This window comes from Netta rufina (genome assembly GCF_964035555.1).
Source record: "Netta rufina genome assembly, chromosome: 2".
NCBI lineage: Eukaryota > Metazoa > Chordata > Aves > Anseriformes > Anatidae > Netta > Netta rufina.
Genome location: NC_140124.1, coordinates 50,927,005 through 50,999,093, shown reverse-complemented (window position 1 = coordinate 50,999,093; position 72,089 = coordinate 50,927,005). Strand labels below are relative to the sequence as shown.

At 41.6% G+C, this 72,089-nt stretch overlaps 1 protein-coding gene across 1 annotated transcript; it reads right to left on the bottom strand.

The window, feature by feature from the left end:
- Positions 1–16,552: 16,552 nt before the first annotated feature.
- MBOAT1 (membrane bound glycerophospholipid O-acyltransferase 1) lies at positions 16,553–71,601 on the bottom strand (the record flags this gene model as incomplete). The annotated part of the gene is made up of 13 exons (XM_084281538.1): positions 71,506–71,601; positions 50,220–50,365; positions 49,581–49,658; positions 45,760–45,855; positions 35,896–35,951; positions 32,587–32,641; positions 29,604–29,787; positions 27,742–27,934; positions 24,644–24,747; positions 21,610–21,674; positions 20,115–20,247; positions 18,735–18,886; positions 16,553–16,685 (listed from the first exon to the last, which is right to left on the bottom strand). Exons 1-13 carry the CDS (start codon positions 71,593–71,595, stop codon positions 16,553–16,555), a joined length of 1,485 nt encoding a protein of 494 aa, XP_084137664.1. The 5' UTR covers positions 71,596–71,601.
- Between the last annotated feature and the right edge of the window lie 488 nt (positions 71,602–72,089).

Genomic DNA, 72,089 nt, shown 5'->3' with positions numbered 1-72,089 from the left:
CTGAAAATTCAAGTTTCAACCATCTGTGGTGAAGGCGTACATCTGAGCACTGCTCCCAGCCAGGCTGGCAGTGTGCTCACTTCTCTCTGACGATGCAGACTTGCACGTGCTGGGGCAGTAGGTCCCCTGCCTGACCTCTCCCAGTTTGGTCCATGTGGCTGTAGGAGGAGGGAAGGGCTGCAGGAAGATGGATAAAAGCCCCAGAAATCTGCCTGTTAAATACCAGCATTTCTTCCTACATGGGCATGCAGGACCATAGTGCTGCTTTTTGTGTACTAGAAAACCAGGCCAGATGCTCCTATATACTATTGTGCCACAGTAAAGGGCTCATCTTCAGTCTCCACCAGACCTGGGTGCAAATGTTGGGCCAAAGTTTGCATAAGATTTTGTGTGCATTGTGAATTTTTACTCACAAATAGACTAATTTTGCCCTGCAAAATCATCTTTTACATGTTCTAAGCAAATATGATCCACACAATCCCAAAGGGGCTGTGATAAAGATTCCAAAACCTTCTTGGTGCAGAGTACACCTTGCTTCAGGACCATAGGTTTCCTGGGTGCAGTGGCATTAGCACCTGCAGTGGCATCACCTGCTAGAGCAGCTGAGGCTGCTCTAGCTCTCAGCACTCACACCTCCTCAGTGTTCGAGCAAAGCATAAAGACTGTGTTTCCCATGCAGTTTGCTGTAAGTACTTGAACAAATCACCTGTACCAGCATTTTCCAGAGCTGTTAACAGAATGTAGGGGAAAGCCCTGCAGGTTCCAGCATAGCTGGTGCCCAGTGCCCTCCACTGCTCAAAGTCTTCCAAGATACCACCTTGATAAAGAACACAAATCATGCTGAATTTCACTGGCAATTAATTTTTGGTGACTCAAGAGCTCAAACCAAAAAGGCTGCAGAAGCAAGGATATGGACAGCCCATATATGGTCCTCACAGATTCTCTTTGAATATGATTTTAGTTTGCTTTAAAATGTGGGACAAAGATGTTCTCAAGCCAAGCAGACCCTGACCAACACTGATAAAAGAAAGAAAGGTTGGAAATGGCTGGTTAAATCCAGAAGGACAGAGCACTGCTATTTTATTTATTACAATCTTCACAGTTCTAGGGGGGACATGGTAATTTACAAATGTAACAAGACCAGAGTTCTGCCCTGAGGAGCTGTTTTAGCTTAAATTAGGCAGACCAAGCATAAACAAGTCTGCGTAACAAGAACATCTAGAATTTAAATAGTAAATATTAAAAAAAAATTAAAAAAAATAAAAAAGTAGTGCTTGAGGCCTCAAGTCATCCTTTAATTGACAGCAGTTCAAAGGAAACTTTCCCAGGGGTAAGGCATTTCATAACTGCCTGCTGAGGGCTCCTTCCCTATCCCCCCGAAGCAGCTGGCTGCAGCAACTGTTCGTGATGGGGCTCAGGGCTCAGCACGGCGGCAGCCGAGCCACTGGAGCCTTTCCTCTGAAGCTCAGGGATGAAGCTCTGAGGCTCAGGGATGGCAGTGGAGGAGGTGGCTCCCCAAAAGATGCTGCGACATGCAACGGGGGGGGACGGATGAGAGGTCCATGCAGCAGCAAAATGCTGAACAAGGAAGGTGAGACAAGGGGTCATAGTGGGAAAGTCTGAGCTAGCCGTGAGTCAGGCCCTGGACAAGGATGCTGGAAACCTGGATTTCCTCCCAGCCTTGACCTTGGACAAGCTCCTGTGTCTCCATTAGCCTGCTTCCACTCCCAAATGCTGTCTGCCTTCATTATGTAGATTAGAAAGCTCTTCGAAGCAGTAACTGGCTCCTGCGATGTGCTTGTGCAGCACCACTCACAACAGGATCCTCAGCTTGACTCAAGTCTGCCAGTGTTGCTGCAATGCAAAAGAACTATAATAATAATAAATAAGGAAGGTGTACTCACTTTGAAATCTGGAAAAATACTCAAAGATGGGCAACTGAAGGAAATTCAAATGAATGTCAGCTGAAGATCTCATTTCCAGTGTTGCTACTAATTATTATGTATGAAAAAAATAGTTTAGAAGATCCAAACCTGGCTTTGAATGATCATTCAGAATGGCTGGGATAAATTTTTCATTCAGTAAAAATAGAAAAATATAGAATTTTTGCATTAATTATGCTTTAGCTGAAAAAAATACACTTTTCAGGATTTTCCAAAAAAATAGTCATCATTTATAACAAAATAAGCATCGAAGCTACTACTGAGTACTTTTACTCCCTTAAAAAAATAATTACTTTCAGGACATTAAATAGCTGAAGAATTATTTTGTTAACAAATTGCATTAAAGGATGCTGTGGCCTATTTCACAAGAAACAAAAAAGTCCATTCTGGTCCCTGCACAATGAAAATAACTTTAAAAGTTCAAAATTTGATGAAACTGTTTTCCCGATTTGAGGCCTGTTCTATTTTTCATGTAGTGTTGACAAGAGCTAGATGAGAACAAAATTCAGTTTCCATCATCCATTCAGTCTCTGGCCCCTCTAACGATTAACAAAAGTGCTGTTTCGCTGGTGTTTTCTTGTTAAATGGAAACCCGTCCCATAGAAACAGAACTTGAAACCATCAAATCATTTCACAACCAACAGATGGTAACAGCTATATAAGCAGCCCTCAGCTGGTTTTAGCCAGCGACGTGGAGGTAAAAATTGCTGTATCACGATCAAATTCTGTCTGCTTCATCCATTTTTTTAACATTTCCTCTCCAAAATTTCTGTGGTCCGATTTTGAAGTAAGATGCCAGAGCAGGGCATCCTTCAGATGTAGGGAGCATCCTTCTCTGAAAGCAGGGACTGAGGGCAGCTCCCATTCATGACTCATCTTTCTGCAGATGGGGATGTTAAACATGGAGTGCCTCTTTAACATTTTATCACGCCACTTGAAACTTCGAATCAACGCGTGTAAACCAACCACATCTTGTTGCTACTTTCCCTGTCCAACAAGAGAAGGTGTGCATGGGCCCTGGGGCAGGCTGCAGGTGGCACAGGGCTCGTCCCCATCCCAGTGCAGCAGGGTGAGCTCGTTGCAGTGATTTCCTCCAGCATGATGCTGTGTCACGGGCTGATAGCATCGCTCCAATCTTTAATCCAGGCTCAGCAGAAAAATCAGGAAGTATCTGAGAGACAAATAAAACAGTGTCCCATTGTGCTGTCACCTAACAAAATCCTTTTGACTTAGCAAACTGTTGTTGTTCAACTGGTAGCTGCCTGTCTCTCCTCCCTAGCAGCAGTCCCCACTTTCCGTGTATAAAAACTGCAGAGCAAAAGGGTCAGTGTAAAATCGGCTTGCACCCAATGCTTTGCTCTGTCTCCTAATTAACTTCTTAATTAGGAAATCTTTAAAAACAAAAAAAATCAAGGGAAATTGAATTCTCTGTTCATGTCTCCCACCTAACATGGCACACAGAAAAAAGATGAGAAGAAATAAGGGAGAGTTGAAAGACGTGATATAGTTTCTGAAATCCAGATTAAGCTGTTCCTCATCACAGAGAAGATTTCTCAGCTTTGTCCTGACAGTTTATAAAAGCATTTATTTCAAAGCAAGCAAGCCAGGAAGGCTGAGGGGAGTGGTGAGGAACAAGACGATGTGGGAACTCATCATGTCTGCACCCCACGTTCTGGTTTCAGCCTGGCAAACTGATGTGCATGGGGAAGCTGCCTCTGCTGCTGCCCTGGCTTTGTGCAGAGACGGCTGCGCTCCTGGGGCTCTCACTCCTTCCTCCTTCATACACACCAAAATCACCTGGGGGGAAGAAAGTAAATGGGCTAGAGGGAGGTTAGCTGGCTGCGTGCCCAGCCTTTTCCCTCACAGGTGTTTGTCCCCTTCAGGAGAATTTCTAGAGTGGGCTTCAGGTGCCACTCACAAGAGACCTGGGAAATAGTCAGAAGTGCAGGTACTTGCAAAAGGCACATGATGTGACAAAGCACTCATCACACCGTGCCACTATTCAATGCCACCACCAGGCAGAACAGCCTTCACGTACGCACACAGCCCAGGAAAAGTTTGAATTCAAGAAACTTCCACAGAAACTACCCCCAAAAAGCACAACTTAATACACTAACACTTTCTAGCCCCCAGTACAGTGACTCTCATGTAGCTGTGGCATTCAGGCAGGGTTTGCATGCAGCACTCTGATGCATCTTTATCTGGACAATTCTTCTTGTGTGTGTGTTTTTATTTTTTTTTTTTTTTTCTGCCCATTCAAACACCTCCACTGTGCTCCTTCCTCTGCCTTAACCTTTGGGGCATTAACAAAGAATAAGCTACAAGGAGCCTGTAATGTTGTGGAAATAAGAGATAAAAAATCAGTTATGCAAAAGGAAGAAAAAACAAACAAAACACGACCTGAGGTTTTGCAAAAAGCTGCATAACCTGTCTTCAGGGCTGGAGGAGAAACAAACGCATTTGGTTTGGATTAGTGAGTATTAAATCCATCTATGCGTAAGCTGCAGTATTTTTGCCATCAGTGCCCTTTCCTTTTTCCCTGCAAAATATTGTGGCTATTGCATAGTGTTAGCTGTTGGCAATGCTGGAACGATGTACGTACCTTCTTGAATCTAACCTGTCAGAAAGCTGCAGGTCTGTTCATTTTCACTTTTAGTCACAGAAAGGAAGTCTTTTTTAAACACATGGTAAGAGAAAAGCTGAATACTTTATCAATTACATTAAAAATAAAATAAAATAAATAAAATAAAATAAAATAAAATAAAATAAAATAAAATAAAATAAAATAAAATAAAATAAAATAAAATAAAATGAGGGTTCCAGCGCTCTGCCCTCATTTGTATTTGTTTTTCTAAATGTATCTGCAAAGAAATTGCTGTTTTCCTGGGCTGCTTTATTTATTTATTTATCTACCTATCTATTTATTTATTTATCTGTTTGTTTATTTATTTATTTACTAAGGGAACTCTCTGAAATTCCTGGGCGAGCACTGCCACCTACCGGGCCGTGCCCGGGGCTGCCGGGGGGGCTCGGTGGCCGCCCCTGCCCGTGGGGGGACCTCGGCCCCCTGACATCCCGGGGTGTTAACTGGGGGCTCTTATTCCAAGGGCAAATGGCGAGAGTCTCAGAAGGAGCCCTCTGACCAGGATGGGGTGCCAGTATTTCCCGAAAGGGGTCATCCCCCTGGGATTGGTGGCAGCACGGGTGGGCTGGTAGCACAGCACTTGGACATCCTTGGGTGCCCTACCAGCTAGTGGGGGCACAGACCAGCAGCACAAGCCTCTGCGCCACCCATCACTGCTGGGGCGGGGGGGTGTGTGTGTGGGGGAGAGGTCACTATGTCTGCGAGTTCAGGCTTGCTTTTCATTTTATTTATTTATTTATTGACTGAACAAGTAGGATTTTACTGCGAGACTGCAGTCCTAAAGAAAACGCAGTGGAGAGGTGGATGGGTTGCTCAAATTTTCAGCAAATCAGTCCAGGTCACTCACTGATCCTCCTCACTGCTGCGCACCATATTGTCACATTTTGTGACTGAGCACTTAGCGAGATTTTTAATTTAATTACAGCAATCTTCTCAGAGTGACCAGCTGATTTTTCTACGCTGCCTTCTGTGCTGCTGCCCTGCTCTTCAACCCTGAGCCAAACAACCAACTTTCATATTTCTGCCTTTGGGAAGCACGGGGGGGACAGCGGGGTTGTCCCTCCTGGGGTGGTGGGCAGGGCCCTGCTCCTGCCCCCAGCACACCTCCACCCCATCGGGTGCTGGAGGCCTGGACTAGGAGCAGGAAAGCAGGAGCACTGGAAAAAAAAAAATAAAAAATGTTTTCCTCTGCGTGTTTGTGTGTGTGCAATTTACATAATAATTGTGTCTGTTGTCTGCAGACATGAATTCATTACAGCAGGAGGTAGGAGAACAGCCAGCGTCAGTATACATTTCAAATTCCTTGCTACGTCCTTGATTTACAAGGCACAACCTGAAACACTGAGGAGCTGCTTGCCTTTCAGGGAACTAACTGCACGTAGCAGGAGAGCTGAGAGGACTGAAAAATAAATAAATAAATAAATGGTTGTTTGTTTTGTTTTTAAGCACTCTGTTTTTAATTTTATTTATTTATTTATTTACAATAATTTTTAAGAGTTGCCTGCTGGGTTCTGGGCATCCCCCTGCTCCCCCCACTCCTTCCCCTGCCTTCCTCCCTATGCATGCTCCATTGGCACTCGCATTAATCCAGGCCCAAAAGCACCAAATTGATTCACTGTAAGGCGGGCACCCAGGGGCAGAAGATTCAAGGAACAAATGAATTCATCACCCCAGGGCCTTGGTGCCAGCCCAGCAGCAATACAGGGAGCAGCACAGCCCCTCTGCTGCCCACCTGCCTGCAGGACATGCATGAGCCAGCACATGTGCTCCAAGAAATGCACTGCTTAGAGAGGGGTGTAACAGGAGGAGGGAGCCCTGTGGAAAGAAAGAGGTCTGCAGTCATTACAAACGGACCTTCGCAGCAAGAACAACAGGGGGAAAAAAAAAAAAAAAAAGCTTTCAGGGAGATACAGAAAATAATGCTTTGCAATTACAGCCCACAGCTGTGTGCTGCACGCAGGTGCAGCTATTACAGCGATGAACAGTACACACTAAAGGTGCCATCCCTATGGGTAATGACAGTGGGGCTGAAAAGGTATTTTCATTTGCAGCCCTGATGCTGGGAAGAAAGGCAAAACAAAGCAAAAAGTCAGCCACGCAGGGTTCAGCCTGTCTGGAAGCTCTGGAGCAACGGGTGGGCGCTGGCCTAGGAGCTCCTCCACCAGGCTAGGGAAAACCTCCCAAGGCACCAGGTAGCATCTGCATCAAGGCCATGAGGCTTTAGCAAGCAGGAAAACGGGCTGCTCCTTCTTTGCTATGAATAGGAAGTTTGGGGAAGTTTCCTCCCAGGAAACTTTTCAGGTTTTTTCCTTTCAGGTGTTTTGTTTAAAACACCTGAACTTAGAAAGGTACCTGGGAGCACTGGAAAGCTGGGAGTCTCTCCTCCAGTCTCTTTCCAGACTGTTTTACCATGCACATCCTGTTCTTTCATCAGAAACAAGAGATACTGAAGATGATTAGCAGAAAGCTTAGAAGTGTCAATGGTGAAAAGTGGAAAAGGGATTACCCAGTGCAATCTGGCATCTCACCCCATGGTTAGATTTTATTATTATTATTATTATTATTGTAATTTTTTAAATCTGTGGGTCACTAAACATTTTTCCACTGGCAGTGGAGATGCAAAAATTGTAATTGTAAATCTCCTGCCATCAGCTTTGCCTTTTTCTCTCAGAGTTCTTAGCACTTTTCAGCAGACCCGTGAGCATCCATGGTATATAGCCCCATATAGCCCCCTAGCAGGCCACAGGAACAGCTTTCAGGGGCACGAGGTTGTCCTAACCACCAACGCCGCTGCCAGCCCTGAGGTCTGTGCTGCTGCAGAGATGGCTAATTCAGAGCCAGCAGCGGGCACGAGGCTCAGGACCAGCCCTGATGGGATCACTCGACCCAGCAGAGCATGGGGCAGGGTGCATGCCCCCATCCCCTGCCAGAAAGCAGCTGGATGCAGGCGGAGGAAATGGAAACCCCCAGCACCATCACAACCGCATCCTCCAGATTCCTGAACAGGTCCCAGCTCACCAAGGTAGGCAGAACCGAGGTCTTTTTATAGGCCCTGAAATGGAGGGAAGCATTAAGATTAATTTGAAACTTCACAGGAAGCTGGCATAATGGAAACAAAAGTGGATTGATGCACTGGCTGGCATACCCGTGCCCTGGGAAAGAGCTCAGGCAGCCGTTTCCAGAAAAGCTGGAGCCTGCTGGAGGAAAGCACAAAACAGAAAACACTGCTCAAAGGAAGCTCGCAGACAGAGTGGCAATGTGGAAGAAATTATAATGATTAATACAGTGCCTGAAGTGTGCAGGGGACTGCAGAAGATTGAAAAAAGGTCCCGGATTTGATTTTCCACTGCTCTTCATCAGCAGCAGTCATTTTGTACCAGCGCAAAGTGGGAGAGCAATCTTACCAGCACAGAACAAGTGCATTTTACATTGCTTTTCTCGCAATTTTCCTGCTGCCTGGATCCCAGGGAAAGAAGCAATCAAGACCGCTTGTCCCTGATCACTGGGAATCAGAGTCTGTGCTAGGACATAGACCATAAACAGACAAAGGCATCAGGGGAGAGGGAAGGCACCGAGAGCAGCTACCACGTCTGTCTTTGGGTAGGATGGAAGAAGGCTTGGCATGAGAATAAACTGGGAGCAACATCCATTGACCAGCTGCAGGAAAAAGCACAGTTTTAGAAGATACAAACTAATTTCTTCTCTTAATTTGATCAGAGTGGAGAGTTTTACTATGATCAGTCAATCTCTTCTCATGTCAAAGCAAACCCAATTAGAGCCTTAGATAATAAGGTTTTAAGGCTGCAGTTCAGATTCTGCCACCTTCCTGTATCCTTCATAGCAGGTCACCAGCAATAAATACAAATAGACAGACAAAACAGGTATAAAACACTACCAATCCCAAATATCAGCTGTTTGGAGTGGGACCAGATTTCAGCTGACAAACAGCACACCACCAAGAACCATGAGATGCCACCATGGTTCTGGTAATGGGGCTTCTCCAGAATGAGGAGGGCTATGAGTTCAGCTCCTGCTTTGTGCTCTGAAAAGCTGTGGTGTGAATTAATAGGCTTCTCACTCAGATTTGCTGTGGGTGGGATAATGTTCTTGCCAGGTCTAACCGCAGAGCCTTGGTTCAGATAATCATCAAACCAAAATGCTGAAGGAGTTTTCATTAATATTTAATTAAGTAGCTTTTAAAAGGGGTTAAAATGATGGGAAAGGGGGCTCATTAGGCATATAATTCCCTCAGTAAGTTAAAAACACATAGGTTTGCCAGTGATTTATTTGCTGCATGATGCCCAAAGAAGCTGAGGTTTGCATGTTGCACTTCACTGTACATCACAACTGCAGCCTGCTGTTTCACTGCTTACAATAAATAAATCAGAACTGGCCTATACAGGGATGACAAAATCTCTGGACATGTGGTGAAGGAAAGGATTGACTGAACCTGACTTCCTCCCACCAATGCCTGAGCATCCTACACCATTCTATTTTTAAAAGCTGGAACACAAGACCCCTTCTATAAGCTTCATAAGCCACCAAACACAGAGTCCCGGTGCCTCTTGCTCTCCTGGTATGCTGTAACCACACAGCTTTTCCCCACACAACCTCAGTTACACACAAGTGTTCCTCGATTCTGATTTACAGTCTGTACATCACCATTCGGCTAGGTTTCTCCCATGGGTTGTGCCTCTGTGACAGAAGAAGTATGCTCTGTCTCTCTGAAATCCAGCTTTATAAGGCTTCATAAAGACATTGAAATGTGTAGTAGTGTATCTCAATGCATGTTTATGTTCTGTGATAATGTTTGGACAAGGCTTCTGACAGAAAGAATAAAGAAAGGGGCAACATATAAAGAAATAGGCTACTTCCACCTATATCCAAGAGCAAACAAACAAAGGCAGAACTAAATTTTATAGATAGATCTTTTAGCTGATTGTTTTTAAAGTAGAAGAGGAACATTTCGTATCTGAATATCCAGAATATTCATCCAGCTCAGAAATATTTATCTACTCACTTACATGCTCTTGCGGCAGTGTCTCTGAATTCCTTAGAGTCATTAAGGGATTTTGTCCTCAAGTCATTCCCATTAGGGGAATATTCAATTTAGAAATTTGCCTCCTGCTCAAAGTTCGCATGTGAAATTCATGGTTCAGATCCCTCCTCACCACGATTCAGGTCAGTGCCCTACCCGCTCAAGAGACAGACATTTAACAATTAAACAGTCTGCTAGGCTCTGCCTATGCCACGGAGCCTGGAGCACTCCCCAGCCCTGGGATCCACGTGCCCTGGCTGCTTTCCTTCCAGGCAGGGGTGGTCTCTCCCCATGGGGAGGCACGCTGCTGGTCCCCCATGTGGACAGTGGGGGTCTTTGGACACAAAGCCAGCCCTAGGGCAGCTGAATGCTGCTGGAGAGCTGGGAACGAGCCCCCAGAATTACCTCACAGTGCCTGAATATCTTTTGTAAGGTCCTGTCCATTGCTTCAGGGTAAGAGCTAGGAGCAACCTGAAAGGCAGGAGGAGGGAAGGACATTTCTTGGCCTGGTCAGAAATGACAGAGCTCTTCACAGTGACAGTAGGAAACAAGTTATTTCTCCATTCTCAGACTTTTGGTATTAAGAATTAGCTATTCACTTTCCAGAAAACAGGGAATTAGTCTTTCCAGACTATGTGTTTAGCAGAGAAGAAATGAATCTTCATGAGCTTCAGACATATTCCCTCTTCTTCTCTTAGCCCCTCACCCCCCGCCTCATATCTCTTCAATGCAGTTTTTCAAATAGTTTAATAATATTCACAGGGACATTAGATTAATTGGATTTTAATTCCAAATGACTGTGAAAGCAGAGAAGTGAGTCACCAGTCCATGCTAATGAGAAGATCTATTAAGGACCTTTCTCTGATAGACACATAGAGTAGGGTTATAAATATTTCATATTCAATTAATTGAATTTTGCCCCCTGTTATATGATGCTGCCCTGGAATGTTAATCAACTGGGACCAAAGAGAGAGAGAGAGGAAGAAAGAGAAGAAAAAAATTCTAAAAGAGAGGCTTGAAACAACATCAGAGCCATTCCCATCCCCAAATCCTCCCAGTTCACACAGTGCCTGTACATCAGAGCAGAGGCTTTCATACAGACTGCATCTGGTTCCATACAGTGGATAAATTAATGTTAATTAATCAGACAGTCATTTTATGAAGAACTGTGCGCAAAAGGTTATTTGAGCCCTGCTGCAAATAGATTTATAGGTATAATTGCCATGTTGAATGACCCTCTGTACACAGGCTCATTAAACTGGCCATCAGTCAAGACGTCTAATTGAAGCAGGCCAATAGCACGCCACTGGGACCATGTGGCTGTCTGCAAACAAAACCCCTCCACAAAAGGCAGCTGGGAAAGCCTCAGATAATGCCACTTGCTCTCCTGCAGGCAGTTCCCAGCACCATCCTCCGTGCCCACCTAACTCCCAGTCAGGAAGGGGAGAGGGGAGCAGGGCACTCCCTTTCCCATCCTGGCTTCACATCATCGTGAAAAAAACATGTCAGGGGAGAAGCTCCCTGCTCACTGTCCCTTGTCACAACCTCTCTGCACTTCCAGTTCCCACCTCCCCTGTTATTTCTGCTGTCTGCCTCCTAAAGGCATCTGCCTTTCTGCTCCCCATTGTCCTCACTGAGGATTGTCCCTCATTCCATATACCCAAGTGGCTTGGCACTGCACAGCAAGTATGAGGGTGAGCTACTTGCTGCATTTAAATTAACTCACAGGGGTCACTTTCTGAAGAAAGAGCAGGCAGAGGTAGAGTCTTGGAGGAGTGGGATTGACCCAAACCTTGGGAGGGCAGGGGGGAAGCATCGAGGTGACTCAGTGGTGACTCAAGGTGACATCGAGGTGACCACGGTACAGAGGTGCACGTGGCGGGAGCAGAAAGACACAGGTGCTCCAGATTCGTGGTGGATGCATCTCCTCGCCTTGTGTCCACTTCCTTGTGCCAGTGGGCACTCAGCCCCAAGAAGAGAGCTTAGTGTTTCTGTGACTCAGTCTATAAAAAATCATCTCTAAGCAAAAACTGCGCCACCTGCTGTGCATTGGGAGGTGTCATTTAAGAGTAACAATGAAAAAAGAATGCTTCAGAGACAGAGAAAGGTAAACAAATTAGTACACTTAAAAAGTATTCATGTTATTCAGCAGATCTTTTGAGTTTGCCTTGAATTGTCTATCTTGCTGATCAAATATAAACCAGCCGTCTTTCTGAAACAAAAACAAAAAAATGAAAGCAAACAAACAAAGCACGCTAGTACTGAAGCCACCAAGGCAGGAATAAATAGGCACCATTATGAACAAAGAGAAATCCACATGTCAAAGCAGTGACAACGTCACCAAGTTAAAACATTCCTGAAGAAGAGGGGCACCAGCTTCCACCACTGGACAGGACAAGGGATTCTCAGCATGTCGGGGTGCTGGTTGTGTTTCCCTCCACCCTGTCCCACAGTTGCTGGCTTAGCCTTAGTGTGCCCCAAGCTCTTTTCCCAATACTGCAGGGCACAGTGGTCTCGTGCTGCATCCAACAACGATCCGAAAATGCTCCCAGACCTGCTGCCACCATTCATGCCAGGCCCTCACAGGCAAGCTGCAGCACTCCTAATCCAGATGTGCAGGGAACCACGCTACAGCAGAAAGGCCTCCAGGCAAGCCTTGGGTCTCACTTTCAGAACTGCTCTGTGAATGGATAGTAAATGAGGTCTTGAGGGCAGCCTCGGGGCACTTCTCAGAACTGTTTTTCCCCCACCCTGTGGTTCCCTTCCACAGGCAATAATTAAGTCAGGTGAAAGAGAGTAACCCAAGTTTTTAAGCATCTTTGCTCCCAATAAGGCAGCATTTCCTCCTGTAGCATTTTTTTTTTTTTTTCCTTCTAACTAAGTCTTTTCTTTCTGGGTCCAAATCAGAGCCCATTCGTTGTGGCACAGCTGAAAAGCAGCATCTCCCCGCAGCTAGCCTGGCTGTACTGCTGCAAAACCACCCAGCCGGCGCGCTTGAACCTGCACTGAAAGCCTGCTCACCCACAGAGGGCACTAGCTGTAAACGTAACCGAGCAGATGCATTCCCACTTCGTGTCACACCAGCACTCCGGCAGCAGGCTGCAGCTTCCACCCAGGAGCAAATCCAGATGCTTCATGCACATCATTACTGTCGTCTCTATGAAGAAAGGGAGCAGCAGGCTGGCGATGTGCTAAAGACGAGAGCTAGATCTAGTTTGCTAAGCCTGCTTTTGCATATACAGAGAGGTAAGTGCAGGTTCACAGATCCTACCAATATCCCCACCAATGGGGTAAAAATCCATGGCCTTCTTACCCACCTACCTCATTTCAAGCAATGCAAAAATCCCAACTATGTGCTACGTATACATGCAGGGCAGCCAGAAAGTGAGGAAAAATATCTGCCTACCCTGTATCCCACGTTTGTACTGCCTCCTTTGCTTGGCATGCTCCAAGGGGACATGCAGGAATGTACTCAGGGAGGGGGGCAGCTTACACGACAGTAACGGAAAGTGCTTTGTGCTCCCAGCCCACCAAGGAAGTTGCTGAGTTTTTGCTTCTTTAAATACTGGCCCCAGAGCTAAGCTGAAAAGCTCTATTCTTCATTTAGGCCTCTCACCCAAGTGGACCTCAATTTCTAGTTCAGTTTTAATGCTGTCAAATATGTTGAAAAATAACAGCTGGAATTCGTCTTCAGTCCAAAGAATGTGGAGGTTGTCTAATTTTTATATTCCTGCATCTAAAATAGAAACTTTGTTAAAAGAAATGTAATGCAATCTGCATTTTTCATTTCTGTCTGATGGTGCCGTATTTCTCTCTTATAAAACATCAGGATTGGTTTTGTCTCTCTATGATCTCAGCTCCCCAGGTTTTTGCATCAGTCAGAGCATGATTAGAAACTAACATCATATTGGTAATCATAACCCTGTCTTTCAGTTGCTGAAACACACCTTCGAAGTATTCACGGTTTTCCAAGTAAAGACCAGTAATGCCAGGCCAGTACATGGGATCCCAACAACACACATCCATAACCTGAATTTCTACTTTGGCTCTTAGAGTAAGTTACTGTTAGTAAACGAGGAGTCTCCTCTAACTAGTAGTGTCCATTTACAGTCTTTTTATAAGGCAGAAGCTTCTCCCTCTGAGAGATAACAAGGACAGGGAAATTCAGCACAGTGGATTTATAAAGATAGTTCTAAATAGCCTAATAGTTCCTGATAACCTTTTTTTTTTTTTTACAGTAATTTAAATCGGTGTTACTTTTGCAAGACTGGCTTGTCTATGAAAGCTGCCTAGTCTACAAAAACAAAGTACAGCAACGATTTTAGATCATTTCTTTCAGCTTTAAGATTAGCCCGACTAGCAAGTTTCCTTGAGATGTAATGTTCAAAAAAAAAAAAAAAAAATTAATTCATTTAGCATATCACATAAAACCCACACTAACAGTTCTCCTTGAAGCCCAGGGCTCCTGTTTTCAGGCAGTTGCAGACTGAGAACACAACCTTATGGGAGAATAAGGGTTTGCTCCCTAACCCTGCCTTCATCACACTGTAGAAGCTGAAACCTGCAGCAGAAGTAGGTGGCATTAGAGTCAGCAACTTCACCTCTCATGAAACCCTGCAGAAGTTGCCCCACTGGCAATGCCTGGCCTTCCCTAGGCACTCAGCTCAGGAGAGGTTGCAGGCCATGGCATGAGCACTGTACATACAGATCACAGGGCACAGAGCACCAGATACAAACCAGCAACCCCTTAAAGTGCATTTATTTTCCGATGCAGGTGCTAAAAAGATGACCTGATGGAAACGTTTGCCTTCTGCAGACTTGCTGAAGATTGGAGTATATGAATATGGCAGTATCCGAGGGAGTTTTGCCAATGCTTTTAATCTCCTTTCTCACCCAAGGAGCAGCCAAGGTTTGATCTAGCCCAGTGGGAAGGGAACAGCTCCAGTGGGCAACACAGCTCTCACAGCCACTCTCCGAATTAATTGTTAGGTGCCTAAGATGCAACTCAGGTACATCAAGGAAGAAAAAAACACACAGGGATAAACCGGAGACAGGCCAAGTTAGGGACAGGTCCTTCTTTCACAGACACATATGGGTGTTTTCTTGTCTTTCTTTCAACAGGAGCATGGTCTAGAGCACATCTATCCCGTAAAATCTAGCAGACCTAAACAGCTCCTTTTCTATAAGGCGCAGATTCATTCACCCATTTTCACATTTGACTTTCATTAATAATGCCAGGCAGTGACGCAGAGCGGTTTGTTTATTCAGAACAATCTTTTAATCCCATCTTGCCTTCAAAATAAATTACCAAATAAACTCTTCCATGAGCAATACTCTAAATCATGAGGTGGTCACAGGACAAAGTCTTCCCACCACAGAAAATAAAATCAAACATTTTTCAAACTTGTTTTGGTTTTGCTGATTTTTTTCCTCCCAAAACATTAGGATTCTGCAAAATTTTATCTGACATGAAAATCAGAGTGCAGTAAACAGCAGATTCTTTGATCAATCACACATCAGTTACAGAATCAAAAAATACCAGTACCTTAACAAAAGAATTGCTGCTACAAAATCCTGAGAAAAACATTCCTGGAGAAGGGTGAGAGTTTTTTGTTTTTAATTATTTAGTTTTGTTGATGTGTCCCATCTGTCTATTTTCCTGGGGTGAGTGGATTAAAACAAATAAACAATTTATTTTTTTTTTTAACGACACAGTACTTTGCAGCAAGTTATCTCAAAATACTACAAGTCCTTAGAAATTAAAACTCCCAACATCCCTGTAAGCTAGGGACTTTACAAGCAGAAAAACTTGCATTGAAAGACTAAATCACCAGTCAAGATTGCACAAGGACTCAGTTGTGACTCTTGTGTTCATAGCCCATCACAATCTTTATTTTGTACAGAATTATTTATTATGGCTATCATAATTACTGTTCAGGTTTCATTTTAGTGTTATCCTGCTGGAAAGTTATCCCTTCACAAGATAGGATGCTTTGGAGTACCAAAAAGTCTGATGCATTACAAACCTTTTTCAGATTTAACTCATAACCGTAACCTTTAACACTCTAAACCTCCTCAGTTATTTTCATACTGGGATGGAAGTGCTGCATCACTCTAAAACTGCAAAGTAAGGCTGACGCAGCAATGAGCACTGTGTCATTAGAGCTGTGTCTGCACAGCTCTACAGACCACAGGGTGTATGTCCCTTCTTTTACTACTTTTTCTTCCCCCCTTTTGTTTTGCTTTTACTTGGCTTTAGCTTTTGGCCAAGGCAGTTGACAGTGTTCCCAGACACCTATTCCCAAGGGACTTGCCTTGCCCTCATACCAGCAGATGCGACTCCAAGGAATGTGAAATACCTTTGCTGCCAAGCTCAGGCTGCAGTCCCTGCTCTGGGGTTTGCTGGGGAAAACCCTGTGCACAAAGCAGGCAGAAGGCAGCACCAGCATGTTGAGCAACCTCTTTTCTATGGTTTTCTACTCATACCATCTCTCTCCTCAACCAAGATATAAAAAAACCCTCATGCCAGCCACCCACAGCACCAGACTATCAGGCAGCTGATCTAGCTCTTTGCTTGCTGCTTCCTGTCCCTTTAATCACCAGATTCTTTGATTAATAATTGTATATTTCTGTAAAAGGGCAAAAATGCCTCTCTGTGTGAAAAAGTTTAAATATATAAAAACACTTCATAAAAATATTTATTAAAAAAATCAAAATGCCCCATGAGCCTGTAAACATAGCCTGTAAATCTCTGTTAACCGTAGTCATTTGAAATGCAGTCTTTCAGGCTCTTAACTGCCCTATCCAATAAGATTTTAAGATAACCGACAGAAATGCCACTTGTCTTGTACTTCTACTCCCATTGCTCCCTTTTTTCTTCTTTGTTTCCAATATGACTGTTTCCCAGCGTCGGCAATTTTGGAGATATCATTTGTCTTTGCTTTTAACAGAGTTCTGTATGGCCTCATTTTGAGGCTTTCTTACAGACCGGGCTTGAGGTCTGATTGGTAACACGAGCAACACCAGGATGCTTAGAATGTGCATGTGAAAATACATGGACCTAGAAAAAAGCAGAAAGAGAATATTACATTTTTATTGGTAATAAGATGAACTGTACAGCCTTAATAAGCCCATGCAGAATCTAGTGCTAAGGGATGAATGCAGAAAGTATGAACATGACCTAGTAAGGACCAAAATAAACCCTTGATTCTCACACAGCCTATGCGTCAATGAAAATGTTGCCATGGATGTTAATGAGGCAAGGAATCAATCAGCAAACACTAGAATCCAAAGTCTGACAGCTTGGATAAACTCACGTAATTTAACTCTAGACTTAATTCAGTTCATCTCTCTTTTAACATTAGAGTATACAAGGCTGCATTCTGAAGAAAAATTCTTCAAACTTAGGATGTAAAATTGTATCAGTTAAAAACAAAAAGCAACAATAAGCAACTGAATGGGAAAGAAAGAAATCATTTCAAATGCTGAAATCTGAAATAAACCAAAAGTTCACCTCTAATCTGAGGAAGGTTAGATAATGGCAACTACAGAAGAATCTTGTTTTTGAAGGCTACTACTCAGGGACACTTTAATTTGATATCATATTAGATATCAAATATTTTTATTTCAAATAATTTGGTATACACAGGATTGAACAGAAACCAAAAATACTTAACCTAGCCACATGAGGCGACTTGTTGAGGACCCGGTTTGGATACAGTAAGGTCCAACTCTTAACCACAGAAATGCACTTTTGTATGGTCTCATTTATGCTTTTTACCGTAGCTCTTAATTTCTTTGCAAGGTGCTTGGTGCTCTGAAAGTGTTCCCTGGTCCAGAAGCCTACAATTTCCTTGCTTAACATTATCTACATTTAGGTGTTAATTAAGTTCAAATTCACTAGGGCAAAAAAAATACTAAGGTGATGATCCAGCTTTGGGCAAGGGTGGAAAATCATTTTCTCTGCTCAAAATTTGGGTAAAAGTAACAGTTCTCCCTTCTTAGACACTGACATAGTAATACCAAGTTCTTTACACATATTTGTTTCTTTTGTTTTAAAGTTAGCAATGTAATCTTACATTTATATATACACATGGAAACATGGAACGGTCTCTTGTAGCACAAAGGGAACAAATTTACACACATGGCAAATTTATAAATGAGTTTAGTATTTTAGTCTTTTCTCTCCCTTTTGGTTCTGATTGCTCTTTACTACTTTTGCCTTGAAAGAAGAAAAATAGATATTAATGTAGTAACTGGGAAAGCATTTTACTAGAACTGGGAAAGATTTGGAGTCATTTCTATATGGTAAGTTTTCTGTGTTGAAGTCCAATGTTTTAAGAAAAAGGAAAGAAAAGGTCAAAATTAAAAACCTTTCAAACAGACTTACTGACAGCAGCTGTCTTGACTATCAGATTAATGTTTTTATTTTAGAGGAATGAATCATCTTTTTTCTTGACCAAAACCTGTTATTCTGACAGTTCACTGTAGAATCAAAGAAAAGTAAAGCCATATAGAGGAGTCTCCCTTTTTAAATTATTTCTGCATTTCTCTATTTCAAGTTATGTTTGCTAGAGTATATTCAATATACTCTGCAAACCCAGTGCTTATTTGCACTTATTTTTGAGGGACCTATGGAAATATTCACACACAAAAAGAAAAACATAGTGATTTCAAGAGGTAATAATCTGTCAGGTACCCTCTTATCTCCTGCTGATCAGTCACCTCTCCTGCTCCGTGCAGTCAGCAGCTGGAAATCTGTTCTTGTCTCATTGAGTCCTTCCTACTGTCAACTCACATTGTTCTTAACCTCTCCAGCCTTCACCACTGCTAAAGGCTGAGACTTGACTGCTTTGAAAAAGGAAGCTGAATATGTGAAAAGTCAGATTAAATAACAATGCAAAAAGACTGAGAAGTAAGAGAGAAGGGCTCCTACTTGGCACTACTAGCTAATTAAGTTACAGGAGTACAGAAATCGCTCCTTACGTTATCAAATATCCTGTTTGAATTCCTTTCAGATCTGATGAAATGCCAATTGCCTTTCAGCATGCCTTGCATTATTTAACAAAGCCACACTGGTCTGAGGTGCCATAACCAGGAGAGAACTTACTTGTAAAACTTAACTGTGGGCTCAACAGCCAGCATTACAAAGGGTGCAACTGTATAGCAAACTGCTAGTTGAGTGACAACCCAGGTAGCAACGTCATAGGCTATCTTGAGAGGCACCGATGAGAGGAAGTAATGTCTGCAATTGCTTCTTATCTGCATGTCAAGGAAAAGTAAACAGAAAATTACATAAATTCACTTCTTAGGCAAAGTCACGCAAGCATACTGCAGCATATGTATTGCACTTATTATCAGCGTTATCACCAAAAAGTTTACATACCCTTTTGAAAGCACTGAGAGTCGTAAGGCAGGCAGAAGTGCATTAACTGTCATATCTAAGATCCCACAGTTAATCAGTGGTAAACAGAGAAGTGGCCCAATTTCCTCTGCCATAATCAGCAGAGCAGACTCTCATGCAGGAATCTTGGACAATAACCTCGAGGAGGGAAGTTGTTATGATCTGATCTTCCTCCCTCCCATTTTTATGTTTTTATTTTTTTTTATTTATTACTGCTTTTCAACTGTGAAACAAAGTTACTTTATATGAACAAGTATGTGTTTATAGCTGGTCAGTTCTCTACAGATTTGGGTTTAACTTCACATCTGTGAAATGGATCCTCACAAAAGGAGGTAAAGCACGTGTTAAAACAGCATGCTCAGCAACTTGCTGTGGCCATAGGGGCTAACACTGACCATTAGCTTAATTCACCTTTCAGATAGACCTGGTTATTAATCCATATTCAAATGCTGAAAGAGAACAGAGGGGCTTCCCAGCCCTGACCAACTAGCTGGTTCAGCCTGAAGGATAAATTGCACAAGTGATAAATGCAGCCTCAGTGTGACATGAAAGCTGTTTTGCCTTTGGTGGCTCTACCCAAGACCAGTTCCATAAACACAGAGCCCAGTTCACCCCATCAACTGCATCCACATGACAGCATTCCAGCTAGGGCTAATGCTCAGCCCATAACAGTTACTGTGAAAAAGTGGACCCAGAGCTAATTACAAGTCAGCATCCATGCAACATGAACTAGCAGAAGTCTGGTCTCTAGCTTAACCTTGAACACCATGCTAATTTGACTGCACAGACACAGCCAGTAGTACTCCCAAACTCCTACCTAACGATACACTCACAAGCAATGTTTTCTCTGACAGCCAGGGGCAGTATTGCAGCACGCAGAGAATTAGTGCTGGCTTTAACTGTTGGGGGTTCTTTCTAATTAGCATTAATGCAGAACAAAATTTCAGTGAACATCAACCCCGCAAAGGCATGAAAGAGAGCTCGCAGCAGGGACAAGCTGCTTGACTGTGCCAGGGTGGTCCCTGCAGCTGATAGCTGGATAACGTCTAGAAAGGGCCTTGGAAGAGAACAATGAAAGGTACATACTGCTCTGGCTGCGAGTGTGATAAGGATTCCAGTGAGAAATGTAAAATAATATCCAGGATAGATACCATGCCACAGGGCCGACAGGATAAATGTTAAGGCTGTAGGGTACCAAGGAGCTCTGTCATAGCAAACACTGTGAAGAGGAAAACAAAACAAGAAGCTGAATACAGCAGAACAATTGAAACTGCAAATCTTTCTCAGCTGTTAACATCTTATTCTGTTTTCTTACAGGTCTCATCTTGCCTCGGTTACAGTCTAGGGTGTAAGGTGCTCTCCCTTTGATAACATGGAAGGTTAGATGGAAAGAGTTAGCAAGCTTTTATGCACTGAGTATCCAAAGAGTGCCTGCACAAATATTCCCACTGCTCTCAGCAGTCAAATAAATAGAATGGCAAAGAGCAGGGAAGACTTCCCATTCAAGTTTAGACTTCTAATCTGGAATTGCACACTACTCTTCAAAACCCTGATGGTAAATCAAGAGCAAGTAGAAGGACCAACAGACACCACCACACCCCTTAGTGGTGAACAGAAGTATTTTTAGGCACTGTTATCTGAGAGATGCTGGGAACAACAGGGAGTGCCTTTAGCTATTGCAAAGCAGGGGATTCCTGCTAAGTTTTGCAGCCCAAAATCTTACTCCAAAGATGGAAATGAATGATACCAGTTCAAGAATACATTATCAGGTCTATTTGGCTATCTGAGTTTTAGCAGAGATGCTGTGTTCCAAAGACAATAGTTGAGAAAATGTATTTCTTACCAGGAACATCAATTGAATTATGAAAAATAGGGGATAATAAGATAACATTTAACAACAAAAATAGTCACAATAACCATGATATATTTGTGCCTACACTTCAGACACTGCATTAACTGACTGTACACTGAGCTTTAATCATGCCAAAAAGTGTAACAAGTAACAGGACACAGTTCCATTTAAAAAAACTGAACTTAAGCTAATATTTACATAAGCCTTATCAGACAGATTAAAATCGGATCATCTCAATGCTATAACAACTCTCTTCTCCATATCCTAAACAAGGACTCCGTAGAAAGCTTCTTGTGATAACACCAAACTGGACTACACCAAAGCTCTTAAGATTCGGACTTCTCCCCAGTTCTAAATGAAATGGATCCTAGCGACACAACAAGGCTTGCCTCCAGTCATAATATGCATGGGAAACATAATACAGCACCATGAAACATTACAGCAAACACAATGGAGGCAGACACCAGCCTAAAAAATGCCATCAAAATGCTGTTACTTTTCCTTTTGGAAGATTTGAATGGTTTATTTCTGGCTTTTCTGCTCGTATATAAAATGTGGACATTTTAACATTTGCAACAACAAAACTTCATAGCATCAAAACCCACTGTGTTCCACCAACCTTTAGAGAGAACAAAAGACTATACATTGATAAGACTCACCATCAGCATTTTTTCAGGCCATCTAAAGTTTTTGGGTCTCACAAGCAAATTGCTGTTTCATCCCACTTACCGTTTTAGCCAGGCAGCTGTCTGAATGTTCCAGTTTTCAATGTACATTTTAAAACTTGTTGCAGTCTAAGAAAGAAGTTCACATGAAACGTTAGCACTGAAACCTGTAAAATAACACTTGCATTTTAAGTTAGAGAAGCTGAATGAATACAAGGGAAATATTTATTCTAGTAGCTAACTATTGCGAAGATTGTGCCACAGTCCATCATTACACTAATATATTTTGGGAGGGACATTAACTAGGTTGATTGCTCACTGCCAGCACTCGGCACTTGCTTTGTTTTGTAAAATTAAACACAATGTTTGGTTATTTTTCAAATTACGGGAAATCTGAAGAGCTTTCTTGTTTTAAACGTTTGGCCTTCCCACAGTTCATAAACAGCTTCATTTCTGGAAGAGAAATCTTGCCACCCATTACACAGTCTGGGATTCCCTAGAGTGCTATTAAAACAAAGCGTTATAAAAACTAAAAGATATGCGTTATTATTTGGAGAAGGAAGGAGGAAAATTGCAAAAACATGGACAAAAATAAATTCAGGACTAAATTTAGAAGCTAACTTTCAGCTCACTATCCAGCTTGAGAAACTGGAGTGGACTCCAGGGCCCTGGGGAAACTACCTGTACCTCCTCACAGCATCAGTTCCCTCAGCTTGAGGAGACTGCTCAATCCTGTCAAGCATCAATTCCCCTAATCCTGGCCAACTCCACCTCTGGCAGTTCCCTGTTCCCGCTCCCCCTTGCTCCTTGCTTGCTGACAGAAACTTCCCAGGGTGTTTTCATCAAGCAGGAATAAATAACTGGTCTCCACTGATTCAATGAAACCACATTATTTTGTGCTATCAGCTGAAGGCATGGGCACACCAACCAGAAAGAATAAAGAGAACAGTTTCCAAGGGGAATATTCAGATACTTTTGCCTTTTCACAAAGAACACTGATGATTGGCACTGCATCCTCTGTTTAAAAAGTTAAAAACGATTAGCAATTTCCAATGCAGCACTGCCACATTTTAATAGCATTACTGCACGATTGCACCAAGAGAAGCCAAGAAAAATATAATTTCTCTTCCAACTAATATTGTCACTCTCTTTTGGCCTTCTTTAAGTTCCCATTACTCTACCAAGAGAGAAACTGGTCACTGGCTGTCAGAATATGCACACTGACAAGGTTTTCTTCAAGCCCTCCCCCACACATTTAGCCACCCATGTCCTTTTAACGTCCTCAAAACTCCTGACACATGCTTGTCTTCATCCAACCCCTACAGTCCAGGTTAGACTGTAGGCACACTTAGCACTCCACTTCCCAACCCTTAGCAGTTTTACACATGAAAGTGGCTATCCTGCTCAAAATGCACTGCACAATCACACTTCTCCCTTAAGTCCCAGAATTGTTGGTGCATACAGGAACAGTTCAAGGCTTACATGAAGCTCTGTAGTCTCTCTTCTTATTGCACACATGACCAAATCAATGGAGGCCTGGCGTTTTGGTTTGTTTTGTTTTTTGTTTTTTTTTCCCTGCTGACTCAGATGCTCTTTCAGATAAGACTGGGCAATTTGGAAAGCCACAGTACATCATCCCTCCTGGCAGGACTTCTGAGGCCAGTATGACCCTTCTGCTTTATGCTCCTGGAAATAATTTCTCCACCCTGATCTCTGTTGCTCATCTGAAGGAAAAAATTCTGTAGAGCCCACAGTTCAGCAGGTAGAGGAGAGCAAAGGCTCCTGTTTCCTTTGTTTGCCTTTACTGAAGAGCACTGCCTACACTTTACTATCCTCATTCATACAGGAATTGCCATAGCCCATCTAGGCAGGAATTGTTTCCTGCCCTGAAACTGAATTAGGTATTTATTCAAGATCTCTGAGTGGAACCTTGCATGCTATTGCTATCGAGGAGTAAAAGCGTTTTTGGGATGTGTATTATGTACTACTCAAGGAGAGATGTATAATGAGGATTAAGATAAAAAACAGAGAAAGGATGTTGAGAAAGTGAGAACATATATACTTTCAGCTTTCGCATCTTTCAACATTTTTCAACTAATAATTACAGGGGCCCTTTCATTTTTGAGAAGAGCTATTGAAACACACTTGCTTCATCACAGGTCATTCAGCAATAAAGCAGTTAACTTGTTATTTTCATCTGCTTTTCCTTTTAAAAGGATAACTACCGAATTACTGGGGAAAGTTCCTCTTATTTCTAAAGGAAATAAGCCTTTAGAAAGCAGTTTTAGACATGTAAACATTTTTACATCCCCCTTGCACTCAGAGAATATTCTTCAGAGCAAACAAATAACCATACTGGCCATCTCTTGCTTCAGAAAAAAAAAAAAAAAAAAAAAAAACAAAAAAAAAACACTAACATAGTTTACAAAAGACTAATGGATGTTAAAAGCATGCTGCAGTCACAAGAAATATGTGTGACAAAGGTTTGAGAAATCATGTGGTTTGCTGAACAGAGCTCCAGATCAGCCACCCCGTAAGCTCTACATGGCCCTGCCAATCCTGTTCAGGTTACTCGGTTTGTACCTGTTACCTCTTGCACCCCAGCTTGTTTCCACTTACAAGAGGCCCTCCAGCTATACGCAGAGACCCAAACTCTTTCACGTGTTTGTGCAATGCCTATCGATGTGATGGCCTCTTTCACTACCAGCACATATTTCAGCTGGGTTACGAAAGGGGAACGCTGCAAGAAGCAGATAGATGCAATACACCGCAGATGGTGAAGAATCATAACTGCGAGCAATTTATTGACCCGCTGAACTCAGCCACAATCTACAGTAATTGACTGCTCATTTATTAAACATCTGATTAATCATTTATTAGCCTTCTATAAACTATTTACAAATGCAACCTGAATACAGAGCATGACAAAGGCTGTGTGACAGACGCTATTTATCTGCCCAATAGATAAAACACAAAACCTCTCAAATTAAAGAGAGGCAGCCTGGTGGCATGGACTTACTTTCCTTCTAGCAGTCTCCCCGTTATCACGGCAATTTCTCTGTGCCTGTTATGCTAATGTAGCCACTCTTTTAACTCACCTCAATGTTCCAGATATTCAAATTGGACAACAGATCCCAGCGGAAAGCACCTCTCTCATCAACTCCACTGAATCCATAACCAGCTGCATTGTTGACTGCATCTGCTGCAATATCAAAGCAAAATGGGTCAAATCAAACTGATGGAGGAGCCGTCGTCTCTTACAAGTCTGTATGTCACTGAACACACATTCAAGCCATCTTTATAGTAATTAGCAACTTCTCTTTCAAAAAGAAGCTTCCTCTTAGTAAAGGGGCATTGCTATATGGCAACACAGGAGAATCACTTCCTGAAAAGGAAAGATGAGCTACTCCTTTAACAGAAGAAATAATAAAATAAAATAAAAATAATAATGAATAGAAATCATTTTTCCTATTATTCTCGCCATATCTATATTACACTGGAGATAGATGTAAAAGAGTTGTCATATTTATTAATACGTAATTAGTATTTTCCTCAAAAGGATATCAGGATGTCCCAGCACTTCCCAGAATTCAGAAAAGCTGTAATGTCTCCACAACACGATCACCATTTTGACTAAGGGTTACATCATGATTGTTTTAATTGGGACTTTTATTCATACTTTGGTAGATAAAGCCTTTGTCTTAAACCCATTGTTCAGTGCCTCACTAAAGTACCCAACCATCTCTACAAATCAAATATTGAGCAACTTCAGTTACAGACTTAACTACTACATGTGCAAATAAAAGCCTGGGTAACAGTAGGCATTTCACATGCTGTGCTCCCACTTGCTGTTGCAATGAAGCACAGCACAACTCCACAGGCTGAATGAATTTCTTGCTCTTCCTCAGGGTACTTGGGCAACTATTTCCCCTCTCAGCCTTGGCTGGGAGCCATCTGGTCATCAGGTCTTAAATAATGCTTTTAATGTGCCCCTGCCAGAAATTCTCTCCCTGTATACCAAGAAAACAGGAAGGGTTCATTATCTCTAGATGCAGACGCCACTGAGGAGATGGGAAGAAAAAGGAAAGCCAAAATACAGGTAGGAAGGTAAAGCTTATCCTTCTAGATTGATTACAAAATACAAGCCTGGAATAAGCCAAGCTCTAAAAAGGTCAGAATTTATTTCCAGAGACTGGAAACTGATTTTGCTTTGTAAGTGCTACAAATTTAGGCACAACTTCATGGAGAAACCCCAAAGCAGAACATCACAGAGAGAACCTAATTAACAGCAATAGCAATAAATAAATAAATTAATAAGCAGCCTTCTGTAATCTGAAACTTCCCATTTACTTTCCACTTTACTAAATGAGCTAGATTTTACTGATGGAAAGAATGGTCTCCCATTTTTCAGATCACGCCATGTATTTTTTATTTGAAAAAAGAAACCTGTCTAAAATTTACTGTATGGCCTGCCAGTGTCTTGCTATGAGAGCAGCAGCAAGCTGCAAGACCCACAGGACTATGCCTGGAAAGAGACTGTCACACCAGAGCAGAGGACTCCTAGGTTTGCTCCTCCTTGCTCAAAGGGTAGCAGGGACTGCTTAGTGTTTCTCTGGTAAATGCAAGAAATGAGAAATCCAGGGGCACAGCAACACTGCAGACCTGTTGGCCTCTTGCTTCACACACGGACATCTACAGAACAGCATGATTTGGGCATAAAAGCATCTCAACTTTCCTGCCCTCAAATTAATTGCAAAACCCCAACCTCCACAAAGTCCACCAGAGGTTTCCCTGTTGACTTGAACAGCTCTTATTGCTTTTGCTCTGCACAAACCCTTGGATGCAGGTGCTCAATTCCAAATTGCTTTCAACAGTAGCTCTGAGTCAAGTTTGCAGCTATGCTCCCATGACTATTGCTACTGCAAGGAGAAGCTGAATTTTCTGTCTTTCCACGGATCTGGAGGAATTCAGCAGCACGGCTCTCGCACAATGGCATGACTGTCCTCTTCTGAGAGCAGGAAGTGCTTATCAGCAGTTTCAGCAGGCACTTTTACAGTGCCTTGTGCCATGCCACAGGGAGCTAAACAGTAAAAGGATAAAACATCTGCTGTTTTGTTGCCTGGATTTGTAACATGAGGAACAGAGACCTTACCCACCAGCATGCAATGTATGCTTTTCCTGAAACCCCTCATCTGTAAGATATTTTTGCAGCCCCTAAGGCTCGCTCACTCCTGTCCCAAATCCAAACTCAGATATCTCTTTGATAATGGTCTTTTAGTTAACTATGACACTGGAAAACTTGTAAGTTACAAATTAATATTGGATCCCTCTAAAAAAACTTCCTGAGCAAACAATTCTTTATCCCAAAGCCCTTCCCATCCTACAGATGCCAGTCCTCAGTGTTCTTTTCTTGATCCATCTTGATTTACTCCCTGCAGTTCAATTACAGCCTCACAACAAATTTTCCTGGTTCTTTCCATCCCATCCCAATGACACCCTTCTCAGTTTTGGGTGTATATATCACTGTAGGATCTCCCTACATGCAAAGTCTTGTACACACACCAAAAAAAAACAAAAAAACAAAAACAAAAAAAAAAAAAAAACAGTCACTCAATTTTCAACCTAGGCTAGAAGGGTTTGACTCCTCACACATAGACAGGAGAAGTGACTGCTAAAATGAAGTAGGCAAATATTAAAAGATTATTCTGACCACCAGTCTAACTGGCTTCCAATATCAAATATTATTATTATTTTTTTAATTTCTCTTTCTAATGAACATTCTTCTATCTCTGCTCCTTTTCCTTGCAGAGGTTCTTGGGTCCATCCCATAGCCTTCTTCATTGCCCACCTGCCCTGTGGTTCTCCAGTCCTCTCTCTTGGTCACTCAAGGCTAGCCCCTCCACAAGACCACAGAGTGCCTCTGAGGCAAAGCCTAATTTTAGTTCTCCACAAGAACCACAACTTTCTAATATAGATGCATGTGCTAAAGATGTCTCTTAACAAGAGAGAGGTCTGTACATCATAACATACTTGTCTACATACACTGCCTACAGGAAGACGTATTTATCTCCTGGATGAACTACAGGTCTAGGGACTATTTTATTTCATTTACTTCCCACTACTTCAGCCCCAAACCCCCTCCCCATTTATGAACTGATTTGTTACTCACAAAAATAAGTGAAGCAGCCAGACTTACCTAACGTCCACGCGAAGTAATACTTAGGTTTTGCTGCCTGTGTAACAACGTACAGGTAACCAAGTCTTGATAAGAAGGGTGTTTTATCAAGAAATTCATTATCAATAATATATGCCATAGGAAAGTTCTTGGTAAGTGTCAAGAATAAAACAAGAGATACTAGTGTGATACACAGCTTGTACATCACTGCTCCCTGAAAAAGACAAATGACAGTGAAATATTCATTAGAAGCATTTGCTTAAGGGAAAGGAAAATACCAGTGCTCATGGCATACAAAAAGAATGTGATTCAAGAACCAATAAAGCTAGTGACAAAGTTGACAATAATTAATTTAGAAAGGGTGACAAAGAAAAGGCCACAGTATAACCTTATGTCTAATGTAGTTTATTGAACTAACTATAGTTGGCTGCAAGTGAGAATTTATAGTCAAAATTGGCCACGATCTTCCCCAGACTCCTACAGCAGTTAGTGGAGGTCCTAAAATGAGAAAGGAAACAAACTAACAAACAAAAGCAAAATGGAAAGGAGAAAGCTTTCCTATATGTACTGTCATCTCTTGGAACTGAAGACTGGGCTCCTCGTAGAAGCCAAAAGCTTCGGTATTCAGTACAACAGTGGGCCTTATTGTTCAGCTGCCATCCAGGTGCCTTGCTAAAAAACACTTGTCAAAAAAGCATACACAACATGTGTAACTTCCCGTGATATAGGGTATCTGCAGCACCATGTTCACTTCTATTGCTGCTCTCTAGCTTTTTATATATCAAAATTATCACCAGTCATGTCAGTAGTTAAAAGCTTCATTTCAAATAAGCATCAGGAGTAAACATTCCTTGATACAGGCATAATTAAAAAGGTAAATCTGACACTTGGATACCATGTAAAAATGACTCGTGCATTCTCAGAAGATCAGTAAAAGTGCAATACGTTATTGAAACAACAATGAACTTTGGGATCCCAAGTACTCTTTTTATACCTTTTCCACGTTCAGTAATAAACTAACGTGATTATTTTAAAATGGGTACAATGCAAATTTTAATATTCTCTGCAGACTTGCATCTAACACAAGATGGGCCTTATTCTGACCTCAGTAATACTAATGTAAATCAGAAGTAACACCACTGAAGTCAGTAGAAATACAACTGTATGCAAACAGGAATCAGATATGTAGCAGCAGATGCTCAACCTCAGAAAAGACATACTGCACTCACTCACAAAACTATGCGCTCAGTGTCACTTTAAGACAAGAGAGAAGAATCTGGTTCTCACACTGTTACCCTGTCTTACAATAAGGTAATTTATAAGAAGGTCTTACATAGCATTGAAAAATAAAACAAAAGTGTTGCACTTATTAACCTCGTACATGAAAAATGACCCCCAAGTAATTTTAAAGAGTGAAATTGCCTTGCAAAGCACCTGGGCACACTACAGTTTCTGATGGGCCATAATTCCTGTACTCCCAATGTATTCTGCATTACAGGCAGGATTTGACTTTTCTTTCTGACAGATGTGCTGTTTTCTTCTTCTGTCTGTAGCTGAACTGCAATTGATAGTTATTAGAACCTGCAGAATGTTCCCACTGCTGCACAAAGGACACCCATTGACCAGTGACCCATTCTGCAAGCCAAATACATTTGGGGAATTCAAGGGAAGACACCAGCCCCTTCACCCCTGACCCTGTGATAAAAACAGCAGCCACTTCACAGAGGAAAAAAAAACCACAACAACAACAAAAACCACTACTAACATTTACTGGCAAGATAATCCAAAAATGGGTTTTCCTCTTCATTTTTAATTATGAGAATCCTGTACAAAGCTGTACTCTCCTGCCCTTTGCAATCAATCTTTGTCATTTTAAAACTTACAGTTGGAGAAGGATCAGGAAGTCTGTCATAACCCTTCTGCTTCCAGTTCACTTCTAATAGTTTCATATGCACATGCCTCCCTTCAATGAAGGCTATATAATCCTTATAATTGCTGCAAGGCCCAGCTATGATGCTCATAAAATTGAGGAGATAGCTTAAATACTCCAGTAAAGACGGTCTTGTCCTGGGGAAATCATCCACGCACAACAAAACAAAACAAAACAAAACAAAAACAAAAACAAAAAAAAACACACGTTAAACACAGCAAAGGCTTCAGTGAACACTTTTTGTTGTACTGCCTGCTTCAGTCCTCAACTCTCTCCTACCACCTCCCCCCCAGATGAAAGCTTACTTTATCTTTTTGGGGGGTAAAGATGAATCACAGCCTCTCACATATCCCAGTGATGTCTGGCAGATGGCAGTCTGAACAAGGGCAACGTGGAAGTGCGCAAACTACAGGTGAACAAACGCTACCGATCTGAAAAGCTGTAGTCTTATTACTAAAAGCATTGCAGTTTTAAAATAGTCATAAATCTAAGTATCTACTCTCAAGCAAATTGACTTGCACGTTTTGGCCAGGCCAGCAGTAACAACAACAAGAATCTGGTAGCTGTTTTGGACACCTGCCTGGTAAGTCATGGACCAGTAACGGCTGGCAGACCACAGGCTGAGTAACACCAGCCTAGCCAAGCTGTTCAATGCAATACTTTGTGTTGTTATGCAAACTATAGGGCAGGGAGCTTTTGAGACACCGACTGCCAGGCCTGAGAGGAGCTCTCAGCCACCCTTCTCAAAGCAGCTGCCAGCACAGTTCAGCCTTCTGAAAAATGGGAAGTGCAATGTGAGACACACAGGAACAGAATGAAGAGGCACTCCGTCCTTCTGTGCAAATAAAGGAAGTAATCGTGTGTATTGCATCATGGACAGGAAAAGGAAGTATGGGGGGAAAAAAAAAAAAAAACACACATAAATCAAAAGACATCTGAAGAAGAAAGTCGAAGTCCATCTTGGTTGCTATTTCTATTTTGCAAGTGTATAACCCACAAGTTCCTGTGGGAGTTTTACCATTAGATGTAAAATGAGGATTCACTGTCATTGCAACAGATTAGTAGAACAGAAAAGAAAGATGTGCAGGCCTCTCACTGCTAGTGTAGTTTCTAAAGTGCTGAGCTTGCTTTATTTACATGACAGAAAAACACCAATATCTATACTCAGCAGTGAGATACACAGTGCTCTCCATTAATGTGCTAATAGTCACCAAAGTAAATAAGGACTCCCCAAAACTGAGAACAGGAACTAAGGCACAGTGCTTTAGGACTCTCCCGTCCAAGATACAGGTGGACATGCATAAACCAAAACCTACTTAAAATTCTTTCAGACTAAAACATAAATTTCTATGTTTTCTAGCAGAAAAATTAAGCAACAGTTAAGCAACTGCTGTTGTCTACTTTTATTCTGAAGCGGAATTAGTTTGAATAAACAGTTAGCTTAGCCAGGATTTTCTGCATTCACTCTGCTGGTCATTGTGGATGCTAGTGTCTGAATGATACATTGTCTGGTGAAAACATTTCACAGAAAGATGCAGCAAACAATTTGGGGTAAGGCTCATCTTTCTGTTCTGTAAAATTGTGATGGTGATTTGGGCTTCTGAGAGTAAGATAAAAATAAGAGTAAAAATAAAGTCATTAGTTTCAGCTTAGATTGTGCACGTGGGTGGGTGGGGAGACATGAGCAATGCACGAAGGAATGTACAGAGGATGAGTAAGAAACAAAAACAGACCAAGAACAGAGGGAAGACAAAAGGCTGCATTACCAAAGGGGATTTAGAACTCCTCAGTTATGATTTGTCTGCCACCAACACTTGAGCTATTGGCATACACTTCTATATTGTGAGCTCATCTACTGTACAAAAAAAAAAAAAAAAAAAAGGACCAGCCTGTTTGGTGAGAATTTGACTAGAATTAATCATATGGCCACAAGGGCCCACTGCAGTTGAACATTATTGCTGTGAGCTTGAAAAACAAGCAAAAACATATGGGCCACAGCAAAAGTTATATAAGTCTCCCTACAGAATTTTTGCTTTTCAAGAAACTACTCTCTTCTTCCTTTTAGAAGCTCATAGGCAGATTTTCTGAGGGCTCTATCTTCTGCCTTAGAAAAAATTTCCTTGGCCCTAAACATTCACTTCATGGTGAAAAGTAGTTATGAGAGTAATCCTAGTTCTTCTGAAAAAAAAATTCATCTGTATCAAGAGACAAGAAAGGAAAAAAGATGCTTGAACACGTGATTAATATGCTGTCTCCCTGTGAAAAAGGAGAAGATTAGTCACATAACTTGAAGGACTAATACTTGAAGTACTAATATTATGGAGGGAGATAGGAAAAATAAAATTTCACTGGGAATTTTGGTGAAGAAAAGCAGTACTTAAAGTGTCAAACAAAAATGGACTTCTGGTATGCAGTAGTTTGCCAGCAGAGGAAGAGTATTCTCTTGCGGAAAAATAGCATATCAGAGGTAAAATGAAGACAACAGACAAAAAGTCTGCACAATACAACCTTAGCCAGAATATAAAGAACTTGATTTCACCAAAGACTGCTTTTGTTTCACATGGAGGATACGTTTAAGTCAGTGAGACCTTGCCATGACCTTAAGTGTGGTATTGGCTAGCACAGGGTGATAAAGGCAGAAGCCCTAGGCCAAAGAAATAGAGAATAGAGCAAAGAAGTTTGTGTAAGAGGGCACTAACAATGCTATTACAAAAACAAAATTCCTCAAGCAAATAGAAAAAACAGGAAACACTTTTATCCTTTTATGAACTCGGAAGAGGCAGGGAACATTTTCATGGTTTGGACCACTTGTTACCTCTGACATTGCAAAAGGAAAAAAAAAAAACACACAACAAACTATAAACAAACTAAACAACAAAAACTAAACTTCTTCAGATGAAATTAAACATATATCAATGGGTGAATTAAATTCTTACTTTACAGCAAGCCGATTTTGCTCAGCAGTGAGTTCCTCAGCTTGTCGCCCTATTCCTGAACAGAAAAGTCACATTAGATCTTTTCAAAAGCTGAACACTGAAAGCCACCCCCAAAGCCTTATGTTTGCATCCCATAGATAGGAAGTTCCTAAATCCATAGGCTTCAATATCTCTTTGTCACAAGCAATTTTCAGACAGCTCAATTCCCAACTTTCAGGTCAAGTATATTCACGTTCCCTCTATCATGGTTCCTTACCTCATCCCCCCTTTCTCACCCTAGGCTTTCGGGAGTAGTCGTAGTATTCCCACACACACAATGCAACTCGCAATGCCACCAACTGGCAGCAACCCCCAGCAGCCTCTGCTAACGGTCTGGTGCTGGAAAAACCTCTGTTCCCAGAAGCTGCTGCCTCATTTAAGCTCCAGCCTCCTGCTGGCTCCTTGGTGAGAAATGGAGCATTTCACAGCAGGAGGATCAGTGGAAGAGAAATGGGCTCTCAAGAAACAGAAGCTTCACTAGTGTGAACTAGCAGCCTGGCTGCCTGCTGCTGGAGCAAACCAAAACACACATATCAGTAATAATCTGGAATTTTACAAGGTCCAGTCTGGAAGGGCAACCTCCTGTTGAGTTCATGTGACTTTTGGGGCCAGGGGCAGAGCACAGAGTCACTGCCCAAGAGAACTATACAAAAGTCTTGTATGATGGCCAGTGTGTAAACGTCACTTATAGCAAATATCTTAAAACCTTCACTCTGAAGCCTTAGCTGTGCTTACTGTGAGAAATCCCACTGGTTTCAGCAAAACTGACCACAAGATGAGTCACACCACTTGACACTGAGCATGCATATATATACATTTTCACAAGATCGGGGGTTTGGAATCACTCTACATTACTGTTCTCAATGCACCGGCCATAATTACCAAGGTACATCCACATGGCCCATTTTCTGAAAAGACTGCTTATAAGCTACTCTTATGCATTATCTCTTCACTGTTTCAGTTCCTAAATACTGGGAAGGGCATGAGCTCCACAAAACTATTAAGCACTTAGTTACTTAAAGGGATGGATATTTTTTTTGTCCGTTTCCATTTAAGGCAGCTGCATTAAAATTTTACAAATGGAGATTTGTCACCCATGCTTGAACTGCACGCTGCCTCCCTTTGAACAACTGCTCCATGTATGGACATTCACAATGTAATGAGCCTTTTCCACTATAATCAATCTGTAGGATTTCTGGTTTAAGACAAGCTTGGCACTGCTATCTGTTCCCTTCTGACTGTTCATTTACCTTCAGGATTCTAGGGGTACGTGTAGGCAGCACACCACTGTGGCACACAGGGATACCTGAGCTAGCTGGCTTGAATAAGAAGGGCAGAGAAGCCCCAGAGACTTTGTTGTGAAGGTTAACAAGGTCAATTAGCCCACGCAGAGCTTCAAGCTGCACTTGCTTATAGCCAGCTAGAAATAACAGACTGTATTGGGCGTATGTGACAAGGGTCTGGTAGCAGGGAAGCTGTAGGGGTGGCTTCTGTGAGCAGAGCCCAGCAGCTGCCCCTCATGAGATCAGAGTCAGCTCCAGCCAGCTCCGAAAGGGATCCACTGCTGGCCAGAACAAGATTCAGAGGGAGCAACACTCTTTGCACCTCTGTGAGAACAGATTTAAGGAAGGGAAAAAAATGGCTGGGCAAAAAGCAACTGGGAGAGCGAGGAGTGAGAAGCAGCTTTGCAGCCCCAAGATCAGTGCAGCATGAGGGCAGTTCCCCTGCGGCCTGTGGAGAGGCCCCTGGTGGAGCAGGCTGTCCCCCTGCAGCCCATGGGTCCCACATGGAGCAGATCTCCACGCTGCAGCCCCCCCACGGGTGGAGGAGCCCCCGGTGGAGCAGGTGGATGTGGCCTGGAGGAGGCTGCGGCCCACGGAGAGCCCCCGCAGGAGCAGGCCCCGGGCCGGAGCTGCAGCCCGTGGAGAGGAGCCCACGCAGGAGCAGGGGGTCTGGGGGGAGCTGCCACCCACCCGTGGGGGACCTGTGCTGCAGCAGTTTGCTCCTGGGGGATGGATGGACCCTGTGGTACGGAGCCATGTGGGAGCAGTGCTTGAAGAGCTGCTGCATGTGGGCAGCCCCTGCAGGATCATTTTGGAAAGGACGGCATCCCATGGGAGGGACCCCACAAGAAGCAGGGGCAGAGAGAGACCATGAAGGAGCAACCGATGACAAAGTGTCAGGGACTGATCACAGCCTCCATACCACTGCACCGCTCTGGGGCAGGAGGTAGAAGAGGGGGCATGGGAGGGAAAGTATTCTTAGTTTGCTTTTAGTTCTCACTGCTCTAGTCTGTTAGTAATAAGCAATAAATATTAACCTCTCTATGCTGCATGTGTTTTGCCCAGGATAGTAATGGTTGAGTGATCTCTGTGTCCTTGTCCTTGAGCCCCTTCCATTGTATTTTCTCCCCTTTTTCCTTTGAGGAGGGGGAGTGAGAGACCAGTTGTGGTGGAGTTCAGCTGCCCATCAGTGTGAAAACAACACACAGACCCATTCATGTAAACTTGGCTTGAAAACAATGCCAAACCCTGCAGTTTGTTTGTGGCCATCACCTACATCCTAGATCATAGCAATTCTGGATCAGGTGACTCATTTAGTCACCCACAGCTTATAATTCAGTGGGCATTGGAAGTTCACGATGCACCATCAGCAGACGAGCAATAACAGTACTGATGACAACCAGCATTTCTAGTCTTTGCACTGTACTAGACGCAAGCATTTTACTAGAAAATAACAACACTCTTTGTCACAGCACAATGCAAGAATGAAGACAACATTATTTTGCCTGCAACTGTGCTTTTCCCAGCACTGGGAAAATGCTATTGAATTCCACCTCTCACAATTTATGCAGCATCATATAACTGAATATAACCTATCTATCCTAATGCTATCATGCACAGATTTGTTACATTAATGTTAATAGCTGAACCTATGTATCAGATACAACTTTTGATTTTTGAGAATCAAGAACTGATTCAGAAAGCTTAATAGAGTTGCACTTCAACATCTAAACAGTGAATACAGATACTAGATAAAATCCAAACTGGGCACCAAGGAAGCAGAACTCCCATAGGGGAAAACAGTTGTCTTCATTACTGCAAGGACAGTTTGACCCTAGAAAACTGATCAAAACTTGGAATTTCTTGTTTTTCCTCTTCACTTGGAGCAACTCACTGTACTACACTCATCCTCTCTGTAAATCAACCACAAAATGCTCTGGAATAAAAATGCTGTCTTCAGGATATGTGAAAAAATTCCCTTCCTTACCGTCATGTAGTTGGCATGCAAGTGTTGTGATCTTCTGTGTAATTATCATCAGTGGACTGTAACAAAGACAGAAACAACAGTTACACATCTTGTAATACAAATTATTCTCAACTTTCTTTCTGAATGTCTTTATCCCTTTAAAAGGCATAACTGTGTTAGCAACAAGTGGAAAATATCCAATTAAAACTGAAGGAGGAACTCAGGCATAAGACAATTGCCTGGGTTCAAAACAACCCCACAGTTACTTGCACTGGAATTTTTAATTGCTAAATACACACAAAGCCTTATTTTATTTCTCCCCACTCTGCCTCACTGCAAATTGTAATTCAGAAGAAATCACACTGCTAAGGAACAGCGGCTTCTGCAGTCCACTGTGCTCCGCACCATGCAAAGACCTGTAGGATGCAACAGTAGAACAGAATAGAGCAATGCTGCTGTAATGTAGCTCTGCATTTCCTTGCTGTTACTCTCCTATCAGCTGTCTCCTCAGTGCCCTAAACAAATGTTGACTCTGCAAATACACTTGCTTATTTCCACATGTGAATAGTCCTGTTGATAAAGTGCAAATACCAGAACAGCTGTCAGCACAGCGCAGTTTCCCCCCACTTTTTGGCTGTGCGACTGCTATGTGGACAGCTTGCCCATGATGTACCATCCAACTGGGAGTGTTTGGCACATGGGATCTGGAGTTTCCCAAAAACTGGCTAGCTCTATCTGGGCTACAGATACAGCACCAGGCTACAGCACCAGCAGCTCTGGGGACAAACACAGAGTGAGGAACAGCCATTATATGCAGTTGTGTTGCTTATATTACCAGTATCTGGCTTTACAGAGCTTCTTAGCTCTGTGGGTAAACATGAGCCACCACAGCTGAGAAATAGAAAAAAAAGGCAGCAGGAGCCAGTGCCCAGGAGAGACCAGCTAGGAGCATTCAGAGGTACCTAAGTAGAAAGAAGGGGGAACTATGGGGAAAACTAATCAGTCCTTCACAGGGAAAGACTCCACAGCTAATTGCTGTCCATATAGAGCTTTCAAGGGCTTAGGAGGCCTAAACACCAAATCCGGCATTGAGCAACTGTAATTTGGAAGAGCCAGGAAATTTGTAATTTTGGAAGAGCCAAGTAATTTTCCATGCCAGGAAAAGTGAGTGACGAGTACCTGCTGACCTTGCCTCTCCCCATCTCTCTGCTGCTGGAGACACCAGCATAGGATGCCCAGATATGCTGCTGTCTACAGCCCTGAAGTTGTAAAGGGTGATAAGGATATATATTTACTTTAAAAGAGTAATTTACGATGATTACATGTAAAACCAGTTCCACAGAGGAGATATTTTGTCTCTGAGGATTAATACAATAGATTGTTTCTCAGTTTGGTCCTAAATTATCAGTCTAAGTCATATAGAGGTTTCAGCTTTGAACATTAATGATGTCTTCAACACTTAAGTTAGAACAGGAGACTTCCACTGCTATGGGGAATTTTTTTTAAAGAGATGTAGATGATCACTCCAAACTGTACGACTATTTATTTTAAACACTGTAATATATTTTCTGGGATCCAGTGAAGCAACAAAAGTTGAAGGCTTTTCCTTACTTCAAGCAATGGATTTTCCCCATCAATTTCTCAAGGTAAGGGAAAAAAAAATTACATTCAGTGATCTCTGTATCTAAAATATTAGTTGTCTGCAGAGGTTTTCAAGAGATTTCAAACCATCCTTCTCTAAACCAACCCACTTGCTATAATCAAATGTAAACCCAATAGCTAAGATAAACTGCTTGCAATCTGGTTATCCTGCTGTGATAAATCAAACTGATTTTCAAGGTAATTAATATGTTGAGCATGGTAAACAAGAATACTGGAAAAAAGACATTTTTATTCAGAAGAGGTCTCTTTCTTTATATATTAAATATGGCTAATCTGTTTCAAGAGTACACATGGAATTTCATGTGGGTAACCTGCATTTTCTGCCCAAAGACACAGAACATGCAAAATCAATTTCTTAATCAGAAACTATTTTTATGGTTTCAATAGTCTCCACTTGAAATGTTGGTAAAAATACTTGCACATAAAATCCAGAACAAGCTTTGGTATACAAAGATCTGGAATACAACTGTAACACAAGGGTATGTGCAGCATCTCTCACCTGGTTACCCAGATCACTGGTTACAGCTAAAGAATGGCCAAATCCAATAATGGCTTTTCTTCATCTTCCAGACAGCTCCAGTAATGTGAAACAGTCGTTCTAAATTTTATTCCAATTAATCCTTCCATTTTATGAAAAGTTCCTTATAAGCTGTTTTCAGCATTACCTTACACATCCTATTTCTCAAAGTATGTTTTCCCGTTCAGACAAAGTCTATAACTTTGCTTTCAAAGATACAGAAATCCCACTCCTTTAAGCCTATATAAAAAGCGTTTGTTTGTTTTTGTTTTTTTTTTTTAATCCTTAGGAGAGACAGAGTCTTTCAGTGAACCAGCAGTTCTAATGCAATAAACAGCTTTTTATTTTGTCAGTGCTTGACCCTTTAGCTTTATGGTTGAACACTAACACTTGTTTAAAATTACTTCAATTCGTAGTGTGTGTCTTACGGCAAGCACTTTATGCTAACATCGAAGTGGGTAACTTTAAACCTCAGGCTCAGAGCCAAAACTGTATGCCTTTAAGTGCCTAAATTTAGACACTTGACTTAGAAGATTGGGCCCCCCACTGTACAACATCTAAACACGGAGAAGAGAGAGGTCATTTTCATCTATATTAGGAATTCATAGTCTAATTCATAGCACATTGTACCCCAGCAGAACAGATGAGTCTCACGTGCACTTTTATCAGAAAGGACATACAGTCTGCTTCCATCAAGCCCGAAGGCCAGAGAAGACACGTCATCAAATGTGACACCACTGACCCATGGGTGGGAGGTTAACCCACAAAATGCATCTGAAGCATCTTTAGTTCTCTCTCCTGCCACCTTCACATTGCAGGTCTACCTATCTATTCTACACCCTGTTTGGGAAGGTAGAAACCTCCTGTATGGGAGCAATGGATGACACCCACTAAATCTTTCACAAGGTCAGCATCAGGTATCATCAAATGTTTCGCACAACAGGTGAGCAAGGTTTCAGGTGAACAGGGACCATCTTCCTCCCCCCCTCACCTGTCTACCATTCCCCCATTAACTCGATGTCACTGGCAGCCCAAGCCTTGGCTGCAGGAGAGGGCACAGCACAAGAAGGCAATAGCAGCACTGGAGCTCTCCCTTCTCCTGACACCCTCTTGGGATGTGGGACAACCCCTTCTGCACACCCACTCCCTGTTCTATTCCTCCCAGCAGACTCATGCATCTCTTCTCATCACACACACACACACACACACACACACACACACAGAACAAGTCTAAACTTGCTTTTGTTTCTTCAGAATGAAATAAAAAAATACACCCTTCTACATATTTGCAGAGTAATGCATGGCAGTACAAGTCTTGAATCAATATTAAAAATCAGACAAGAAAAATAAATTTATTCAAGGGGGAAAAAAAAGTAACATCATTTACTAAATATGCACATGAACTTTGATTATTAAAATTTGGCTATACCAGCGTAATGAATTGTCATTTCTGTTCAGCCTTTATGGTAACCTCTAATTTTAAATAGTAATAACGTACTGAATAAGTTAATATGTAAAATGTTAATATGTTAACATGTAAAATACAGAATCACAGAACCACAAAATCACAGAATGGGTGGTGTAGGAAGAGACCTCTGAAGACCATCTAACCAAGCAGGCTCACCTAGAAAACATTGCTCAGGATGGCATCCAGGAGGGTTTTGAATATCTCCAGAGAAGGAGACTCCACAACCTCTCTGGGCAACCTGTTCCAGTGCTCTGTCACCCTCACAGTAAAGACGTGCCCTCTCATATTCAGCAGGAACCTCCTGTGCTTCAGTTTGTGCCCGTTGCCTCGTTCTGTTGCTGGGCACAATTGGAAAGAGACTGGCTCCATTCTCTCAACACCCTGTCCTCAGATATTTATACACATTGATAAGGTCTCCCCTCAGTCCTCTCTTTTCCAGGCTAAACAGGCCCAACTCACTCAGCCTGTCCTCATATGAGAGGTGCTCCAGCCATCTCATCATCTTAGTAGCCCTAATATCATATCACATATAGTCAAGTGTTTCTAACATGATAATATTTTAGACCTTAGACTCAACTGGAAAAAAAAAAAAAGAAGTGCTACAGATAAGAAAGGGAGTTTGCAAAACTATAAAACTTCAAATAATCTTTTCTTTCTCCCAAATTCTGAGAGAGATGGGCAGATTATTGGGATTGGGACAAACTGTTAGACTGAATTAAAAAAGAAAATCTAGACTTGCATTTACAGATGAAGCACAAAGATCTACCCCAGGACAGAACATTGCATAGAATCACAAAACGGTTTGGGTTGGAAGGGACCTTCAAGACCATCTAGTTACAACCCCCCGCCATGACAAGTTGTAGCTGCATTGTGCCACCTACACACGAAACATATTGGACAACCTTTAATTATTTTTTAAACTGTCCCAAGCATTTAATATGAAATAGTAAAGACAATTTATTTCATTAAATAAGTTTTTAGTGAATTTCTTTAAATAAATTATTAGCATGAAATTTTTTATTAATATGAAATAATTTATTTCAATAAGTAAAAAATCTCCGTTTCTACCTGAATTAAAATGCATTGAAAAATAACAAAATAAAGATGCAACAGTTTACAGAGGATGCTGAATAAAGACAAGGTTTTGCTCCCCTGAGTAAACCTTCCAAACAAACATTTCAGTTAATGTCATTTTCAAACATGACTTGTCCCACCAAAATTTGTCCAGCAGCACAGGCCAGGGAAACTCAGGATGTCTGCATTAGTTTGTGGTCTGCTATGGGGATCCTCCCCATATCACAGACAGGCTTCTGCACCAAGCAACCTTCAGTGCTTATGAGAGAAGACGTTTACGTTTACCAAGCAGACTCTGCTTGACCTTAGGTAATCCCATGGAGAAGTCTGGCACACACTAGCTAGAAATAGTTTCCACTGACCTGATTTCACTAAGAGAGTAGGTGGAGTCAAAGGGCTCATTGCAGGAAGAAAAAAAAAAAAAGCAAACATTTATTTCAGGTTTGTCTCTTTAACGTGGAAACAAGTATGAGGAGTTCACAGAGACACACTCCACTATGACATTAACTGTGCTGGCAAAGCGATCACTAAGCCAGGGACACCACAACAGCTTCAATAGCAACAGGCTCAGACTTCCCCTTTCGACAGAAAAACGAAGAACTGCTGAAGCATACACAGAGGAAGAACATTTCACTGAACATGCTCATGCCTCCAAAGCAATTTCCAATTTGTTTCTTGTTGTTTTTTGGTGAAAGATCCCAAACAGTATTTCACACCTTCATAACAGAAATATTTCACTTAATATAGTATTTACTTCTAGAAAAGCATCCCAGGGCACACTAGATATGTGGAACTTTCTGGTATCGACTGACTGCTTGAATCTTGGCTTGGTAGTTCCCATGTTGCAGCTCCTTCAGGGCTTCTGTGCAACCATGGTAAGTGATCTCAGTGTAGTGTCAAGGGCACAAAGGCCTGGCAAAATAGCCAAGCAGTGACCAGGCACAGAAAAAAGAAAAGCAGCCCTTTATAGGGCAGTTTTAACAGCAGAAACCAGCCCCAAGCTTGCACTGTTTGCCCTGCACCTGCTCTGCTAATACTGCCTCTAGAGACTTGCTGCGCACCAGAGCGATCCAGAGCTTCTGGAACAAACACTGCAAACAACACACTGCACTTAATATATTTTAAGGAGAAGAAAATAAAAATAACCAACTAAACTCACAGGACCAGATAGTATTTCTGCACTGTGGTTCAACGCAGCATTAGGGGAACAGAGTAGTTCTATGTCTGTTTCCATCAGCAAATGTATTTCCTTTGTAAAAGCTGGCTGTTGTACCTTTGTTCTTTTCTTTTGTGGTTGACACTAAGCCATTGAGAGGGGAAAAACAGTAGAAAAACATGAACCTTCACAAGAATTCACTGCCTGAAGCAACACTCATTACTGAAGTATCTGGTTGTATGGCTTTTCTGGAGAGCTCTTTCAATGACCATCCTTTTCAGATCAGTTTGCTAATAACGCTGCTGTTTGGCACGTAGAATATAGCTAACAGGTTAAGATATCCACTAGTTCTTGGGAGCAATGTCCACAATAACACAAATGTAAGGGGTTTCTGTAGGGAGGAAAACTGCTTGCACCTCCCTGGTGATCCAGGCTCTGGTGTCCCCAAGACGGTCAGCAGGCTGAAACCAATGCCAGTATATATGGTGATTTTCACAAACTGAGCTTTTTTCTGTAAGGAATGGCACCAATAAGCTCACATATGCATGGCTGACCATTTCCTGACAGAAGGAGCTGCAATATTATGAAATTTTGCTCAGACAGTGCATGAATTCAAAGAGGAAAAACCTTTATGGTCTTAATCAAGCAAAGGATTAAAGCAGACACAAAACTTCACATGGATGAGGAGTTCCCCTGAATTCTGTCCAGATGATCATATGCATATGGTATTTGCTCATGTAGCTTGCTAGATTGAAGCCATATCTATTACTAGTTCTCAGAAATCCCATCCAAAATCCCTTGATTTTATTTTAAACTTATTTCTCCCTAAAGCCAGAGTATTACTATACTCAGTCTAAGCCTGACACAATGAACAAAAATGTATGTTAGTATTACCATTTTTATAACATTGTATAGAAACCAGGCAACTTACCAGCATAATCCTCTTAGCATAAAGAAGAAATAAGAAAGAGAAAAAGAGAGAAAGAGTTAGGATTTAGTTTTCCTTGGTACAATGTATAAATGCCATGCAAACCAAGCAAAATAAAATATGCATGTTTCTCTCAAAGACTGATTATGAGTTAAGGGGGGAAGCACAGCATTCACATATCTTACAATTAGTGCTGAAAAAAAGAAATTGGGTTTTCTTTGAGAAAGATGTCAGGAGAAATTTCCTAGGTTGTGTCAAAACATTTTTGTGAAATAAGATAAATGAAAGAACTTTGATTAAATTTAAATATGTATTTATATATAATCAAAATTAAAGGATAGCAAGCTGGATTTTGTCTTCATTAAAACCTGTCATGTAGTTTATAGAAGAGGACTTTTCATCTAAGTACAATGCAATACATGAAAACTCTTAATTTAAGAAGTTGCTGCAAGAAGCTTGAGCATCATTTTGATTGTGGGAGTCAGGACCTACCCTTTGCTGGACTTAGAAGAATTAACTAGTCACCAGTAGAGAACAAGTTCCCTTACTCCTTAAACTTGAAGTGATGAGTCACAGCTTGATCTTTCATTTTCCTTTACTTAAGATATGACTCAAAAGTTACACCTTGTTCTCTGTCCATCTCTACTCACATTTTACAAGCTGTGTTCACAGAAAGGAAAGGGGAAGACCAAACAAAAAGAACAACCAACAATTACTAAGGGACCAAAAACATACATTTTGAAACACACATAGAAAGGGTTATGCATGCAAACTGTTAAATGCACAAAGCAGGTCGCAAGAGCAAACAAGGTATACCAACTTGCAGCACTGACATTGAGAAACATCCACTTAACATCTGGCTTGTCACCTCAAGGAATCAACACTAGAAAGCTGATGACACTAGAACAGGTTACGTGCCTATCTGATGTGGATTAAAACTTCTTCCTTGTAATCAGGTATCACCAGAGACTTAAGGGATACTGAGAGCTCAAATACAAATTAGCAGATGACAGGCTTTTTGTTCATTCTTAACAATTCCCCTAAATCCAGGGGTGTGCTTCTTTATTGTTTCCCCCATTATGTTCAAACAAAAGGCTGGGAGGCTGAAGGGAGATTGGCATTGCTACTTGGATTCTGTTTTAGTAGTTTCTCAAGTTCTGACAGAGATTTTTAAGATCATCCAGCCAGAAGCCTGTTTGAATGCTTCCCAACTGTTGCACACAATATATGTGGAACCATCAAACATGCAAGAATGGGGAAGAAGAGGTTCAAATTCTGCTCATACATGGCAAAACTGTGGTCAAGGAGAATATTTTCTCTCTTTCAGTCATAACATCTCTAGGCATGTGCACAAAGCTTCAGAGGGCATGTATTGTTCACAACTCAGGAAAACAGGTTGGAAGAGATTTATGGGGCTGATCTCAGTTTGAGCACTTTAGATGGCAAGTTTTTATTAATACCACTACAATATTTCATTTTCATTCTTTGTTTTCAAAATATTACATGAAGATGTAGTTGCCATCTGTACTACAGTTGCCAGTTGTTTCCTATTTGGCAGTTTTGTATTTGATTGGTTTAAGAATTGGTTTGTATCTTAAGGATCAGGACTAAAACAAATAGTAAAAGTTCGGGTATTATTCTTTCACTACTGTTATCTGAAAGGTCATCATTAGATGAGTAGCTCCCTTTTCACCATGAGGGAAGAAAATGCTACCTAGTTTATAAAAACAACTACCATTCCTCTTCTGCCATCCCCAGTCTCAGCTGGATTCTTACTAAATGTCTTCAGAAAGAGACAGCTAACATGCCTCACAGTGCATTTCTGAACATGCTATTCAGAAAAGCATGCTCTCTCACATTGCTTTCTCTGTCTCATACACACACAGAGCTATAACATTCCAGTCCCATTTATAGGCTTCTTGGTATGCCACACTCATTCAGGACATGCTTTTGTGTATTACAAGAACCACAGAAAAATTAGAGAACTAAATTTCTCTAAATGTGTGAGTTCTGTTTCCTACCCCATCCTCTAAAAAAAAAGTTCAAGAGTACCAAAATGACATATTTTTTTTCCAGAAATGTAATTAAACAGTTAAACCCAGCACCACCTCACACAGAGACACATGCACACACAGTAGTTTCCTACTCTATGCCTGTAAGACAACAGAGACTTGGAAGAGTCATCTATAACTTACTGTGACAGTTTACAGAGATTTTTCATGGTATGTTAAAAATTACTCTGTACTCAGACATTCAATTAAACAAGTGGAATATGGATTAGCACAGTTTTTAATTCATGCAGAAAATATGCCTTCCTCTCATAAAAAAAATATACAACATTAGCTGCCTATATTTTTGCAAAGCATCCTCTACGGCGTCAGGGAAATCAAACAGAGAGCCAACAGTTCATATAAACATCACCGTTCCACAGAAATGCATGGCATATTGAGAAGCTGTGCTGTTTAACAGCAGCCACAACCTGCTCCAAGGACAGAATCCATACCACGGGCACAAAGATGGACAGCTGATCTCTTCTCTGCTTACCCAGCTCCTCCAGCCAGTCGCCCCCCAAGCCTCCCTTCCCAGCAGCTAGAGCCCCTGGGGTGGGAAACACCCTCCCAATGCCACCCCTGGCCTCCTTCCCAGATGTGGATAAATGGGAACAGGGGAAAGGACAGCTCCAAGCCAATGGCCATGCCCACAAAAGTGGGAGGAGGGAAGCCCACCCCAGCCCACGCCACCTCTCAGGACTGAGCACCAGGGACCCAGAGCACCAGCCTCACTGGCTCGCTCCTCCAGCACCTGCAAGAGACTGTGCAGAGCTGTCCTCGCAGGCTGCTAGAGGGGGAACCACCACCTACCTTCCTAACCAGGTAGCACCTAGCAGGGAAACAGCAGAAGCAATGAGTCACTAAAAAAAAACACAGTGTTTGTTCCTTCCTCCTTTAAAAAGGTCTTAGAGAAAGCGTAAGCCAAACAGAATTGTGGGCGCTCCCCAGATAACATCAATATTATTCATAAAATGTGCTAAATTCATCTAATATTAATTGATGCAGGACCCAGCCTGCAGACTCACTCACCCGGAAAAATCTGTAGTGAGAATACCATAGTGGAATATGTATATTCGGCTTATGTGGCACAACGTGAGGTATCCCATAGCTACGACAAAGGAGTACCTAAAAACATAACATACAGAACACATAGTTACCGACACAAGTACCAACAAGAAAAGCAATCACTCAGACTGGGCTTGGGCTTGTTTAGGAGTGTGGCTTCGTTTTTGCAAATTATGTTGTTTACAAGTCCCAATCTATAATTCAAGATCTCACAAAATTTACAAGAGGATTTCTAAGGATTTCAACCCAGCTGAAAAATTACAGAGATGCCTCCTCACACTGTGGGTAGGAAAAAAAATAAATTAAAAAAAAAAAATATATATATATATATGATCACTTCAAGTTGGGCATTCCAATTTTAGAGCTCCCCCTCTAGCATGCTATTTTGAAATTTGTCTCACTCATGTATTTGATGTATTGAAACCAGATGATGTTGCATGTGTTGAAGTTATCCATTGCCTTTTTTATCTGTACATGCCCTTTATTTACACATACAACTCTTACTGACCTACGAAAAACTATATTATTTCAAGTTTAAGATATTTTCTCTCTTCTGATTCTGTGTAAAGGCAGATAATGATGCATAGCCTAATCTTTTCAGTTCTAAATACCAAATTATGCCACTTTCCAGAAGAAGCATTCCTTACGTGGAGCTTGACAAATTCACTCTCCATTTTCCAAGATGACCCCAAAATTGGCGGGCAGGAGAGCAGCATGACACTGTCTACCATATGACTTGCGTGGTTTGAGGTCTGGAAGCATTGCAGCACCCAGGTGGGCCAGGTGTTGCACTTCTCACAACTAACTTCTCCCTGTGTTTACCCAAGCAAGAAAGAGGACACCAGGAAGGTGAGAAGCAGGTGGACATCTGGAAACAAGACTGGCAAATGAAGCAAACCAGACAGTGCAATGGTGAGCTGGGACACCAGAATGAAAGGCTTATATCCCATGGACTTGAGATTGGCCATGACCAGGCCTGCTGGAGTTCCCTGCATCAGGAGAGGCTAGCAAAAGAAGAAGACACAAAGACCTACAGAGGAAAGAGACTGCCCATCCTGCACACCCAGCAGAGCCTAGCCACAGGCAGTATCCTCCCCCACCAGACACAGAATAGGATGGGGCAGAGCAGGGAACTAAGGATGAAATCAAACAAGAACCACAGTCGGCAGATGACTGAAAATGAGCCAGGCCTTTCTCAAATTATGGCTGGCTTTAAAAGAAATTAGTTTTTTTTTTTCCTCCCTGGGGACTAATAAACTGTAGTGCGAGTGACAGTGATGTGTTTGAAGCCAAGGATCACAAGACAACCTGCAGTGCACGTGGTCGTAGCAAACAGCAGGATGAAAGGCAGGCTGAGGGGACATGACAGCTTCTTCAGGCGATTCAGAGCAGAATCTATCTTACTTTATCTCAGTCAGACATCCAGTCCAGTGAGGTCCTCGGGCTCCCTCTCATCGACTGAGAATGGCAAGTCACCCAGCCAAGATACGTAACTGTGATAGATGGGATGAAGTGTCTAAAATAAGCCTCAGTGCATAAGTGTAAAGCACCTAGATTGAAATGGGGGTGTGCAGAAAGAGACACACAGAGTTGCTGCTGCAGCTGGGAGTGTTTCTGATGCTATATTAATTTGTCAGTTTATAGGTCTTGAAAGCTGGCAGCCTCACAAGAGACCATACCAGCTGAAAATAACCATGGAAAGGTGCATGCAGGTTAAACTATGTTGTTGCTTTATTTTTTTTGTTCACTCCCACTTGTATTTGGGGAGAGAAGAGGGGGTGAGAGCAACTCTTGGACTCCCACTACACAGGTCCCAGCATTCTCAGAGGCCTTCTGCATGCACAGGTCCAGCTGTTACACTTGATTTTTTCAAGTTTCTCAAGCCACTTGAATACAGTTATTTTGTTAAAATTAGTAATGTGTATGTGCTTCAAGTATAGTGAAATACAGTAGAAAAGACCTAACCCAATCTTCCCAGCCTTCCTAAGGTTTTTCAGCATGTTGAATTGCTATTTCACATTTACTCAAGTACACACATGACTATCTTGCTGTAGTAGATGACATTATGCAAACTGGCTTAGTTTCTATTCCTATGTACAGGTGTTTTTCCCATTGTGACTAAGTGGCTGAACAGCAAGAGTGAGGGGGTTTCCTGATGAAACCATGACAATTTCCTACTACCACTCCAACTTGTCTAGGAAGATACAAGCATTAGATGACTCCCTGCGTAGTCTTGGTTCCTACAGTTCATCTCTCTCACAGTTACGAGTTACTCCCGCATTTCTTCAAGAGATGGGCAGGGATAATGACTGGAAGACAAATAATACACATTTTTAACAACTTTTCCTTCTGGCCTCTGGATGGCATTTCTGTCACAAACATTGTCCAATTACTTTGAAAAAATATATTAATTATCTCTGGACTTCTGGGCTTTGCCTTCATACTCTGTGATGGGCTGGGGGGAAAAATAAATAAATAAATAAAATAAACCTTCTTCATTAACATTATTGTGCTAGTGCAAAATGCTAATAACTGCTGTAAGACAGGCCTGTTGCTTATCATTCACATTTCTAAGCAGTCCTCGACAAATCATAAATTATGCTTCCCATTTGGATATCAGAGAGGGGTTGCCTCAAGAAGTGGTAAAGAAGAAGGGGAGATCTGAGCATTAGATCCTCAGACAGCCATGACCCTGAAGACAAGTGAAGAAAGAGTTTCGGATCCCCAGTTCAGACTGATGTGAATTCAGCATGCTGAATTAATCAGCAGCTGCAGAAAGAGCCACAGAGAGAAACCACCTGTAACACACCCAAACCAAACCACAGGGTGAACCACGTACTCTTAGGGATGCCAGCACAAAAGTAAAGTAGTGGGAAGAACTGCCAGCTCATCCCTCTAGCCTGCTATAAAGTAGCAGTTTTACAAATAAAATTTCCCAATTATGCAAATTGATGGGAAGCAAATAACTCTGCCTACACAATTTTTAAAATTCTTGCTTGCTATAAGAGTATGGCACCCACATGAGAAGGCTAAATGACTGAGCAGAGGAGTTCCTTCACAAGAATTTCCTCTTATTCAGTGAAAGAAGCACACGTAACTTCCACATAGTTTTCATTTTCATAAGAGTGCTTTCTGTCTTTCAGCTGGGAAGGCACTCACTTGATAGAGCCCTTTATGTGGCTTATGTGTCTTCCTCCAAGACATCTGTGCAGGGAAAGGAAAGATCCCATAGTCGAGAACTTCTCATGATGCTGCTGTAAGCTTCTGCTTCAAAGTAATAACGCATGTGGAACTTTCTACTTTTTCAAGCTCCAAGCCCAGCAGCTAATACAAGACTTATTTCACAGATCACTAAGTTAAGCTGCCACAATGACCCTAACTGAACTACCTAACTCAAGAATAAGTGGAAAATACTTAAAGGTCAAGCAGCGAGGGGGAAAACCCATTAAAAATGATTATTTAAAGCAATCCTCAAGGACACAATACCAAGGAGAAAATGACTTCATTATGTTCAAGAAACCACGGGATTGGGCATAAAATGCTAAGCCTGCAAAAGACTACTTTTGGGGCCAGCAATTTCATAGGGAAATGCAATATATCAAGGCAAAAACCACAAACTGGAATTACAGCTGCTTCTGTAACTAAAAGGACAAAGCCCCTACAAGTAACTGGGAAAGAAAGTAAGGAAATAAGATAAAGTGGTACTGGAAAAAAACCTCATGCTTCTCGATGAAAGGAGAGAAGCCCAGAGGAGCAGCTCCAGTCTTGTGGCCACAAACGCTCACCTGTGGATGTTGGGAATACTCGCCGTATTCATAATGCCATAGTTCATCATCACCAGGACAAAAAGATGAATGGAATACCTTGAAGACAACAAAGTGAATATTTAGGTGATTTCTTTGTGACCTTCAGGGGTTGGCAGTTCAGAGCGAGGGAATATTTTCTCATGTGAATGACATAAATGTGTGTTGATGCAGTAATCATGGATTATCACAATGGCATTTTTATAGCCTGAATATCCAATAAAAATTAACACTTATTGACAAGATGTCAGTGTGTTTGATTCAGAGAAAAAGCTGCCTAGCTCAAAGTGTACTTTCAAACTGGATGCATCTTTCCCAAACAAGCTATCTTCACAGCATACTACTATGGCTTTAACTGCCAGAACAAATACATCACAGATTAAATACCTCACTCACAAACGTTTTCATGGCTCATTTTACTCTGAGGACTTGGGGTGGTTATGCTGGTAGGAATTTCCACCACCTCCCCCATCCCTCCCCCCCCTTTTTTTTTTTTTAATTTTAAAGGATTGTGAAATAGAAAGTGTCTTAAGACTAATAAAAAAAATATCCAGCAAAGCTGATATGGAGTTTAAAAATATTTTCACACAAGCCTTGTCTACTTGGTGATTAAATACTCACCACCCAAAGCAGAAGACAGCAAAGTATATTCCAAAGAGGGTGGCAAATGCATGGCGAACAGCAGAGCTGGCATGACTGGGACCCAAGTAAATACGAAACCAAAAGGCAGCCAAAAGGGCAAACAGTTGACAGGCTACAAAATTGATCTGTAAGAGAAGAGAAAAACAAAAAAAAAATATTTTAATTCTTGGAGGTGGAGGAGGAGAAGTCTCTCCATTCTCAGAACAATAAAGAACAGAGGTAGGAAAGGGAAAAAAAAAAAAAAAAAAAAAAAAAAAGAGAGAAACTAATTTTTCTTTGTTTCTCTGAACTCTCATTTGTGAGCCCAAGTGGTGACTCTCCACCCCTCTCTGCCCTCCTGGTGCAAGGCAGAGGCCAGGAAGCAGACCAGCCTGGGCCCTAGACAGATGGAGTTAATTTAATTTATTCATCCGCTATCCTTTATTATTATTTTTAATTCACTCTGAGCTCTCCAGCAGCGTGTCATCCTAGACCACACAAAGCTAAATAGTCTACAACATATTAGCAATCACTTGGATTAGAGGATTATCTGAAACTATCAATCCAGGAGAGGAGGATATATTACTCTTGGACACACTGGCTGTCCAGAGGTTGTTGGCTTCAACCATTCTTGTCAAAATACATTTACAATGTGTTTAATGAGATGGTAGAGCCCCATATGGATTTTATTCTGGTGGACTACATCCAAGATGGTGCTGTTCAATCAAACACTTTTATTAAAGGTTAGTTGGCTATATTACTGCCTGCACCACTGAAATCAAGGAACTGCAGCAATGCAATACAATAATGCAATTATTTAAATACTTGGATTCACTTAATTTTAGTTCTTTGGAGCAGGAACACCTATAAATATTATTTATCTACTTATTTACCGTTCCTGTAAATTACCAGCATTTGCAAATAGAAGATATTACAGAACTACACCTAAAAGCAAGGAGTTGGGCGTGTCTTATCATGACAGTACTTTATGCTTTCTTTGAATATAACAGTTCTTACTTTTTAAATCTTACACAGAAAATAAAGGAACACAATGGCACCGGTCTCACAAAACCAAAATTCTGCAGCATAAATTCCAAATACTCATTTGGCCTGTTGCAATACAGTTACACTCAAAACACTACATCCACATCCTCTCTCTCCCCCTTCCACAGCATAAAGGCTGAAGGGAGCACATCACTATTGGGCTGTTCTGACTTCATGCTCTCTACACATGCTTCCACAAACAATGAATGCACGGAAATGACTATTCAGTGAACCTTAAGGCCACCTCAACCTGTTCCCACTTATGGTCATATTTGTACATCCAGGGAAGCTCAATTTTGCGGTATGCAGAGCCTCTCTCATTCAGTGTACAGAAAGAAGGAAAGAGCAAACAGTCCAAGAAACCAGTTGTTTAAAAGACAATATCCCCTTCTGTGCAGCATTATTCATGGATGTTTTACACCACTAAAGAATGTTAAAGTAAGCAATCTTTTTTTTTTTTTTTTTTTTTAAACTTTCATCTACTCACTATATGTTCAGTCTGAGATGTTAATGATGGGACATCAGCAAAATTAAAGTGCAAGGTCCCACAGCAGACACACTCATAACAGCATTTATATGGCTAAGACAGGTAACCATAGCAGCAGCAGAAAGCAAGCAGCAGCCACTTCATCACAAGCTAACACACAGTATATAACAGCACAGCAGCCTTGTGTACATATCCTGTCGCTAGCCCACACCATTGCTTCTTCAGAGCATGCATTAACTGTGCTACTGGGATTAAAGGTAGCAGGGGCACATCAGCCATGTCACTATTACATCTACACTTTGTTGCACAGATTCACCAAGACAATTTCTTCCTTATGCTGCTTTTGCAGAAGTTGGGGTAAATACTTGTACCGGGATAAAAGCAAAAGCACACCCTTTATGCTTTGGTTTGTCTTATAAACTATAGTCTTGGATTCTCTCCCACAAAATAACTACCATCCACAGTTTGGTTTGTAGCACCTTCAATTTGTACAGCATGCAACAGGATGCCTAACATCAAGATGCCAGCTCCACCTCGTCAAACATCTGTGGTAGAAGCACACAGGGTGTGCTGGAAGGTCATAATGCTTCTGGAGAAAAGAACATGAACACTGTGCACAAGATACATGTTTATAGTAACACATACACATTACAAACAACATGACTGGTTATAAAAGATTCATCAATAGAAGGAACAAAACACTGATGAACACATAAGCCAGGTAAATATAACAATTTCTGATAAAATCTTTCTGTCACCCATCAGCTATCTGGTACTTGTTGGGGAAAAAAAAAAAAAAAGGGAACAAGCTTGAGTACTGAGGAATATTTCTTGTACCTTTCCCACTGGACATTTGCACTTGGAATTCAAACACGGCATCTGATTTCTGTGTGGTTTAGCTGAACAGAGCACCCTGAAAGATCTAGAACACAATTTACTGCAAGACTGGCTTTTAGAGATGCTGAGTAACTGCAGAATACTTCTAGTGATCAGTCTCTAATGAGTTTACTTGAGCCAAGCTGAAAGTACGGATAAACCAAACCAAATCTCTTCTTAACTCCACCATGTCACAAAGAGGGGGGGCATTTGTTTGTTTCTTGGGTTTGGGGAACGTAAGACAAATGCAAAAGTACCAGCAAAACTGGGGAACTCCATTCCAAGTGCTGTGAGAATTCAATCTGCCTGGAAGGCTGAATTCCTTGTTTAAAACTGAGCAGTGCCTCTGCCACCAGACCTGGTCTATTACTCTACAGAATAACAGAGTGATGTGATAGCTTTTCGTATGACTGCCACCTCTATTTAATTATTTATACCTAACCGTTTTAAACACATGCACTCACACACTAACACTGCCAATTCACTTGACAGTGACTTTACTACATTCCATTTAACATGCCTCTTATCCTTCACTATGCATATTTAAGGTGCTGAAGTGAACATATCCCTGAGAGTTTAAGAAACGCTGTACTGGATCACAAGCAAAGTAAGAGTCACACTTTCCTGTGCTACCTAAAGGGGAAAGAGTTCATATTACTCCTTTTTGGTTATTTCCACTGTTGCTAAAAACAATTTGTTGACAGTAAATTGAGGGCTTCTGAACTTGGATGGATGGTGTCCACATAAAAATGACATGGAAACAGAAAAGAAATTATATGGGAATTATTCCTTCAATTATCTCTCATCATGACCCATCATTATAAGTCATTTAACCCTTGTTTTTTTATGCTAGTCACATATATTCAGTGTTGTTCTTAATTTTTTTTTCCACATCAATTTTGCTAGCAGAAAAGAAACACCTTTCTTTTTTACACAGTCATTTTCTTCCATGGTCCAGCAAGTAAGATGTAATAAATCAGAGCCCATGGTACATTGCCAAAACAAGATACTATCTTCATTTTCCATGATTAAACTTTGGAGGATGTAAAGCCTATCTCATCACAGAATCCTGCACTGACATCTGGAAGACCTGCATCTGAGTCACAGCCAGCTGAAGGCAGCCTTACAATGCAGAAACAAGATATCTGTAATTTTGAAGAGAGAGAAAAACTGGAACAGATACAGCCCAACTGAATTGATAGTTATTGTCGTCTGGTTAATGAATTCTTTAATATCTAATAGTCTTGACTTTAAAAATTCAGGTGGCTCCAGAGCATGTAAACACCAGGTATGAACAAGGAAGAAAAATAAATCTCTGTTTAATGGATAAAATCTTTTATCCATTCAAATTCTCTAATAGCATTAACACAAAATGATGTTCAGTCTGCAAATCTGAATTTTACACAAAACTATCACTCTGGTCAAAACAATAGAATAAGCATGGATGATGTTGACACAAGAATAACTAAACATAACATGACTTCAAGATCCCCATACAGTTCTTCACACTAAAATCAAATTCCTTGAAGGACATAAAAGGTTCATTCCAAATTCATCAAACATTTGGAGCTTCTCCCATTTTTAACAGGGTAAAACCAACTTGGCAAATATTGAGCTGGTACTGTAGAAAGGGGAAACACTAACTCCTTCAGTTACCTTCTCAGTTATCTCTATCAACATGCAGGGTGCATTACATGGGGAAGTCACTTCCAACTTCCTAACCTTTCTCAGAAAAAAAAAAAATGAAATAAAACAAAAAATTCTTGTCTTATCTTTTACTGGGTCTCATTAACCATCTGCAGTGGGACACTTTTATGGGCCAGTTGGCAAGTCACAACATCAAAGTTCCAAATATCTGGCATTAGATACCTGTCTCTAAAAATGTCAGCATCTGGAAGAAATGAACCCCCTGCCAACAACGCTGAATGGGAACAAAGATCACCTTTTGTTCTGGAGGAAAACTGGCTTTGGGGAATAGCAATTTGCCACACTTCACTTCCAGAAAAAGACAGGTGAATATGTAGTTTGGTGTACTGGAAAATGATTGTGGAAAACAAACAAACAAACAAACACCAACAACAATGAAAACCAGAAGTCTTACAAGGATAAAAAGGAAAGTCCTTTTCTTAGGTTGAAGTTCTTGAGATGGAAAACAGAAAACATGGCAGGAGGCAAAACCTGGCTTTACATCCTTTCACCAAGTCATGACAAATAGTCTTGGCTACTGCTCACCACAGTTCAGGGTAGGCTACTAATCATCCACTTTGGGAAGCTTCATTCCACTCATCCCACAATCCTTGCATCTGCAAATCTCCCTATTTAACAAAATGGTAATAGACATTTGAGGATTGCTAGATCATACTTGCGGAAGAGACAATAAGCTTAAGCAAGTAGTCTTTTATTTTAATGCTTTTAACATTTTCCTTAAGTATCAGGAAGAAACGCCCTACATTCTGTTCTGACCACAAAAATACTTTGCTTTTCCTTTACTGCTTTCTTCCTGCATTATACTAGCAGAAAATCTGATCTCATATTCCAGAAATCTAGGACGATGTAACAAATTGACCACAGAGTTCTCTCCAAACTCCAAATGGCAATTAAGTTCATTACTCAAAACGGACAGTCCTCTGTATGCAAAAATCTTATTAATGCTATTAATTTGAGTTACTTCTCATTCACTGTGAAAATCAATACAATAAGTCACCCTGCTAACTTGTCACTTGTTTGATGACATGGTGTTGATGCATCCCCTGCAACATATAGCCCTTGGGCAAAAGCAGGCTTGATGCATGTTCATACATGCTCACAGACAGAGGTGCAAGTGAGTTCTGCACAGACAGACAAAATATTCCCAGCTGGCATTCAGGTCCATGCCAGCTTCATTGGACAACAGACAATGCAGATTGTCCTCAGAATATAGATAGCACAGAAGATACCTCTGCTCTTCTCCTAGGCCTTGAGCTTACCAGCAAACTGAAGAATAAGGCTTTAAGTCTACCATTCACCAGCAGAACTGGAGAATAAGGCTTTAAATCCATTGCACAAAGAAAGTGTGCAGTTTAAAAATGACATCATAGCCCATGGTCAAGATACTAAGTATTTGCTGCTGTCTACTAGTGAGGTACTGAGCAATAGTTTAAGAGACTGCTACAAGGTTGTTTTTTTTTTTTTTATCTTGTAAATTAGCATCTCTTCTCTACTCATTAACCAACTTACCACAGAACACCAAACAGCTGTTTTCAGTACTTGGAAAAGCATAAGGAAGCATATTAATAGAAACTACTGACGGCAACATCAACTTCTTCTCAAGTCATACCACTGCCTGTGGAGTCCAATAGTGGTAGTCTTTTTTGAACAATTGAAAAAATGAATTGAAAAAAAATATTTTTAATGGGGAATGCTATAATAAAACATTCCTCTTCACTGGAGATCAGCCTCATCTTCCAGTAAGGTATCATGCTTGCAAAGAAAAAACGAGCATTAGAGAAACACAGTAACTTGTTTTTCTCTTTTTAAAAAATTATTTTTCACATAACCAAGGACAGCTGGCAAACAACATGTTTAAGTTCATTTTGTTGGAGATGCTTCTACTTTGATGTTGAAAAATAGACCTGCTGTTCTGATAGCATTTCGTAACATCCAAATTGTGATATTTGAAATGGGTGTGTCAAGATTTTCTCAAAGATATGTGATACTTCGTGATTTTTTTTCAAAATATTTTGATCTTCCAGACTATTTTTATGAACCCTAAGGACAAATATTCTCTGCAGAGATCACTTTACTATGCAGGGAAGTGGCAAACACCCCAAAAAGAAGGGCAGTATCACAGAAATCATGTCAGGTTTCTCATTTCTCTGAATTTGTGTTGTAGGAGCCCTGTGGAAGATTTTGAAGCAAAGCAAACAGTAATCTGAGAAATACCTCTCCTGAGGGAAGGAAGAGTACATGCATGATTCATTTCAGATTACAGGCCTCTTCGGCAGTAGCACTAAGTTCTTATAGCCCTGGCCTTTTTGCTGCTGATGTATGCTGAATATGGAATTGGTAAAGTTGAATATGCCAAATCGACTGCATTTTGGCCTGTTGTGCTGTTTTCATGGATGAATTCTGCTGTTTCCCTACTTACACAGTCAAATATCCTTCTGTGATTTAGACTATAAACTTGAAACAGATGTTCTTTCTGGATTACCTCTACAAAGCCACCAGCAGAATAATCACTAGCAGGACACACAAATAGAGCTACAGAACAGATTAAATTCTGTGACATCAAAAATTTAAAAAGAAAAAACAGATAAGTAAAAAGTCTGGTAAGTCAAGCCTACATCATAGTGCAGAGTTAGACATTCATACATACAGTTTCAATGGCTGATACATTTAACACGTGAACCAGATCCAAAGGCAGCTTTTAGCTTGCTGTCAACAACTCTTGCACTGAACTGTATTGACTCTGTATGTTGAACAGATGTTTAAGTAGTGATCATTTATGTGCAGTGATGTTCTGCCACTACCTGCAAGTCGGTAATTACTGTTCTCTCAGTGACTAATGCCAAAACATAGTGTGATGAAATTCCTTTGTACCTGAGATAGCCAGCACTAAATTCTACTTATAATAGAAGCAGCAGTAAAATCAAGCAAGCTGGAACTTTTACTCATTCAGGAATTAAAATAAAATAAAATAAAAACAACTCAGAAGACCTTCAGGCTGTTATGAGAGCTGCTTCATTTCTTCAGGCTACGCAGCAGTGAGGCAACACTGTAATTACAGCACCTTTTACCCAAAAAGCGTACTTTAAACAGAACAACTTGACACACCTCTGTGCAGCTACTGCATTGCATGATATAATATGGCAGATGTCTAAAAGGAAAACTACAGCCATCAGGTCAAAGTATGGAGGATATTTTAATCAGAAAAGAAAAAAAAGAAAGATGAGTTAAATGTAGTTATCCAAACAAGAATTTTAACAGCAAAAAGAACTAGGACCACCAGCCTTGTGTTTTTTTACAAAAGCTTCTAGAGGAAGTAGTAAGTCACTAGGATCTTACACTTCCCGTAGGAAAAATGGCATCTTCTATTTTCTACCTTCCTTGCTTAAGCACCAGATTCATACTAAAGTGGAGGGAACAGATCTGCTTTGGCATCACGTTATTCCAGCACTCCAGCTCTTCTCAGAGGATCCACTCAGAAGACCCAATTTAAGCATACTTCAAGGTAGAAGAGAGATGCTGAAGTGAAAATGAATGGAAACAAGGAAAAGAACAACTCCAGAAGAGTAAAACACAACAAAGCAGAGACGTTGGTGCCTGTGAAGCTTCCTCTGAAAGTCCCCACAGCACTGGGTATCACCCATGGTAGAGACATCACAGCATTGCTTCCCTCCTTCCTCTGCCAGTTGCAGGGTTCAGGCATCTAATTTGAGTTTTTGTATTCTATAGTAAACAACTTGACAGTAACACTGCTAAGATATCATCAACACAGATCTGCATTTTTTCCCCAGATTCAGAGGTTTGATTTTTAAAAACTTAGAACGCAGCAAAGCAAGTCAAGTACCTTTCTGCCTTGTCTGTGTAATAGACGTGATTTATTCAGAATACAGAGGAGGAAGACAATACTTAGGCATATATGTATACCCAGCCATCCTGCTGGCATGTCTGTCTGTGGCTTCAATGCAAATTATATTCCCCAACTACCAATGGAAGCTGCATAAATATAGGAATGGTACAATGCTTAGAGAAATGCTTCTCAAGTCCCAGCTCAGCAGCATGCTTAACTTTCAAGCCAGATGAAAACCTAGTGCCCATACATATCCACCAGTTTAAAAATAAAGCAGAAGGTTTCAAGTGCAATCCTGCACTAGAATGGGAACTGGCAAATCTAAAATAGTTTGCCCCATTTTTGTTGTTGCAATGTCTGTGCAATTCTATTTTCAGTTCCTTTTCTATAGAAAAATATGTCACACCATAGAAGTACACACCAACAAACCGAGCAGTTTTATTCACAATGATATCCCAGTGAGTGAATGCTATGAAAGAAACAAACATCCGCAAGGGAAAAAAAGCGCCAACTTCATAAGTTATTCTACGTGAAAAGAAAGTTATTGTCCTGTCCCCCCAAAATCCCGAAGGAACTGTCAGCACTGTAATAAATTTAAACCCATTGTCCTTGGAATAAAGTGCCTTGATCAAAGACTAAGACTTTCAGACATATCAGTGGTATTACGTTAGAATTTATTAGGCCCTTACACATCTAAATCTGGAACATCGTGTATTAAACTTTAAATCATTCTCTTAGTAACTTAAGACAAAGGCACTGTAAAAAAAGTAGCATATTAGGCTATGATTTAAAACTGTATGAAAGGACTTTGCTAAAGGAAGGTGTAGAATTTTTCTTTCCAAACACTGATGTCAGTATCAGAGCCAGCCCATCAGAATTTCTTTATTGTTAATGGGGAATTCCAGGCTGCAATTAATCTACTCCTAAAACATAAGTCTGAACCAGGTCCTTCTACTGCCAATAAAAGGAATGGAGATGAATAAACTTAGCCACAGAAATGTACACTACAGACTTAGGAAGATGAAGAGCAGCAATACTCCATGCATTAACAGAAAGAGGAAAGAGTCTCCGGACCATGATACAGGACTTCCATTTCATTGTAAGAGGTGGGATTGCCAAAAATGACCTACAACTCCTGGTGCTCACTCCACTTTTTGGTTTACCATTTAAAGCCAATTTAAAATAGCATAATATATCAGGAGCAGGTGTTCTGCAATAAACCAAGCCCACTTCAAGTGCTTGAAATAGAGTTAGGAAAAAAAAAATATCAGAAAATAATGTGCCCGTGTATTTACTGCCCAGTACGTGTGGAAGAGACACAGGTAACAATGCTCCTCTGTCCCAGGTGTTGTCAAACACCACCAGCTTCCTGCTTCTGCAGGCAGATGTTGCAAACCTCAACTCTTCCCTAAGTAGCTGTGCATCTCTGAAACGCCCAGTAACAACACCTGCAGAAGAAGGGAATGAAAACTGGTGAGCACTGAAGAAAACGTTTCAAGCTGAGCTTAAAAACAATCCCTTCAGGGCACACCAACACAGACAGGTGAAGATCTATGTTCTTCTGCTCACAGTCCAGCCTAGCAAGACATGGGGCACAGACCTCAGGGTGCCACCAAACCCTCTCTGACACTGCAGAGCCACAGCATTTACTGAAAGGTACTGAAAATATTCCCAGCTACCTTCCAGCATGGATATCCTGCTGGCAAAAGAGGATACACAAAGATTTTGGGAAGCCATCAGTAAAGGCAACTGACAGGTTTTTCCACTAGAGAGGAAAAAGGAACATGATACCAGGGGAGGGGTGTATACGCTGAGCCACCTTTTTTGTAGTAACCTGTAGTCATAACCATTCATTTGATTGGGAAATCACATTTTCAATTTCTATTTAGGCAATTATCTTTGCAAACATAACAACTAGTAACTCTCTTTCTTTGTTTCTATTTTCTGGAGTTGCATGCAGAGTCTCCCATTCTCACCCCATACTTTGCTTCTACTGGCAAATACATTTTTACAGATAACCTTTTTCTTCACTTTTTTATCCTTTTTCCAGAAGACCACGTTTTCTTTATTATTATTATTATTATTAAAAGGGACAATCATATTTCTCCTATTCCTTTGCTATACTGGTGACTGTGTAGAATCAGCAAGCCTCAGTAAACTGCCAACAGCTGATATTTGTTTTTACAACCATGAGGTTTCAGTCATAAAATACTACTCTTCCTTATTATTCTACAGTTTAAAAGGTAAAATTATTGCTCTGTGGTATTTAACGTAAAATGTGTTTATCTAACCTTCATTTATGCGGGCTGCAGACTTATTTTTAATCCCTTCAGAACCGTGGCAGGAAGAGAAGCCACCAATAAAACATGTACAGCTACAATATCCTGTTGTGACTGTTCTTCCTTTCCCTTTTTTTTTTTTCTTCTCTTCTCAGAATTTGCAGCATACTCCAGCATTACACTCATTTATTTTGGATCTTGAACCATGCAAGAGGATAAGAATGTAGCCAGCTGTTGAGTTATGCCTGTGTTACAAGCACCTTACATCTACAGCAAATATCTCTGGAAGCTGGAGTTTGGAACTTGTCTAATTTTAGGTGCCTAACTTCAGACATTGACTGAAAAAGAATAACTTAAAAGTGACAACCACTGAGGACTTCCTGCAAGTCGAACATCTCACTGTCACTAAACTAAACTATCTGGAAATCATTAGTACTTTGCCAAAAAGTTGTGCCCTGAATGAATTCCAGGGGCTTCTCCCTCTCTCCCACACAAAAAGCAAAGCAAAAAAAAAAAAAAAAGTTTCCTAGTTTTCAAACTTAGCAACCAAAACAAAACAAAACAAAAACTACAGGAAAACACACAGCATAAGTGTCAATTGCTCAATAAGAAATGTAAACAATTAAAAAAAAAAAAAAAAAAAAAAAAGAAAGAAAGAAACTTTGATTTTGCTACAAATTAGGCTTCACTTACAATATACTACATTTAAGGGAAAAAAATATTTTTTTTTTTTTACCTTCCCTCAAACATGCCGCCTTTTTTGTATACCCCCCCAGAGGTCCATACTGTATATCATTCAGCAGATCTTTTGGGTTCTAACACCGACATTTTCCAAAGATAATTGCTACATCAGGAAGGGGAAAAGAAAACACACCCACTTTTGCATTAGTTAGTCACAGTATTAACGCTTTTCCCCAGAAGTACTTTTGCCATGCTTATGAGTCAGCAATAGCAGAAATCTAACTTGGTTTCCTCTGCAAAGGAGAGCAACCACTAGGCAACATGAGTATGTCTCTTTTTTTTTTTTTTTCCCCTTTAGCAGTTTGGAGGAAAGAAAAGAATGCCCTTATATTATTAAAGTGAGCTATGCAGTGACAAGCGACTTAATGTCAAAAAAAAGATGAAAAAAAAAAAAAAAAAAAAAAAGCACAGCAACAAATGTCCAGAAACTCCAAACCAGCTCTTCTCAATCTACATTACAAACATGAAAACAGGTGGGGGAAAGAAATTCAACAATCATTTAAGTTGCATAAATAATTATAACTTCTTCAAACAAGCTCTTTATGCATAAAGCCTAAAAAAAAAAAAAAAAAAAAAGGCTTTGAAAAAACTAGTACAGTGCATGACCTGCACGGCTAGCTTGCAAAATTTATTTTAACCTCTCTTTCTACTACAGCATTTTTTACTAGTAACATCTAGCTACTTCAGAAGCACTTTGAGAAAGTATTTCAGGTTTCAATTATTTATTTATTTAAGCAAACCTAAGCTATCTTAAAATACAGATGAAGTTTCTCCCACTGCTGTATCAGTCTCCCTGATGCTGGAAGGCACCCAAACAACAGGTAGTATGTACTTTGTACCAGACGAGGTAAAGGGGTCTCAGAAGGGGATGAAAGAGACAGGGATCCCCACTGACTGCTTGATGCCTCTCGAGGACACAGTTAGTTCCACCTGCCAGCAAATAAACGTGGCCATTGGCCAGACAGCATGCAGAAATAGCCGAGGAGATGGCAAATAGCTGATCCCAGATGTGGGAAGTGGAGTCACACCTGCCACTTAGGGTCTTCCAAACCTGCCTGGTACATTGCCCTCATTAGCAGTTGTGCTGAAAGACTGAAGTGTCAAAGAAAAAGAAAAAAGAGGAGGCAGAAATTGAATCAATTTCCTCCCAATAATTACTTGAGCCCTGAAATTCATCTAATTTAAAGCCTGACTCAACTCTATCCAAGCCAGAAAAACAGGAAGTCCAACTGAGATAGCTAGGCAATTCAGGTAATGGCACACGTAAAATGTATGGTTGATTAACTGTTAGATGACAGACTAATGATCAGCATGTCAGAACCCCATCAAAGGATGAAGGAAGACTACACCAGACACCTGCTGCACCACATCAGAGAGAATGAATGTGCGGATCACAAAACTCCCAAATACAGTGGAAGAGATCTGCAGCATGAACTGAGCTGACAGGAGATGTTCACCATGCGGATAAAATAACCTATTAAAATCAGAAGAGACATATAAAAGGATACACAAGAGGAGAAAACATTGCAAAGCATTTAAGTGGACAGTGACTTTCTATATAAAATGACAGGATAGCTGTAGGCTGGGCTCCCCAAATGCAGGGCGATGGACAGGTGAGCCTTCTTGAGTGTCAACTACCTTTCCTACAGAGATCTTCTTCTCCCTGTTTTAACAGTGTGAAGAAACTCAAGCGATAAACACAGTGTCAAGTTGAGCCCTGGGAGGGGAACATGACTCTGGCAGAGCCACTCGCCTGTAATGAGAGCAGCCGTGCTCCAGGCTGCCAGCAGTGGCTCGGGATCCCAAAAGCATCAGCAATACCAGAGGAAGAGCTGCCAGAAGCCGCTTACTGCAGAGGGGACAAACCCTGAAAGGAGCCAGCAAAATAATATGTACTTCCAAAAGCTTTCCCTTTTAAGCTGTTAAGTATTTCACTCTGGATACTCGTGTTTTTTCTATAAACATCCAAGTCCTCACTGGCTTTGGGCAAGTCCTTGGCCTTAGCAGCATCCTGTTGAAATGAGTTTCACAGCCCAGTTCTGGACTGTATGCAAAATCATTTGCATCACTGTTGAATCTGCAGCCTTCAGTGTTATCACATCTTTTTCTTCATGTGAACAAGCACTAGGAGATTGAAGAGAAGAAGCCCTATACTTCCTTTATACTGCTCACATATTCTTTCACCATGATCACCCTTAGAAGTTAGTTTTCTAAAGCAGACAGCCCACTTCGCTTTTGCATATTTAAGAAAATAAGTCTAACTTGTAATTTTTTGTCTTTTACCTTGTTCATGTTTTTGTTCTGGTTTCATGGCAAAAAATACCCATAGTTATCCTTCAGCCGACTGGTGCAACTGCAACCAGACAAAAACACGATTATGTCACCATTCGCCTTCTACTCTGGACCTTTCTTTGTTCTGATTTTATTTGCTGTTTAGCACGAGCAGACCCTCTCTAAAACTTTCTTTTTCCCAATTGCTGAGCCCATTTTTTTCTCTGCAACTGCAGGTTTGCAATCAGGAAGTAGTACCCTAGCAGAGAAGCAGCAGTACAGGTAACACTACAATAAAGTTACATACTCTGAATGAAATACTAGTAAGATCACTCTCTTAGGACTCTATCATATCCCACAACGTACCACAGTTTTATGCCTACGCTTTCAACTTAGTGGTATAAAACAGACCAAAAAAAAAAACAAACACCACACACACACACACAAAAAAAAAAAAAAAAAAACACCACCAGAATGGAGTGTTATTGTTGCTGTGGCAACCAGAGACCACAAATTCTCAAGAGAATATGCGTGAACACAAACACAGACACAAAGGTACAAACAGCTGTGGGTGCTAGCGGTGCCTATAACTCACTGTGGATGTAAAACACCATGCCATCAAAAACGATGCAATTCAAAGAACAACTCCTTTAACTTCCCAGTCACAGTATTCAAACCATTTGTCTGCTCTGTTTTTTCCTTGTCTTCGACACAGCATACTTTGTAAAAGTTTCCCAGAAATGCTACAGCAGAAGAGGTATAAATGCAAAGTAACTTAAACTAAGAAACAGCAGTATTTGTGAGTGAGCAAAGTAATTCTAAAAATGTCTCTCCTGCAACCAGATAAATCATTGATCAGCTGGAATTTGTTGGTGCAAATGCTGCAAAGCTAAAGAGCCAGTGATTGAAACTACCTTCTCCCTGAACTCATGAGATAAACAAAGTCAACACCATACCATTCTTTAACACTCCCATACTCTGATAACAGGAAGAAAAAAACCTACTTTCACTAGTTAATAATGCCACTTAAGCTGGGTGTAAGAGTTAATAATTAAATCTCTTCTACTCAACAGTACTTGGAAAAAAAAAAAAAAGTTCAAAATAAAATTGGTATGTATGAGCATGAAAACAAGCACTGAAGTTATCTGAGAAATGTTGGGAGTGGGGGGTCCTCAAATGCCTTGTTTTTTTGCCCTGTCATCCTGCCTTCCCCATTCCTGCCCTATCTGCACAACAGTGCTGAAAGCCACTTGAACAAGAAACCACACAGATGAAGAAATTGCTCAAGTTGACCTAGAGCTGTTGTCACAAGATCAGGGCCTGTAGAAGGAGCAAGCAATCACCCTGTGCATGAAAGCCAGAAGCTGAAGATGCTTTCTTGGCTTGAGATAGGTATTTATTTATTTATTCATTGTTCTGCATGTTATCCAAAAGACTGATCTAAAGGATCAGTCCTTTGGACTTGTTTCCTTTCCCCTTTTTTTTCCTCCCAGAGGTCTCCAGCCTGACTCACTTGCTGAACTGGAAGGCTGCAGAATTTAATCTGATACTGAACCACAAATTTTGAAGTTGCGAGTCCACAGGATCGCCAGATTTTTGTCTAGGATTTATTAGGCAGATACATGCACTCAGGTGTATCTGCCCTTTGTACATGTCATCTAGATTAGTAGCTCGAATGCTTCCAGAAGGCACCCCACTCACTTTAGCGTAACTTACAGCACACAGGACACACACAGCAGTCGTAGGCAAAATCCCTGTCATCCAGCAACCCCATCACACAGAAACACCCAGTAAGTGTTTAGAGTCCTCAATTACCATTTGCAAAAAAACATCCAGAAAGAGGCAGGTTATGTACTAGAAACCATGGAGGAATAATCATTCTAATATTTAGTATTTGTTTTCTCTACGACCAGACAGTACTGCTATCAGCGGATCGACTAACTTTCCTTCTAGTTGTTGGGAGCATTATTCCTGCTATTTAGAAAATACAGACGGCAGAATGCTTCAAGCTGGTAAAGCTGTCTAGTTAATGGTTAATGTTTCAAGTTTGGCTTTAAAAATTATTTTTCTTTTGGATATTTTATTAATAGAGGAATGATGGAGAGCAAACTATTTGGGAATTTTGAAATGTTTAAAAATAAATTTATCTGGTTCAGAAATCCACTTAGAAGTTTTGTGTACTCACATTGTTAAGATTACTGTTTTTTTACCTGAAAATTTCTTATCATGGGGGAAGTCTGAAACACTAAATATTGTTTCCACCCAACTCCACTAAGGATGCAACATACTGTAAGCAGCCAAAGGAAATTAAAAAAAAAAAAAAAAAATCACATCTGAAACTATGGTTTGTGTTTTTCTTTTTTCTTCGTACTCACCTATAGTTCTGCAAAGCTGTTTAAAATGCTTTAAGCCAGGAAGAAAAATAAAATAAAATAAAATAAAATAAAATAAAATAAAATAAAATAAAATAAAATAAAATAAAATAAAATAAAATAAAATAAAATAAAATAAAATAAAATAAAATAAAATAAAATAAAATAAAATAAAATAAAATAAAATAAAATAAAATAAAATAAAATATTGTGAAAATTAACTTTCAAACCAAGGCCATAAGGAGGGAGAATTATCAAATCCCATCTTGCTCTGGGGAGTGACAAGCCAAAGGATTTTCCCTCAGCCCTTTCTCTCCAAGTGCAGCTCTCCCTGCCTGCAGAGCTGCAACAGGGTGACCAAGCTGAACCCGATACAGAGCGGGCTGGATTCCACCTTATCAAAGTAACCAAACGAGCCTGACCAGTGCTGTGCTCTGAAGAAACCACCAAATTCATGTCAGGGGAATTGGCTGTGCCTACGTTAGCAAGTAGTGTGGCCCAGAAAGAGCAGATCTGGAGAGAGAAGCAGGTAATGCCAAGGACCCCATGCTCAGATTACTCAGTGTGCCAAGTGGGGACAGTCAGGAGATTCATTCCCAAATTGTTATATTAGCTGCACATTAACAGAAATGCTCCCACTATTAGTGGAGGATGGCAGAAATCTGTGCATCAGACTGTAACTCTAAGAGCAAGCCTGACTTTCTGGAAGCCCTCTGCCCTCTCACTAGACTACCTGAGGATCCAGAAGACCAAGTTTCATACCCTCAAGGACACCTGCAACTACTAAGTGACATATGGGATTTTTTTTACTCTGAGAGAAACAAAGCCTGCTGACCTCAGACCCTTTACTTGGTTTTAGACAAATACAGGAGGTCAAATTCACCTCTGCACTGATGCCAAGCCCAGTGCTGCAGCTTCCCCTGCCCAGGGAGTACCAGCACCATTTTCAGCTTGGCAAGCCCCAAGAGCTGTCTGTTCTCACCTGTAACAGCAGCCAAGGAGCAGCCAGGGCATTAAATACCATGCCAGGCCAGCCAACACGCATAAATCCTAAGCATCAGGGGCTCCCCTGAAAGCACAGAGCCAGCTCTGTGCTCGGTGCCTAGACCCCAGTGCTGGTGCCCAAGCTTCATCACTACTTTAAACTGTCACAGAATAGCTGCAGAGCACTGGTAAATCACTCCTGATGTGATTAATTCATGGGGAAGGTTACAGGAAACTTTATGCAGCACTCTAATGCTTATTTTTCCAGGTCTCGCTTAACACAAATGAGAAGGAAAGTGCTTAAAAGGGGGAAAATTGCAAGCGGCTGATTCCCATTGCACTCTTGTCCCCTGCCAAATGAAAAACTTACTAGGACAGACTTTGTTTTCAAGGAACGAAGGGATATGGAAATATTTACACGCATAGTATCAAGACATCAGCCATGAGGTCAAAGACTCTGATGCCAAACTGAGGGAGAACATGTTGAAAAAGGCAATGCATGTTTCCAAGGCAGAGGAAAATGTGTATCGTTGCAATTGTTAATAATAACTGACCTGAACAAAAAGAAACACTTTGGAGACAGCCTTAATCCTTGGGAAGAGCTATGCCTCCACCTCAGGGCTGTCTCAGTAACATACAGCATCCCAGACCCTGCACAAGCAGAAGAGTGGCTTTGCTCTACACGCACAGAAAAAGCCGTGCAGAACCACGAGCACTACGAACTGTGCTCTGCTGGGGACCCAAAGCAGGGTCAGCCACACAGTGCCTCCATTCTTTAACAGATTGCTGTGTCCTTCAGGCCGTTATTGTAAAAAGCTAATGATTTCCTTTACAGACTACAGTTTTTCAGAATCTGGGTACTGAAAAGACAAAAAAAATCAAAATTAAAGCTGCTTTTAGCAACGTAAGTAACATCTCTTTGTAAATATGTATTAATACATTGATTTCATATTCCATTTTTCATTACTGTTTCTCAAATAACTGCGGGTTGCACAGCTTTCTTTTTTCCAGCTGAGGGCATGTCAGGCAGGGAGGCAGTAAATCTGACAGAGCTGCCGCAATTCAAAGCGAAAACACTGAATTTTCAATTGCAGGGTGACTGGCATTAGGGAATTAGAATAAAGCCAAGTTCATACCAAACCTGACCAGTTGCTGCTTCATCTTCAAGCAGCATTTTTTCAGGTAAAAATCAGACATTAACTTCACTTTTCTTTTCAGTCAACTTTTATCTTCAGTTATCTTGCCTCAATCTGTAAAAAATTGCTTTTTTTTTTTTTTTTTTTTTTTTTTCCCCATCAGCACTACATCTTCTAATGCTTATGTTAAAGACAGGTAAAGAAACCATCAGGCTCCCTGCTTAAGTCTGTCAAGTTCCTAGACAACTAAATTTTTATTTGTCTTTTTTGACCCCAAAAAACAAATTAGAAAATTTATGCAAATCAGATGAGGACTAATGAGTCTTCTGACGAGCTAAAACCAGGAAATGGGGAAGCAACACTGGAGTGAGAGCAAAACAGTAAGTTGAAAAACTGTTGCATTTAACAACCCTCCAATTCTGAGATCAGAATTTGTGTTGTGTTGATGTTTGATAAAGAAAAAAAAAAGCTCATATTTATCAACAACAACACCACCACAGTTCATGAGCATGCTTTGAACTGTTCTTACTGAAGTAAGGGCATGAACACTTCCCTAATACCTCAGCTACTGCAGGGCCCAGATGCACGCCCTTCAGTCCCTCACAGAGTTAGCGTTTGATTCAAACTGTTGCCAAAACATGAATATGCAGGTCAGCTGCAGCGAAAGGATTAAAAGATAAGGTACACAACTAGCAACCAAAGCATCCCGTATTAGGTGTAAATGTATATTTTTCCCCTCGGGGGCAATGCAGCAGGCCCCATCAATGAAAACCCTCCAGTCAAAAACCCTCTGATATAAACACGAGAAGATTCTCATACACTGCTTTTTTGCGGGATGCTCCTTGAACACGACACATTTCCTTGAAAGTCAACAAACGTGGTACTGTCAGAGGCAGGTCAGGGTCAGGCCTGCTAAATGACATGGTTTGTTGTGGGGCAGCTGAGGTACGGCACCTGGGCAGCTGCTTCCAAGGCAACCCAGGGCACCAAGGAAGCTGTACAGCGAAATGACCCTGTCAAGTGAAACTTTTTTCAGTTGTGTTTTAACCCCTTGAACCTGACCATCCGACTTCTAGAGATGCCCAGAGCTGAAGAAGGCATGGTAAAAACGCCGTATGGATAAATGATGCCATTAAACATACTTTTATATACCTCTAGATTGTGCACTTATTTCTTTGCCGTATTTATATACAAATGCATTTTGCTTTCAGAAATTACACTATTAAAAGTTTAATCCTGAAGTTACCACATCTCACTGATTTATGCTAGAGGAAGATGTCCTAAAAGTCAGTGATTTAGGGTGCAAATGACCAAAAATAAAGAAGAAAAATTATATTTTGCCAAATGTCACTGTATAAACCTACTGGAGGGGATAGTGCTCCAGAATTAGTGATTTGTAGCATGAGTGACAAAAAAACAAAAAACAAACAAACAATCAAAACAACCCCCTCTTTTTCCAAATGCTGTTGGAGGTGTGTCATTGACCTAGCAAGATATTTTTAGAACACAAGTCAGCTAAACTTCAAAGTCTGCTTTCCTGGGATATGAGGATGAATTGAACACAACGAGTCTTTTCATCCTCTTTCAAGCTCATTAATCTTGTTACCGAATATAGCTCCTCCTTAAAAAAAAAAGATATTTCAAGGTTAAATTCAAAGATAAATCATCCATTAAAGAGCCATGTAAATACAGTCTGAGACTTTGGGGCTATTTTAGCATCTAAAGCAGAAAACATTGCTATGTTCTCATGTGATACACTGTCTAGTAAATAAAACATGAACAGCCTGCCAGGTACATCGTGCAGCTAGGAATTACACCCTCTGGCTTTTAAACCTATGTCACAGTTTGCAAAATGAAGAAAAAAAAAAAAAAAAAAACAATGTGAAAAATGACATTCTCAGGTTCATCCCTGCTTCCTATGGTTAGTGACACACTGGCTGCTTACTAGATGACAAAACATTTTCCACCTACCACGGCTGTAGCTTTTCTGACCTCGGCAATGAAAGGCTAACAATCACTACTTTCATTTGCCCGACCTTCAGCTCAACACTTTTTCTGATTTTTCTCATCAGCTGGAACCTCTCTCAGAGCACAGACCTCACAGAAAGAGGTCTGTGCAAAAGAAGTGACAAGCCCTCTGTGTTGAGGCGGCCACATCCAGCTTTCCTGCAGCTCTGTGCTCGCTTCACCTGCACACCTGGCACTGTGCTCTCCTGTTTTTGGAGGAGCAGGGACAAGAAAACCCAGCAGGCACGCACCCGCTGCCTGTCATCAGCAACTGGCTCAAACTGTCCCGGAGTCCTGGGACAGGCAGGGCACACAACCAGCTGCAGCGGCGCATCCTCTGGCCAGGAGAAGCATGGGGAGGATTTTCCCACTGCCAGCATCATCTTCATACCAGGGTGCTGAAAGCTTCAAAGGAAAAGCTGCATGCCACCCAGTGGCATGGCTCAGTGACCCAGCCAGCCCAATCTTGGTGTGCTCCACACTGCTGCAAACAAGCTGGAGCAGCAAACGTACACTGCTCTGGACCCCTTCCCTCCTTCCCTACTCATCAGTCACAGTGCACAGCACCTCGAACGGGAGGCAATCACCTTTCGTGTCCCTTCTCCTGAACTGTGGTATTAGCTGATTGATAATCATAAGCCTTTGTTGCTTCCAAGTTGTTGCATTGAGCAACAGATCTCTCTTTCATAGCAAAAACTTTCTATAAAAAAAAAAAAAAAAAGGGGGGGGGGGGGGAATTAGCGTGTTTGGGGCTTTAATCTATGAAATGCTGTATTTCTTGCCCAACTTTAAAAACAAACAGCAGCAAAAAATGGTACGTAGCACCGGCTGCTCTGAACAGAAGAGAAAGCAGGTAACTGCCCATCTTCTGCTGACTTCTAGCAAGCCGTCCCAGGTGCCCGGCTTTCTCGGAGCACAGTTCAAGCTCCACAAACTTCCAGAGCGCACTTCCTCGTTGCTGGAAGAATGCAGGAAAAAAGGCAGCAGGTGCATGCAGGCTTGAAACAACAAAAGGAGGTGTGTGTGTGTGTGTGCAGGGTGGGGAGAATCAGCATTTTCTGCTGGAGGTCAGCGTAACCGGGAGGCTGTAAGCAACCCGGCAACGCCGCTGGCCGGAGCGCATTACGCCGGGAAGGGCTTTGTGCAGCTCGCTCTGCTTGGAAGCTGCTTTCCACGCTTCTCCGGACGGGCGCTCTGCATTTCGCTTGCAGGGTGCTGGAGGAGCCGTGCCCGTGCTCTCTCCCCCGTGCACAACCCGGCACGGCACGGCACGGCCCGGAACCGTGCAGGCTGAGCAACCGGAGGCGTTACAAATCCCCCGCTGCTGCGACCTGCAGCATCCTCAGCACCAGGGGCTTCTGCCAGGGCGCTGCCGGAAAAAAACAACAGCTTCCCACCCAGGCAGCCGGCAAACCCAGCCACCAGCGCCTCCAGCTCGCCCCGGGGGGGGGCTGCACAGCCCTGCATATAGCCCAGCCAAGCCCAGCTCGGCTCACCCCGGCTCCCCACCCGGTCCCCCCGGGGGGGCTGCAGCTCACCTGGTCCAGCGGGATGCCCAGCAGCGCGCTCAGCGGGTGCAGCAGCGTGGAGCCGGTGGTGCGGTGCGGGGCTGCGGGCACCTCGGCCATGCTGCATCCCCGCCGGGGCACCTCCGCTCCGCACCCGGCACCCAGCACCCAGGACCCGGCACCCGGCACCCAACGCCCAGCGCCCGGCACCCAGCGCTGCCGCCGGGCCGCGGGGGGGCGCACGGCAGGGCGGGGACAGCGGGCCGGGGAGGGGCTCCCGGCCGTGCTCGTGCCCGTGTCCGTGCTCGTGCCCGTGCCCTGGGCTGAGATCGTCTGCATCCCGGCTTTGCCAGCCGAGCATCCTCAGCCGGGCGTCCCTTGCCCCATGCTGGTGCCGCCGGAGGTTGTAAGGGAGGATTGCCGAGCGCCCAGCGCTTTTGGAAACCCAGATGCAGTGACTTTTTTTTTTTTTCCCGATAGGGGAAAAAATGAGGAAGGAGTGAGGGTTTTATCTGGTGCGATTAGCTTACGAGTGAGATACGGTTATAAAGGTGCCCTTTTTTTCTGCCCCGCTTGCCTATCTGCAGGAGTGTTGGTGCACCTTCCCTGGACAA